The 72089-nt window shown below is 34.8% G+C and overlaps 2 protein-coding genes across 8 annotated transcripts; one reads left to right on the forward strand and one right to left on the reverse strand.

The window, feature by feature from the left end:
- Window positions 1-1197: 1197 nt before the first annotated feature.
- GNPDA2 (glucosamine-6-phosphate deaminase 2) lies at window positions 1198-25004 on the forward strand. 2 transcript variants are annotated; one of them, XM_017502019.2, is made up of 7 exons: window positions 1198-1351; window positions 4205-4366; window positions 8063-8164; window positions 9183-9365; window positions 15473-15657; window positions 18722-18896; window positions 23518-24813. In XM_017502019.2, the coding sequence occupies exons 2-7, from the start codon at window positions 4243-4245 to the stop codon at window positions 23577-23579; spliced, it is 831 nt and encodes a 276-aa protein (XP_017357508.1). In that variant the 5' UTR covers window positions 1198-1351; window positions 4205-4242; the 3' UTR covers window positions 23580-24813. The 2 variants fall into 2 exon arrangements, with proteins under 2 accessions (XP_017357508.1, XP_037584976.1); XM_037729048.1 differs by lacking the exon at window positions 4205-4366 and having other exon boundaries at window positions 1208-1351; window positions 23518-25004.
- Window positions 21662-49215, reverse strand: GUF1 (GTP binding elongation factor GUF1). Of its 6 annotated transcripts, none has more exons than XM_037729047.1 (17): window positions 48826-49187; window positions 46737-46848; window positions 46445-46624; window positions 46088-46168; window positions 44790-44867; window positions 43925-44008; window positions 40399-40463; window positions 39704-39907; window positions 37893-38032; window positions 36672-36795; window positions 36142-36274; window positions 35269-35412; window positions 34339-34472; window positions 31569-31670; window positions 30636-30755; window positions 28929-28965; window positions 25724-27829 (listed from the first exon to the last, which is right to left on the reverse strand). In XM_037729047.1, exons 9-17 carry the CDS (start codon window positions 37996-37998, stop codon window positions 27692-27694), a joined length of 1038 nt encoding a protein of 345 aa, XP_037584975.1. In that variant the 5' UTR covers window positions 37999-38032; window positions 39704-39907; window positions 40399-40463; window positions 43925-44008; window positions 44790-44867; window positions 46088-46168; window positions 46445-46624; window positions 46737-46848; window positions 48826-49187; the 3' UTR covers window positions 25724-27691. The 6 variants fall into 6 exon arrangements, with proteins under 6 accessions (XP_037584974.1, XP_037584975.1, XP_017357507.1 ...); XM_017502018.2 differs by lacking the exon at window positions 48826-49187 and adding an exon at window positions 48448-48809 and having other exon boundaries at window positions 46445-46593; XM_017502016.2 differs by having other exon boundaries at window positions 25945-27829; window positions 46445-46593; window positions 48826-49215.
- Between the last annotated feature and the right edge of the window lie 22874 nt (window positions 49216-72089).

Below are 72089 nucleotides of genomic sequence, written 5' to 3' on the forward strand. Positions count from 1 at the left end.
GGCTCAAGCCATCCACTGGCCTTAGCCTCCCAAAGTGCTGGAATTACAGGTGCAAGCCACCCAACCTAGCCAAAAATCACTTTTGCAAACTTACTCAAGTTATAGTGCTAACAAATATATTACCTGTGTGTGAGCAATGTTGTTTGAAGCAAAATCAACAAGAATGTAACATCCTATTCTTGACTAAAGAATGTAAGACGAGTCATTTCATCTAAAGAAGTAGGCTGGATTTACAACTCAGGTGCAGAACTTCATATAGCGAGTTTGAGGACACAAGGTTTTACATTTTTTTTAACTTGTAGTTTCCAGGGAAACAGAACCTTCAGTCAGCTGGGAGTCAAGATCGTATTGTTCCTAACAGAACCCTAAACAGTGTGCTTTTTCGCCCCCCATTTATTTATTTTATTGCATTTTAGGTTTTGGGGTACATATGAAGAACATGCAAGATTGTTGCATAGGTACACACGTGGCAGTGTGATTTGCTGCCTTCCTCCCCATCACCTGCATCTGGCATCTCTCCCCCTGCTATCCCTCCCCAGCACCCCACCCCCCACCTAAACAGTGCTCTTAATGGAAGTGTTCCTAATGTAACATGGTGAAGACATATCACCCTTCTCCTTTTGAGTGTTTGCTGCTGTCTTAACAGTAACTTCCACAGCCCTACTTCCTTCCTTCCCACTCCTAGATAAAGATCTGTGATACCCAGCTCAAAAGCTGATTCTAGCTACTCCTATCCCTTTCTTAGACTCATTCAGCAAAAGCCAGTACTCTACTATAGACCCTGTTTTCTCTTACTGAGAGCTCCAGGATTTCCCATGATACAGTTTGCTCTTCTGCAAACTTGACTTTAATGAGTTTTTTGACCCAAGACGCTTAGCTGTCATTGCGTTTGCAAATATGCATTAAAGAGCTTGGGATAGAGAGATAAATGTATTCATAAATTGCAAACGTATTCATGTTGCCAAACAGCAACAAACTATATGTGAACACTACGGTCCTACATACGAAATCTAATAAACCTAAATAATCTGCTGCAAATCCCTCTCTGAAAGACGGAGAGCGGGGAAACAAAGTAGCGGTAAACTGATGACCCAGAAACTGCGATCTTCCAAGCCAGAAGAGCGCACTGCCGCACAGAACTCTAATCTACCTCCTCCCTTCTCATTTCAGGCGCGCTAGAGGCATCGCGCATGCGCAACCCCGCTGGCCGTGCCGCGGTTCCTTCCTGCGCCTCTATCTGCATCCGGGTCTGTGGGATTTGCGCTCCACTGGCCGGCCGGGGTCGCTCAAGGGTGGCTGGGTGTTGGCAGTTCCCTCTGTTTCAGCGTCGGAGGAGTCGGTGGGTCAGCCGGTAAGTTTTGCGGGGAGGCAGCCCAAGAAGGGAACTGGGGCGGGGGACCCGGCAGCGACTTCGCCCTGTGCGGGCTTTGTGCCGAGACGGGACGCCGGGCCGGGGCGGAATGGGGTCTCAGGAGCCTCGAAGCTGGGGGCGCGTGGGGTCCCTGGCCCTGCCCCTCGCGGACCTGTTTGTCCCCTCCGGATTTGGGCCTCCAGGAGGAGGCGTCCCTGTGCTCTCCTCTCTCGGGGCTTTCTCCTGACACCTCTCCCTACACTTCTAACAGTCATCCTCATTTGCATTGGCTACGGTTTGCCGAGTGAGGGCTGAGGGGGGGTCTGCAGTCCCCGCCTCCTGGGCAGGAATCGCAGCCTTCTCTGCTGCCTGTCGTCCCTTCTCGGGTCGTTCCCACACGCGAGGCCAGGCCACCCTTACCCTGTCAGGTCAGGTCAGGTGGAGTAGGGAAAAGCTCGGAGCAGAGGATCTGCAAGTGCAGATTCTGGTGCTGGCCCCGCCGTTAACTAGCTGTGTAACTTCAGGGGTGTAGATGTCGCCATCCAGCTTTGAAGTTTTGCGATTTATATTCAGCAGCTCATTTTCCTAGCGATGCACATCCAAAATGAATCAGCACCTGAGGGAAGACGAGAGGAGGGTGGTGCTCTGCTGTTTTTTGATGCTGAATTGTCGTGATGCCAGGGAATTGCGTAAGACCTCAGTAGTTTGGATCTCTGAGGATTCGCAAAACCTGGAAAAGTCAAATCTTAAAATCCTAAATAAATGTGGTGGAGAAATCGTTTTTTCCTCTAAGTGAGGGGATTCAGTTGGGATTTTTGGAGGTTAACTCTGCACCCTCCAGAGAGTTTAAGAAAACAAAAAGTTGCCTGTACCTTGGTCTGAGAGACTTGCTTGAACTTCGTTTCAGTGAGGTGTGTAGTGTTCTTAACAAATTTCACCCTGATGACGAGTATCTCCTGTGATAATTTGTAAAAGCGGAGATTCTTTAGACTTCATTTCAGATCTTTTGAGTCACTGTCTCTAGGGAGAGGGACCTGAGAATCTGTATTTTTAACCAGCATCCTAAGTGATTCTAAACCGATAATACAACTTTGGCATATGGGTCTTTGAGTCAGATACACTTAGTTTTAAAGCCAACTCCCCGGGCCACATTTTAACGTCAGCAATAAACTTCTCAAAGTTACAATTTTCTGTATCTGAAGAATAAGGATAATGATTTCAACCTCAGAGACAATTAAGTGATTCTAAGCCCTTTGACAATGGAGTTCTTAATCATTTTTGTGTCTACAGAAACTAGTATAGTGTTTAGTATGTAATAGGTCTTCAAGTGTGTGTTGAACTGAGAAAAATAGCATAACCAGGACACAGAAGACATTGGAATGCTCTAATGCTTCTCATCCTCCTTACCTTGTTTTTTCATTTTATTAACAAATCAGTTTGCCATATATTCTTGTTAGAAGTAAATACATCATTTGATGGTCTTTACAGCCAATAACTGTTTCTGCTTATTTGGTTTAACTCTAACATTGTTTTTGACATTAGATTATGGATATATTTAAATGGAGGCTGAGTCCATTTGTTGGACTGAATTTATGACTATGTAATTTATTTTCTGTAAATAAATAGTTGTTACCGGGCCAGAATTCTAGATCATGGTGATCATAATTTTTTGTTGTTGTGTCAGAATTCTAAACTGTTGTCTTCTTAAAGACATTTAGATTCCATACATTCATTATAAGAAGACCTTTTACTCCCATTAATTTAGAAAATTTGACTTATTACTCTGTAAAGTATGTGGTTACAAAACCCTTTTACTCCCATTAATTTAGAAAATTTGACTTATTACTCTGTAAAGTATGCGGTTACAAAACTCAGGAATGCTGAAACAATACTATAAAAGGCTTGGTATTGGTAACCGATTCATTTAAATATAAAACTAAGAATTAAAATCTAAGAATGATGGGAATTGTTGTTATAGAATGTAGTGTGTAAGTGTTACAAGGGGATGTTTATACACTATGGGTGATAATATAAATTATTTCAACTTTATAGAAAAGTGTATGGAGATTTCTCGAAGAACTAAAAATAGAACTGCTATTTGATCAGACAATCTCACTACTGGGTATCTACCCAAAGAAAATAATTAATTATATCAAAAATATACCTACAGTCATTTTTATCGCAGGACTATTCACAGTGAGGGAGTAGAATGGAGGCAGGGAACTTAAGGCTAATTTGTGTTGCTTCCTAAAGCCGAATCAAATCCCATTTCCCCATGCCCAGGTAGCAAAGGATCAAAGGCTACTCTCCCTACAATACGCTGCCTTCCACCACCTCTCAGATGGAAGGGGAAAGTGCCTTGGATTGGAAGAGGACTACTTTGCTCAGCCCCACCTAATGATATGTAGGTTTTTAATTTTGAAGGTTTTTGCCAAATTGCCATACAGAGAGACTACAATACCAAAATCCACAGATGCTTAAGTCCCTCATCTTAAATGGCATAGTATTTAAAATAAATGCTGAGTATTCAAAAGAAAGACAAAGATGCAAACATCTTTTTCCCTGAATATCTTCAGTCCTTGGTTGCTTGAATCCTTGAATATGGAACCCACAGAAGGCTGACTAAAATGATCTAGCCCACTGCCTGAAACTCAGGGTCTGCTCAAAAGAGAACAGCTATTATTACTATTTTTAAAATTCAGATTGTATGTGTGCATGTCCTTCTTAAGTAATGTACTTTTTAAAATCAACAGTATATTATGCTTCTGTTTCAGTGCTCTATTATTTTAAATTATTAAATTTAAATTTATCTTTATTTATTATGTAAAGTGTTCTATAATGGACTTTTCTCAGGTTTGAAATTCTTGTTCTGGAAGCTGTGCATCACCATAATGAGGCTTGTAATTCTTGATAACTATGACTTGGCTAGTGAATGGGCAGCCAAATACATCTGTAATCGCATCATTCAGTTCAAACCTGGACAGGACAGATATTTTACACTGGGTTTACCAACAGGTAATAAACTTCTTTTTCCATTTTAGATTCTAACATCATCTAAATTTAATTTTGATTGAATTGTCGGTTTTCTCTATGCAACTTACTTTTCCCATTCATTTATTGCCATATCACTAATTGAACATCATAGTATAAAAAGCCATTAAAATGCATATATATAAAATCTGTCTAAAATTTGTTACTAGTTCTTGTGTCAAAATTCAGTCTTACCTGTCACTCCAAAATGCAATAGTAAATATTGTAACTTAAGTGATATTCATATTTTTTATACATTTTCTAGTAGTCCTTTGTTTTGGGGAGCCTTGCTTTTACCGTTCATACCAGTTTTTAGGTGATTGGCTTTCTTATTAATCATTAAGTGATACCTAAGGTATGTACTGTTGCCTCTTAACTTCACCTGCTTTATAAATTCTTACTGATATAGAAATTGTAAATTATAAATTATGTAATGTTTATTAGCTTTTATTCTTTAGTTCTATTATAGATGTGTTACAAGTGAAAAGTATGTCATCATCACAGTTTAAGGAGAAGCATTAATTACATATTTTAGTGAATTCAGTTTTCCATTAAAGATTCTCTTAAAAAATGACCAGGTGGTGTCATTTGATCTATGGCACTTTATTTGATATTATTGACCCATGATTTCCACAAAGAATATTAGACCTAGAACTAAAATTGCTCCTTATTGACTGCAAGGCATTTGTTCTATACCCCTGAGCCTTGGTTTTTTTACCTTTAAGAAGGATAAAGATAATAACTTAAGATGCTAAGATAGTGTATGTGTATACTGTATATACTCTATAAATTTATAGTTCCTATAAGTGTATTTTATTTAAAGACTATTTTCTCCTACTTCTCCCTTCATACATGCTGATTACATAAAAACTACAATTGTAATTTTTTTTCACTTGAGTAATATCCATGAATGGTACTCTTCAAGTTGATTTTTTTGTTTTGCTTTTTCTCTTTTGGTCCAGGGCAGTAGATCTTGGTGAGAATGGCAAAAGGGGATTTTTTTTTTCCACTGGACACACCAGTACTACACCCTCAGCACCCTCAGTTCTGATATGTGAGCCCTTGTGGTTGAACGTGATTTCTGTATTGTTTGCACACTGTTACCCTTCATTAAACTCAGCCTACTTCTATTAATGACATTGTGCTAATTAAGATGCAGAAAAAACTAATTTGAGTTGAGGACAGAAAGACTTAGAGAGTCTTAAATGTCAGCAGTGCTCAACATGTTTTTGTGTATTTAGATCTACAACTTTTGCTTTATTTTGGGTAGTATAACTGCTAGTAATATTAACCTGCCAGGCGAGTATCTCTGGAAAGCTTTGTTGACATTTGGCATTACTCTCCTTCATTGACCACTGACAAGGTTAATTATGTCCTCTTCCCCTCTTCCCCCACTGCTTTGAGACTTGAACATGCAAATTGCTAGTATCAGGATGTAATGTAATTATCTCCCTACCAAGCATAATTTCTGGACAATATCTGTTCAACTTTGTATTTGCTCACATGATCTTAATGAGTGTGAACATTTTAAGGCCTCCATGCTGTGGGCCTGATCTGCTTCCCAAAACTTATTCCCACCATTCCCCTACACAGAACTGGGCTAGGCAGTTTTGACTGCTTCCATTTCAAGAATAGGCCTGAACTTGCTGACTGCTGTGCTTTGCTTTCACTCATGTTCCTAGCATGTTATTTAATGGAATCTATAGAGCTCTGGCACTAGACCTATCTCAGTTTGAATCCCTGGTTTCACAGCCATGTGATATTTGGCAAATTTCTTAATCTTTTGACCCAGCTATTCTATCTCAAAATTGGAAAGATAATGCTAATTTCTCAAGTTTGTGAGCTTTACATGAGGCAATATATAAAAACACCAGCACAGCATCTAGCCACATGGTAGACAGATGTCATCATTGAACCTCCTGCTCCATCTTTTCTCTGCTCTGAGTTACAGTTCCCTCTTTATGGAAATTGTATCCCTTCATCAAGACTGAATTGAAATGCCATTTTCTTTCATTGCTCTTCTAACTAGCAAGACTATAGACTTTTTTCTTTGATGTACTGTAATACTCAAACTTACTTTAAATTATTTAGAATGTTTTTCCTTGTGTCATGGTTATTTTGTACTTGCTTATCCCTATATTGTGAGTTCTTACAGGAAAGAAGTCTTAATCTTTGTTTCATATAAATCATAGTAGGTACTTACTAAATTGTGTTAGTAAATGACCATTACTTACAAAGCAAATATTAAAATGAAGTTTCTTTAACCAGTTTTTTTCTTCAATCTTTTTTTAGCCACATTGATTACAAAATAGAAAATGAATGTTTTTGTCACCTCTGTTGTGATAGCTCACCTTTTTACTCATATATCCTTCAATTGAGAGACTCCTATAACTCATCTCTTGACACTAAAAGAGATTCATTTATATTTCTAGAAAGGAAGAGGGAAAGCATATTTATCCATCTTTTAGACAAGTTTCATGTTAGTGGGCTATAGCTCATTGAGAAAGAATGGTAAAATTTGACTACATAATTTTTAAATTAATAATTGCAATTTAAAACAACATATGTACTTAGCTTTTAGAAAATCTTTAATTCTTCTGTGAACCAATGTGGTATGTATTTATAGCCTTTTCTATTATTCTGTCGTCTCAAATGAGAGGCAATCTTTTTACTATTTTTGAATTTCCTTTGTATTTGTCAAAGACTTTAGTTTAATCAGATTTCTGTATGATATTGAATTGGAATTTTTTTGTGCAGCCTTTTGTTTTGCACTGTTTTGTTTTGTGATGGTGGGTTAACTAGGAATCAGTACTTCAAGTAGGATTGGGAGGGCCAGATAACTTGTTATAAGAATGCAGTCAATCTAGCCTTTCAGTTTGAAGTTAAAATGAAAAAAATAAAAGGTAACAAATTTAGAAAACAAAGATGAAGGCCATCCTCAAGTGGCTAAATTTATTTTGGCATATCATGAAGCATCATCTTTTTACATATCAACTATAACTTTATAAAACATGTAAAAAGAATTACATTATAAAACAATAGAATCAAGAGCTCAGATGAAATATCACAAGCCAAGATCCTCCTTCCTTTAAGTTCTCTCTATCTTAAACAAAATCACTTTTTTCTCACCTTACACATTTTAGCTGATACATGCTGAAGGTATCAAAAGATGAGAAACAGGGGCTCCGGTTAAAGAGCTGTAAGGCTAAAGTCCCTCACTCAATCTTTGCTACTTTCAGATTCTATTTTGAAAGTAGTGGCAATATTTAAATTTAGCTCTGGTTTCCCTTTTGATTTCAGTAAGTGGTCAACACTTGACCTATTTATATATCATTTGTGCAAGAACTCAAGATTTTTTTCAAAAAGGTAGATTTTTAAAAATTCAAACATATACTCTAAAAGTTTTTAATCTTAGAATTTGTAATACTAATTCCCAATACCCAACAACTCAAGGATAATTTTCCAAGCTTTACTTTTTATTTACGGATTTCCAGCTTTATTCAGCAAATTTTAGTTTACCAAAATTTCAAAGTACTTGTTAATTGATTATGTATTTAAGTGAATAATTGCCTAATTAGAAATACAGAATATTAAGTAAGAAAAGGATAGGTAAAGTTAATAAAAAGTTTTTTTAATGGATTATTAAGTCATGTTAGAAAATGGAATTTTTATGTCTTTTAGGGAGTACACCTTTAGGATGCTATAAAAAACTAATAGAGTTTCATAAGAATGGACACCTTTCTTTTAAATATGTGAAGACCTTTAATATGGATGAATATGTAGGTAAGCTGTACTTAAATACATTGAATATATTATTTGGATATGTTATATTTTGAATAAAATGAATGTAGTTTTAAACTATTAGTATATTTGAATTTATGTTTTGAATATAATATTAATGTATGAATATATTTCTAGAATGTAATATAATGCCTTGAGATGAGGTTGGTAGTTTATATAAAAACCTGTATTTTTGTGATAGCAGCACAGAATAGTAGAAGGAATGAAGGACTAGAAATCAGAAGATCTGCATTCATCCTGGGCTCTGCCACTCAACAGTGATGTAACTTTAAGCCAGTCTACTCACATTTCTCATTCTCTTTCTTCTCAAGGCAGCGTTAAAACCAGTGTTGTCGGGATCAACTAAGAAATGTATATGTAAAAGTAATTGGTTAAGTATTTTTTCAAATAAAAAGCTATACTGGTAGCCCTGAAGCGTTTATAATTTATTGTCAACTTGCCTACCTGAAATCTATGATGCATAGAAACTGTCAAAATTTAAATATAGAAATACATATTTAATGGTAGCATAAATGGTAGCCAAAGAACTGCTGTGATCCCACATAATCTGCACACATATAGGATGAATAGAGGAGGAACATGGCTGTCATTTCACTTGAATGTCTAATTTATTTTGGGCTTAACACATAAGTCAGTTTCATTGGTTAAAATTTTGTGTGTTTGAGAAGTGGAGTATAGTGATTAAATGCACATGAACTATATGTGTTTGAATCCTAACTCCTTTGTAAACTATGGGACTTTTGGGAAAGATCTCTGTATTTCAATTGTTCACCTATAAAATGAGATAACAGTATTTCATAAGATGTTTTATGAATTATTGCATACATTTAAGGTGATTAATACTGGGTATATAATCATATATTCCACACAAAAAGGCTTTTAAATTGAATATGGCATAGAGAAGTTAGAGATAGTAAATAGTGTTTATAACTTAAACAGAAAAAAAAAACTTTAGATTTATTTCTAGGAATTCTTATATTTTTAATAACTTCATCTTTAGGTCTTCCGAGAAATCATCCTGAAAGCTACCATTCTTATATGTGGAATAATTTTTTTAAGCATATTGATATAGATCCTAATAATGCACATATCCTTGATGGGAATGCTGCAGATTTACAAGCAGAATGTGATGCCTTTGAAAAGAAAATAAAGGAAGCTGGAGGAATAGATCTTTTTGTTGGCGGTATGTAAAACCCTTTTGTCATTAATTGTGAGTGATTGAATTAGGGATTTTTAAACTTAAACAAGAAATCTTCCCATTGTGTAATGTAAAGAGCACTTGTGGCTGTCTGTAATACCCATTTATTCTGCTATTGATTCCTATTTTACTTCATCTTCTTTAAAAAAAAATCTTAAAAATTGCCATCTTAATCTTCAGATTGACAGCTGGAATTGTATACATTATGCTTTGAGAGGTAGATACCAATCCCCATTAAACTTTTACAATTACCACTTTAAACAGTTTACCACATTTCAAAATGAGTAATCTGTTTCTTTACCTAAAGGATAGCTTCTTTTTAGTATTTTTTTAAAACTCCAGCCAGCCTATTTATCAAATTACAGAGTTTAATCTGCATGAGGAACAGGTGGATTTTATCAGATCCCTTTAATTGTTTCGTCTTACTGAGTAATCAGTTAAGAATGATGTAAAACTGTTTAGTTATCAGCCTTAAGTTAATAGGAGTTAAGCTGTATAACTGTCATAATAAATTCCAAAATGAATGTTTAATTTATGGAATTCCACTTGTAATTTATATATGTGTGTGAGTATACATAATCTACAGTTAAAAATAGGAAGTTTTTTCTTTTGCAATGGCAACATGGTTTTCTATTATCAGTACAAACTATCACAGACAGCTAGCTTATGCTGTCAGAATAGTGTAACATCAACTAAACTAAAATCAAAATTGTTTTTTGCCAGATTCTTTAATATTCAGCTAAAAATACTAATATTGTAAATTATCTGTATATAACCTATAATAAATTTAATAGAACACTGGTCAAAATTACATGAATTCCATCTTCAATAGAGCTGTACCAAAGTTAATTTATTCTTGAAGTGGCCAAGTATGGTTGAGATAGTTGATTATCTTTGGGGAAAGTTGGGTTTTAAAGTCAGAAGTAAGATTGTATCCTGTTTTAGCCACTTAGTATCTGTATGACCTTGGAAAGTTTATTGAAGTTCAGTATAAGTACATCATTTGTATAAGAGGATTAATATTATGCTTTCCAAAATTTGTGAGAATTAATCATGTTGTAACATGTATAAAATGCCTTACACAGTGCTTGGAATGTAGTTGGTAATCCGTAAGTGCTACTTCAGTCTTCTCTTTCTCTCTCAACTATAAATGCTGAAATAATTGTCCCTTAAAATTATTGAATTCCTTGGGATTTTTAACGAATTACCTCTAAGGACATCCAGTGAGATTGAAATCTTCTCTTTGAGATAGTTTTTACTTCTACCTAGCAGAGCCAATATCATTTACTTTCTTGATAGAATGATTATTTTGTTGGAGCAAGACACCAAGTTTGACTAATTCTTTTCAAATTAGAAGGTTACCTGTTTTAAATAAACTTCACTAATATTGCTTCAGTAATCCTAGAGAACATTTGTACACTCCTGCTCTATACATATGGCTGAATTTTGAGATAATTACCATTTGTACCTTCTAATATGCAGGCTAAGACAATAGATGTTTAGATGTTTAAGAGTGTCTGCGGACTGCACAGACCATCTATCTTTAGATTTTCTAACTCCACACAAAAATCTAGTAGAATTTCTGGAATACAACCCACTTGAACTGCTTATATCAAAAAATGTTTCCACACATTTACTGTAAGGCAAAAAAGAATTTGCAATAATCCCTTTACATAATAATGCACAGTTATTAAAATGAATTCAGGGTTTTTATGTTCTGATATGGAAAGACTATATTCAAAAAAAAAAAAAAAAAGGCTCTTAGTTGTTGGAGGCTCATTATTAAAAGTGGCTGCTTGAAAAATATCTTCATTTGTGAACTTTCTCCCCCCCCATTAAATTATTGACCTTATATAAGTATGCATGTGACAAATCCCTTGTAGACTCAAAGACAGGAAACATATTTTATTATGGGGAACAAGACTGATAAGAACACTTGATTTTGTTCCTTTGCCTGCCTTCCAGAAAGTGTTCAGTGCATAAAATATTTATGGCTATAACTCTTATCTAAGATGCCTGGCAAAACTTTCCTCTTTTCTTATAACTCTAAGTCATTTTGTACTTCTTTTTAGTTAATTGGTTTTTTTTGGAGGGGGTGGGTTATGTGTAAACCACCTCAGTTTTCCTTTTGAAATAGATGTTGCATAAATTATAATTATTTATGTTTGTCACTGACACCACTAAAAAGAATTTGACTTGGTTTTTTAACCAGTTTGTCTTAAGCTTCCTGTAGTTGTCTCCCCACTCCCCCCACTTCCCAAATACATTTAAAAGAGTTTCTATGCCTCTTTGCTTAACATCTTCACTGTAGTCATGTGAGATCCAATGCCTGACAGTTTATATATACCATCTAAAGGACATAATTGTGCATAGAGAAAGAAGGATTATTGTATTTTCTTTGAACTTTTCCTTATTTGGGATGCCCTAATATTGGATGTGTATTCATGAAAGAATCTTATTTGTTGATCTAGGTTTTTATCATCATTGGATTTTTAGATGAGGTTTGGCATCTGGGTCTTACCACTACCCTTCTTTTGTTCCAGGGTTTGGTTAATAAAAACTCTAAGAACTGTGCCAAATGGGATCAAAATATCAGCTTTATTAAAGGTAAAGTTGAAATAGAGATTGCAGTTTGGGCTTGAAGCCAGAATGGGGTTTTTCACTCCTCCCCTTTGAATTGGAAACAGTAGAATGAGAAGAGCTCAAAAATGTTAATCTGCCATTGCACATTCCAGGGAATTAGAGCAGAGTTCCCTTTCCTTGGTAGAGGGAAAGAAAAAGGAGGAAATATATACTCAAATGTTCTCATTCTTCCTCTAATGGCAAACGTGTTGAGAAAAAGGGTCAAGGTGTATCATGTATTTCCTGACTTAACCCTGGCAATAAGATATACAAACATGGATTTTTAAAAATGAAATCTAGGACTGGTGCAGTGGCTCATGCCTGTAATCCCAGTTGTTTGGGAGGCTGAGGCAGGTCAGTCATTTGAGGTCAGCAGTTTCAAACCAGCCTGACTAACACGGAAAAACCCCATCTCTACTAAAAAGAAAAGAATTAGCCAGGCATGGTGGCGCATGCCTGTAATCCCAGCTACTCTGGAGGCTGAGGCAGGAGAATCGCTTGAACCCCAGAGGCGCAGGTTGCAGTGAGCCAAGATCATGCCATTGCACTCTAGCCTGGGCAACAAGAGCAAAACTCCATCTCAAAAATAATGATAATAAAACCTAGCTTTACAATAAAATCTAAATATATTAACTTTTGAAATATCTTAAAGTAATAGTGTTTTGGGTTTTTCTTTTGGTGGTGGTGTTGAGATGGAGTCTCACTCTGTTACCCATGCTGGAGTACAGTGGCTTGATCTTGGCTCACTGCAACCTGTGCCTCCCAGGTTCAAGCAATCCTGTCTCAGCCTCCCGAGTAGCTGGGAATACAGGCACCTGCCACCTTGCCCAGCATGGAGACAGGGTTTTGCCATGTTGGCCAGACTGGTCTCAAACTCCTGACCTCTGGTGATCCACCTGCCTTGGCCTCCCAAAGTGCTAGGATTACAGGCATGAGTCCCTAGGCCTGGCCTGGGTAACAGCATTTTTTAAAAGGAAAAATAAAAGAAGACAGTGGGGAAAACTAACATTTTGATTTGGTTGCATGCTTGGATTCTTTGATTTCCTAGAAAAAGGAAATAACTAATGGGACCAAAAGTAAATTAACTGGAATGATTCTAGGGTAACTCACAAACTGAAGGTAAAGTTAAAACAACCAAGTCTTTGGAAAAACAAGAACCAGAGAACCTCAGATCTCAGAAGTAGAAACTCATCATCAGTCTTCTCTCTGCATTACTGTCATCCAGTGTTTCAATTCTCCATGCCTTCTTCCTTACTGTATCCCTGGTCAAGATTCAGATCCAGACAGAGATTCTGATTGGCTCAGTCTCAGACAAGTGCTTATCTCTAGACCAGTCACTCTACTTAAGAGGGATATGAGAAATTATAATTGTTCCAGCCCCTGTGGTGAGGTGAGAAAGGCAGAAGAGAACAAGGTGGGAGATGGAAGAAACTACACTGAGCTGACCAAAGAATAGCAACCATACATTCATTTATTCAGCCATTATTTAATAAGTGCTTCCTACCTGTCACTTGTTGTTCTAAATGGTAAGAATATAGTAATGAAGATAAAGCCCTTACTTTCATGAAGAGTACGTGTACATTCTATGCTTAGAGCTATAGGAACACAGGAATGACGCTTACTACAGACAATGAGTTTTAGAAATGTTTCAGAGATGCTAATATCTTAATTTAGACTTAAAGTCTGAATATGAATTAGCCACATCTTAAAAATTTTATATCAGGAACCTCAATTTTTGACAGTTATTCACAGCCAACAAGCAAATATCTTGACCCTCCTCCATTATTAATCTTTGCCTATAATTTCAATTTAGCTTAGCTGTATACTTCTGTAAGGCTCACATCACCAGTGAGGTCACCTGTAGTAGATCTTAGTAGACTTCATATTTTTTCCTAAAGTTTTTATTTTCCTGATCCCATCCTTCCCTCTTTACACATAAATAGAGAAATAATAAATGTTGGGGATATATATATATCTAAGAGGAGTAACAGAACACTTTTACAAATCTAGAGAAGTTAATGTTATATATATTTATAAAAGCAGATACTTAATAGTAGAAATAGTCAGTGCATATTAACTACATGTAGGTCTGGCCTTATGTCTTCATATTAAAAATTCCTAAATTGTTGTACTTTAGCATTCTGTATCTGCTTCAATATTCATTTCTTCCTCCATTATTCAAAACTGGGTTACTCTTTGTCATATTTTATCTTGTTGTGGCCTGGGAAAATTTTGCTACAATTGTGCACTGTCAGTAAAATACACATATCATTAAATACACAGAATATAAATGTAAGAGATACATTTTCTTCAAAGAATTGGCAGAGTTATTTTTTGGCTGAGGTTGCTAGAAATGTGACTAGCTACTAGGGTACTTGTAAGTAAAACTTGATTTATTTATGTAATGGTAAGAGCCTTAATTTTGTGAAAAGAATGACCTTCCATTTCTTTCAAATAAGGAATATCATATACCTGTCTATATTTTAGAGGTAATCCTAGAATATTAGAGCTGGCACTAGATCTCTTTAAAGCAGTGTTTTTAAAACTGGTTGTCACCCATTATTAAATCATGAAAGCAATATGGCCAGTCACAGGCAACATTTTCTTTTTGTTTTGTTAATGAAATGCAATGTAATAGAAAACAGCTTGTATGCTTCCTAGTAATGGTAAGTATGATTTCATGCAGTTTTTGCTTTAATTTGTATGTTTCTGTTGTATGTGTGTATATATATATATACTAGATGGCAATATCAAATGTTGTTTCTTACAAGAGTTACAGTCAGAAAAGTTTGAAAAAAACTATTGCCTTAGGCATTATCTTGTCCAGTCCACACCTTTTTGTAAGTGAGGAAACTATACTATAGAAAGGTCTGCTAGTTAATTGCTGTATCTGGACTACAACCAAGTAAATTCAAATGTAACTATGAAGATGTCCAAGTTAGGAATCAGAAGACAGATTCGAGTCCTGTCTCAGTATTTACCCAGTTGTGACCTTGAACAAGTCACTTATTTTTCTTGAGCATCAGAGTTTCCTTTTGTGTTTAAAAAAAGGTGGAGGAAAAGAGGGAAATGGATATGCCTAATCTGACCATCTCATAAGATAATATTAAGTAATATTTAATAATCTGTTGTGATGATGCATGTGAAGGGATTTTATAAATTATAAAATGTTATACTACTATAAGGTGATACTTAATTTTATTATTAGAATCATGCCAGCTTATTGCTATATACTACTATAAGGTGATACTTAATTTTATTATTAGAATCATGCCAGCTTATTGCTAAGCATGTAGAAAACATGGAAACGTGTTGAATCAATACAGAAATATTTTAATGCAGTAAAGGAATTCAAGTATAAAATAAAACAAGGTGAGTGATTTTTGGGGGGTTCCTTAATGCACATTGAACTTTGTGAAACCTGTGTATTTCATGTGTATATGTATATGTATGTATATTTCTTTTCAAAGGAATTGGTCCAGATGGTCATATTGCCTTCAATGAGCCGGGATCCAGTTTAGTGTCAAGGACAAGATTAAAGACACTAGCAATGGATACCATCTTGGCAAATGCCAAATATTTTGATGGAGATTTATCAAAAGTGCCAACTATGGCTCTCACTGTTGGTGTGGGGACAGTGATGGATGCTAGAGAAGTAAGCATTAAATGTTCTTTGCTGTTTTTCCTTTGATGTCAATATATTAATATTTTGGAAGGATTACGATGCTGAATAAGTGATACTTTGATTGCATTCTATTTGCAGTATAAGTTCTTTTCTAGTGTTCAGTAACTAACTTTTGTCAGTCTCATTGACAGGTTTAGGGATCAATTAAGTCTTTTGGAGCTGTAAACTAAGAATTTCGCACCACCACTTTTGAGGTCCTACTTCACTTGCCTATTCCTGTTTGGGTTTGAGGTCTGAAAATCTTACTGATCATATGGTTTGTATTTTATTGAAAGTGCCTCATGAAAGGACTATTAGGACAAAGATGCAATGCTAGTTCCACTACACTTTTTTTGGAGCTCTCACAATAATTTAAATGCTTCTCTACTGTATACAGGATGATAGAGTCCTATTGGTTTCCAGCAGAAAAGCAACTCAGCTAAGGCTGGATCTGTTCTATGTTTGGTGTATTTAAGCACAAAAGAGCTCTAAACAGCAGATCCTGCATAATTTTTAAGTTTTTATAAATTGGGCTGTCAATTTCTTCCTTGAGAATACAGAACAAATTGTAGTCACTTCATGGTTATATGTAGTTAAATTATATAGAAACCAAATACTGTGTTCCTTTCTGGTAGCCAGATTGGACAGGTTCATAGGAAAAAAGTATAGACAAAGTATGATGAATAAGAAACTGATCTTGATATTTATATTTAGACTTGAATATACAAATAGAACTGTCAATCAAAGTATGTGCGAAACTCACCTAAAAATCATAGATATGTGGGAAAAGACCTTTCAAAGACTGAAATTTCATAGTCAATATGAAAAAAGAATTTCAGAGCAATCCTATTTCTAAAATATGAAACTGAGTTATGTAATAAATTTTTACATTTAACAAGATGTAAATTTTAATGCAATTTAATTACTCAAATATTGAATTTTTTTCTTTGGGTCAGTTTTTGCCCAGACAGGAGTGCAGCAGTGTGATCACAGCTCACTGCACCCTCAATCTTCTGGGCTCAAGAGATCTTCCCACCCCAGCCTCCTAAGTAGCTGGGACTTCAGGTGCACACCACCATGCCTGGCTGATTTTTTTTTTTTTTTTTTTTCCTTTTACCTTCCTTGGGGTGGTGTTGAAAGGCTTAGGCACCAGAGTAGCCAGGACTATGGGTGTGAGCCATCACACCTGGCAAAGGTCTAAATTTTTTTGGAAGAGACAAAGTCTCACTCACTATGTTACCCAGGCTAATTTCCTCATTTATTAAAAATCACATTTGATTTAAAAATGCTAACCAAGAAGGCATGTGGAGGATTTAATATGAGGTTATAGATTTTTATAAAGCATTTATATCAGTTTATGGAATGATTAAATGTTGATTATTCTTTAAAATTAGCTTACTTCATAACCTTTTAAAATAGTGTTATTGTTTTACACTTCGTAGCATAAAGCTGTATCAATGCAAAGTCTGCCTGAGCGCTGGTTCTCAAACATTAGTGTACATAAGAATCACCTGGTATTCATACCTAGCTTGATTCTTTAAATTTAGGGATTCTGCAGTTTGAACAAGCATACCAAATTATTCGATATAGTTTGTCCTTTTCCATGATATGAGAAATAATCTCCTTGAGAATAGAACAGGTATAATAGAACTAACCACATATAAGAGCAACTCTATTTAGAGAGCATGTTGTTTCTATGCCTTAGCCATAGATAAACACCAATAATGAATCTTCATCCTCCCCTAAGCTTCCAGCAGCCTCCTTTCCTTCCACTCCCATCATAACGTTAATGCTAGGTATGTACTTAACCTTTTCTTGCCAATAAAATTTGGTGGTCTTTTGTTTTATTCTCAGTATATACACTTGATCTTAAGATTTCTTGCCACCTGTCCCATTACCTTTTTATAGAGTGTGCTTAGTGAAAAGACTCTTGGCACATATTGTCTAATTCTTAGAGCTTTTACAAGAGGCAATGTAATGTAGTAGTTAATTGCTAATAATATGGACTATAGAATAAAACTATTTGTTTGATTCTTACCAAAACCTTGGGCAAGTTATAGAATATGCCTTAGTTTCCTATCTTTAAAATATAAGTAAGAATAGTATTTCTCTCATGGTGGTGTTTTGAGGAGTTAGATGATGTAATTCAAGGAGAGTGCGAAGTATTTCCTCCCATTTTAGGCCTAGTTATAAAATATGTTAATACAAAATTTGTTTTAAATATTTTAGAACTACAGCCATTTTAACATTCTTTTTAAAAACAATAGTAATGAGGAAAAAAATCATGTTTAAAGATTACATTACAAAAACGTGTGTGTACATGAGGTGCTAAGTGGGATCAATTTACAGCTGAAAGAAGATAAAGAAGATTCTGGCACGTATACATTCACATTTGCATGTCATTATGTTATTTCATTGGCATTTAGAGATTGGGGACCAAGAGCTTGGATTTTCAGTAGTTTATAAGGGTAATCATCAGTCATGTGCTTATAAGACAGTTCCTATGTTTAAGTAGATCCCTAATCCTTCTTTAAATCCAGTTTTTATTCTGAGTCAGCTTTGGATACCACATGTTCAGTAAAATGCTCTTCAGACTTTTCTTGATAACTCTTCAAATATCTGTAGTTTTAGAGTCTTTGGTTTTCTGATGTAATTGCTTATGTCAACTATAGCAATTTGGTATATCATTCTAGATTGTATAAATTATTTGAAGACGTGTAATTCTGCTTTTGCAAGACAGTCCTTTTCTTTTTCTTCATTCTCCTAGGTTTATTTTAAACATCTTCATTTACTATGTTAGTAATTACAAGTATTATAGTGTTTGCACTAATACCCCATAACAAGACATTGTTTTGCTTCGTTAAACTAGAAGCAACATTTTGTGCTGTTTAGTTACCTTAAAAAGTAGAAATAAATACCTTGAACTGTGATGTGGAGCTATGTATTTTTCTTTTTCTCTTAGAAAAATATTGCTGCTGGAGTCCATGTTTAAAAAAAATAGAGCTTCTTACTCATTTGGAACAAGTTTTAACAATTGATGTTCATAATTTTTCAGGTAATGATCCTCATAACAGGGGCACACAAAGCATTTGCCCTGTACAAAGCAATCGAAGAAGGAGTCAATCACATGTGGACTGTTTCCGCTTTCCAGCAGCATCCTCGAACTATTTTTGTATGTGATGAAGATGCTACTTTAGAATTAAGAGTTAAAACGGTGAAATACTTTAAAGGTGAGCACTGAATTTCAAAAGCTGACTGAGATATTCTGTTGTGGATGACAATTAAAACTTAATTGTGGAATTAAATCTCATAAAACTGTGGAGTTGAATCTCACACTGTGACCTATTGAAAAGTGGCAACACACAGCTGGTTCTTTCAAGGAATGGAAAATTCTCACCTCAGATAATAATATCTTCAGAGTAGTACCTTTTTTTTTCATGAAGAGAATCTCTTCAGTCTCTATTCAGTAAACAATTTTTTTTGAAATCCAAAGTTTAGTAAAATAATTTACTTTCACATTGAATACAGATTAAATAGCCCAAAAGAAAATTTATCTTTATTCATTTTGGATTCCTTTTCATGTTTATCAGTTCCACCTCAATCCCTCTCCCACAGTCCCCTCTAAATTTAGAACCTAATAATGGATAATAGAGATCCCTTGCTGTCTCATTTAATCTTTACAATTTTAAGCCGATTTATTCCATATATTAAAGTTATAATGGCTGAATGTTAAAGCTCTATGGAATAAACTCTGCAAGTAAGCAGGAGTTTCATTGCCCAGACTTCATGTAGATTTTTCCTTTTTGCTTTTTCCAGTAGTCTAGTTCAGTAAATCTGAAACCTTGCTGTACCAGGCTATGTATTAAAAAATACATATGCTTGATGTAATGGTTTAAGAGATTTTCAAGGAACATTTTGCCTATACCCAATGTAGAACCCATTCCCTGATTTAAGAGTCAGCTCCACATACTACACATATATAAGCAAGCTGTCCAAACAGGTAATTTTTGTAAAGTACCTGTATTTACACAGCTGATATTGAAAGTTATATAGTTGTTCATATAGATAGGTCAGTGATTCACTAAGTATGTAGTATGTATGCTACATTTGCTACATGATTGTACCTTTTTCATCTTTATTACTTTAGTAACTAGGTATTTAATGCATATTTGAAAAAATATATGAATAAATCAAAGCTATATTTTTTGGTATTATTCCTTAATACAAGGTCCAAAAAAGCTACCAATGTGGCTCTAAGACACATTGATATTGATCTTGCTGATCTTGGACTGTGTCTTAAAATTGGTTTCAGATCATAGCTTACCTGGTAGCATTTTTTTCTCAGTGGTGCATAAAATAATGGTGTCTTACAGTCTACAGCATCTCATTCAGACATATAGTATATTATCTTAAATTTTTAAGTCAATGCAAAGAAAACCAGTAACTTTTATTTCATGTAAATGTGTCAATATGGCAAATATCTTAAAGGTGTTATACAAATAACTGACATTTGGCAAGCACTGAAAATAGTCTATTTTTAAAACAAAATGCTGATCATGCTTTGTATATAGTTTTATATTTGTGCTTATGTTTCACACATATTTTCCTGTTTTTTTAAATATCTCAAAGCATTTTAATGGACAGTCAAGTACACGTCATAATTTATTTAAACATTTCCTTATTGTTTAAAGATTATTTCCATCTATATTTTTATCATTTAAATTACTAGTTTACAAAGCCACAAATATATCAGATTAAACTGAAAAATTGTTAGCTTCTTTCTGATTTGATACATAAAAACAAAGTGAAGACTTGTGAATAAAACGAGCTTTTGTTGGAGTTTTAACTATTTTTCCATGTAATCCTTCAGATTTTATCCCAGAATCCTCACTATCCACAAATTTTAATTCCAGTTTTAAGAAAATTCATTGAAGATGCCATTTTCTAGTCATTGTAAGTCCCAGATAAATCCCTGTACTATCTGATTTCGTCACAATTTGGTTATCAGACTTTTACATTTTGGTGAATATTTAATAAAATACTTAATAACAGCCCATATGTCTATGACCATGCACTATTCTAAATGCATTTTACTTATTGATTTACTTAATTCTTACAAAAATGTTATGAAATGGATACTCCCAGTTTTAAATGAATTAATATGCTTAACAGACAGAGACGTTGAGCAACTCACCCATACAGCTCATATTTGGGCAGAGCCGGGTAACAGAAATCAAAATCAGGCTGATCTCTGGAGTATAGGCTTTAGTCTATTCTGTTATACTACCTTCCACAATAAAGTCTAGGTAAGATACCATCTACATCAAAACCATATTTCCATCTGCTTTTTTTTCCCAAATCATATTGCTTCCAAAAAAGGTATATAGACATATGTTAGAAAATTTAAATTAGAAGGGTGGTAGTTGTTTATATGTATTTAGTTCTTTCAGTTCATCTATCTAAATTGTAAGCCTTTCTGAAAAATTTTGAAATCGACCATTCATGAGAGGATAGCTGCATTGCCTAAAGAGGAAATAGTATTTTCCACTTGAGCTGTATTTCTCAAGAGGCTTCAGGATACCAGCCTCTGTTAGGATACCTCCTTCAATATAAAGACAGAATTTAGATATTCTGGGCTACATATGGGCCTCATTTTATAGTATTTTAGTAAAGAGTAGAGCAATTAAATATTCGTAAATGTACACATTTCAAATGAAGTTTGTGTATTTTTCATCCCTCCATTTAGTTACTAGTATATCAAAATACTGGAGGATGTAAATTCCTATAATTGTCATCCATGACTCTTCAAATTCCATTCACATCACTACCCTTTTTTCTGTCATCACTAAAAAGTGCCACCCAGAATCTTAAAGGGTTCCATTTAGTGCCTAGATAAGATCAAAGTTAACTAGATCCAAAACAACAAAAATTGCCAGTAAATGCAAGTGTATTTCACTATGTGCCTTTTGAAAGATACAAATCACAAGAAAACAAATTTAGTACCTGGGGATTTATTTTATTCATTCTTGCTTTTCACTTTTGCTTTTTAAATAGAACAGCTTTATGTCTTTGATTTTAGTATGTTTTCATGACATTGTCATCATGAATTTGTTTCTCTTTGTATGTAGGCTCCACCCTAGTAGTTTGACAAAGGTAGAATGAGTTCATTTTGAGTCAAAACCATAAAAGTTACTTTGATTAAATATTGGTTAGAATCTGTGACATTTAAACTTTCTTTTGGTAAGGTGTCAGGAAGTCTGGTGCATTTTTATCAGAATAATTATTTCTGATTGACTTAACTAGCAATTATTTATATAAAATTTATATGTAGAAAGTTGTCGGTTTTTACCTGAGGTCACAGTAAATATCTGACTTAATATCTAAAAAGCCATTAAGAGAGTTTTCAAAATACTTACTTCTAGTTTGGAAGCAGTCCTGTTTGATGTATAAAAGATACATCCAATATATAGAAAAACAAACTTTATAACAGAGTTGAATTTTTATGTTTTTCCTTATATGTTAAGTTTCATGTATTTTAAAGTTCTGTGTATTCTTTCCATAATCATAGTTGTTAGCAAATGACAGATGAATACTATTTAAGTAGAAAAGTAATCCTCCACAAAGTCATACTCTGGAAAATGCTACCTCCTCTAAATCATACAGCTGATACTACCCTTATCTTTGTTTTTCCCTCTCCTACTGGTTGTTAAGTTTCAGGTGCTAATATGACCTTCAAGTAGGCTGTTGAGAAGTAAGCATTCTCTTTCAGTTGCAGCACTAGTGAATGGAATGCTTCCCCCTTCCTTCCTTTGAAGACTCCTGTTCTTATGGTTAGAATTTCTACTACTACACAAACACTTGCCAGTGTTTGTTGCTTGTCCCTTAAAAGTGGGTCTTTCTCAAAGCTGGGATTTTAGAGTGCCTTCTGCAGCCTTTCTGACAAGGAACATCTATGTACTAACAAGCACCCTATCCCTCCAATCCATTAATCCCATTTCCTGCAAAAACCGAGTTGTAAATACCTTTCCCCAGCCTCCCATGTTCTTAATAACCTGAAAAATTTAATTCATTTATTTACCCTCCAAAATATAAAATCTCTAGTTTATTAATTGGGTTAAAGACAGTCTTTTTAGAACTTTTTGCCCTCCCCAAAGAAATATAGTACTGACGCATGAAGACAGAAGCAACTGGAAGATCAGTTATTTCCCAAGAAGCTTTCATAGGCAAGCATATGTACCAATTATAAAATGAAAGTTACAATCTACCTGATCTAAAATCTAAATTTCTATTCTGAAGTAAATGATTTAGTACAGGTTGTTTTCTGTAATGTTTTAGTAACCTTCCCTCAATGTAGAATTTGTAATTAACCTTTGTCGTAAATACACATGCCAAACTAGTTGAAAATAATTTGCCAGATGAATGGATAGGGTAATGTATTAAGAATAAGACAGCAGTTCTGAGCCCCACACTAGAATCTAGTAGAGGAACTGCCAGAGGATCAAGATCAACATAAACTTTTAGATGTAATTAAAATATATTATCTAAGTATTCAAATTTGTCATACTGATTCTCTTTGAAGACAAGAACTGCTGTTCTGGTTACTCCCGAAGTACCTGTACACATTCTAGATCTGCACTGTTACATAATTATAAATTGGTATTTGCTAGGTAGATAAAACTAGACATTCTGAAACACTTCTATTTGTACTTTTTCAATAAACTTGACTATTTTATATCAAGATGAGAACCAAACAGATTTACTGTATCTTATAAAAAATATTTTGTTGTCTAAATTAAATGAGATAGTTCAAAATTAACAAAAACAACTGGAACTGTGCTTTTTTTCTTTAAGGTCTAATGCATGTGCACAATAAACTTGTGGATCCACTATACAGTATGAAAGAAGGAAATTGAAGGAGATTGGAGCAAAATTCTGCTTGAATGAACAGAGCACTTTTTTCTAAGTAGTAGATGAATTTTCAGCTATGCAATATAGCAAAACTTGGGAAATTTTGAAGACTGTCATTTTTTCAATCGAATATCTACGTTAAACATTCCATATTTTGAATATTTATATCTTGTACTAGAATTTAAGAGAAGTAGCTGGCTCTCAAGATTGACTGGCTATTTATTATAAAGTACTGAAGTCACATAGCCACCTATAAAACAGCATAGAAATGTCTTGCCTGTTTAAAAAGTCATCTTAAAGGTAGAGTGTACACATCAGGTACCATTTTGTGATATGACTCCAGTGGTGGCATATATTTTCATTTTTTAATGACAGGAACACACTCCAGACCTTTCAGATGGCAAACTCATTTCAGATCTTCACTTTTGGAATGTGATCTTTATGTTTTCTGTGCATTACACACATGCTTTTCTGCACGTGGTTGCCTTAGTCATCTTCCTACAGCACCATCTAGACATCAAAAATTGTGCTATGTATCGTTGGTAAAGGAAATTTGAAGAGATGTCAGTGCCTAAAAGTACAGTTTACATCCTTTTGGAAAGTATGTGTAAGTGCATGTTTTTTTGTGCACCTTCTTCTACAGCACTTTTTTACAAATATCTTATTTTTATTTATTGACTTGGGTTCATATCCCTAATATAAGTATCTTGGCAATTATGAGCTTTATAACTACCAACCCACTTCAGGAAATTCTTTTGAAGAATATTTTCTGATTATTGTTAAACTTAGTATATGATTAGCTTTATCCCTTATGTCTAAAAGGATATGAAGTATGTATAAAAGGAATTACTGTAAACTTTAGATTGCCATAGCAATTTACATAAAAGCATATTGTTTTCTATCTTTAACTCAAATAAACTGTGTAAAAAGTTATCTAAATTTTATTTCCAGAAGTGAAACTGAAGAACATATACATTCAGTTCCCAACAGTTACAGGAACAGTACATAGGACCCTACGTTTATTTTGGGTTTGCTGCCATCATGCATTAGGAGATTTGGGTTAAAAGACATCTCTGTGTCTGTGGGGAGCAAAATGTTTTTCTTTTGCTTATTTTGCATTTCATAAATCCACCTGGTAGAAGAAGCCTTACTTATCTGCTTGTCTGTGTGATTAAAATGTATTTAGTTTCTTAAAATATTAAAATAGCAAATAAAAAATAAAATAAAATTGGTAATAGGGTTTTATGGTTAAAAGTTGGGGTGGGATAAATTATGCTGCTTTACTTTAATTCCAGATGATGTTTTAATAGCCTTATAAATGTTTTTTAAATAGTGAATCAGTAGCATTCCACTTATACTTCCCATAATAAAAATTGTTTACTACAAACTATGCTGACTACCAACCTTAGAAAGTCATACAACATCACAGTGAAAAAGTTACAGGTACCTGCTGTGGTACATGATTCACCAGTTATTTCTGTGCTTTAAAAGTCTAAAAATTCTCCTTTCCATTTTCCTGCCCTTGATGTTAGGGGCTTAGTTGATGTTCTTGTACTCAAGCTCCTCCACAAGCTGAGGAGTGGAAAACTGGCCACTTTCATTCCCTAACTCACGAGCTAAGCTGCTGTCAGGCAAAGAACTTAACTTTTTGAAGAAAGAAACCATTGAATCCCAGCTCTGTCAAGAACTGTGACTTTGGGAAATAAAGAAGTCTCTGTTTCTTCCCCCAAACCTGTACATACACTGAATGAGGGAAGCATACAGAACTCAGCACGGTGGTTGTCACATATTAAATTCAATAAACAGTGCTTATTTTAATATTGGTAAGTGTTTAAACATATTTTAATATTTGCTAAAATCTTAGTAATATTAGGTCATCTGAGGAATACACTTAGAAAGCACACAACTCCAAATCACTAAGTCATCTGAGTGGGAAAGTGGGAAGGGGAAAGAAATTAAGCTTATGGAACATGCTTTTTTTTGTGCTATTATAACTGAAACGGTTTCCTAAAGAGTCATAGGTTAAGAAAACAAAATTAATCTGAATTAAAAAGGCTAATATTGATAAATTTTTAAATAGCAAGCACATAGTACATATTATGTTCTAATTTGTAACTTTCCCTTGGCAGTGATAGAACAGAACACTTGGTTTTACAAATTATTTTTTAGTCTCAAATAATGTCATTTTCAAAATACTACTGTCATGGTTTTTCAGTTTTCATCTGTGTTTTATGAGAAGCTGGAAGGGGGAGGGAAGATACATTAGATGATAATTTATGTATCTAGGACTATGTCACAGGCTACTTCTACACGTAATTTTAAGTAAATCTGCACTTTAATACTGTGAGCTCAAAATATCTGAGATAGGTCTCAGGTCAGTTTAGAAAGTTTATTTTCCCAGGGTTAAGGGTGTGCCTATGACACAACCTCAGGAGGTCCTCACCACATGTGCCCAAGTTGGTTGGGGCACAGCTTGGTTTTATACATTTTAGTGAGACATGAGACATCAATCAGTGTGTGTAAGGTGTACACTAGTCCTAAAAGGTGGGACAGCTCGAAGAAGGGAGGGAGCTTTAACCATAGGCAGGTAAGAGCAAAGGGTTGCATTCTTTTGACTTTCTGATTAGCCTTTCTCTGAATATACAATTTACATGTGAGAGGAAGGTAGAGATATAGTCAGTTATATTTTAATCTGGTTTACTGAAACATGGGGCCGAGGAAGCAATCATTCATGCATCTGTTTCACATGAACAGAAGGATGACTTTGAGTTCTGTCTGTCCCCTGTCCACAAGGAATTTCCTTGTGGGCAAATTTTATCTTTGTGGGCTGTCTTATTTAGGAATAAAATGGGAGGCAGGTTTGCCTCAGTGAGTTCCCACCTTGACTTCCCTTTGGCTTAGTGATTTTTAAGATTTATTTTTCTTTCACATAACCTTAGTATAAAATTCCACCTTGATAGTATTTATCCCTAAAATACGTTTTCTTCATTCAATTCATTCAAGGTAAAAGATAAAGATCAATGGCTAAATAATGTTATCTTGCTGTAATATAGTCTGCAGTCTGGTTTGTTCATTGGCTGAATAAACATGGGAGCTGAGAGCTTTGAAGAGATATTTACTGGCTATGAAATCTCAAGTTACTTTAAAGTTAAGTCTCTTTAATTATGAAATTCAGACAATTATTAAACTCATTAAGAGCTCCTGGTAATACCAAACATCTGGTCATTTTACACAAATGTGTTCTGAATGTCTGAAAGAAAGCTCCCGTCCTTAACTTAGATGTATGTAAACCATTAGTTTCAAACTAACAACCTGATAAAATCTATAAACATTTTATCACGAACTGGAGCGTATGTTTAGATAGTATGTTATTTAAGTTTACTGTTTAATAAATGATTCATATATCAGATAAATTAATCCTGCTAACAAATGTGACATTTAAGGTGATTTTTAAAATCCTTTAACTTAAAGTAGATGGAATCTTAAGTATGGGGCCTTTTAGTGTCAGTAAGGGAAAACTCCATGAAAACAAAATATAGCAAGTCCTCACTTACTGAGATTCATGGAAATTGTGACTTTAAATGAAATGATACATTAAGAAACCAAGGCTTTTTTTCTCATCAATGTTATAAACCACTTAGAAGGAAATGACATTATTCAAGGACTGTCTTCTACATGTCATTTTGCTTAAAGTCAGCTTCTGAGAACCTTTTGATGACATTAAGCACTTTAGTTATGATTGAGTGCTTACTATGTCATGCACTTCTGAGTATTTAATGTATTACCTCATTTAATCTTCACAACAACAACAACCTATGTAGGTAGTAGTATAATCTCAATTTTACCAAAGAGGAAACATGTTAATTTGGCCAAGGTCACCTTACTAGTGAATGGTTGGAACAGGTATTAGAGAACAGACAACACTGCTTCAAAATCTAAGCTCTTACCTACCCACTCATTAATCCCTTTCAACAAAAGGCTAGTAGGTTATTTAAACCTGAAAACCCTGAATGTAACAAGCAAATTGTATAATTTTCATTCTGTTGTCAGCATATTACAAATTGCAATGAGAAAAAGATAGTTTTTAATTTATTAAAATTCTTTGTTTCCCCACCAATTATTTAGAAGATTGTGTTTTCAGAACTTTTATAAAAGTATCTTTTGGAACTTCAATGTTGCCAATTTTCCTCAGCTTTTTTTTCCCTTCTGCTTGTTTCTTCAAAAGTTTCATTTTTCGGGTAATATCACCACCATACTGAAAGATATTTTAAAAAATTGGAAGTCTAAGTCATTCTAGAAAATGTATGATTACATAGAGACATCAGTACAATCTTAACCACACCAAATTATTCGTAAGGCAGACATCTCTATAATCTTCCTAGCAGATCCTGATTTTACTGTCTTCTCAAGAATGATAAAGGCTTTATTCTGGATGGAAGTGAAGATCCCCAAGGAAACCTAGTAGTATTACAATATGCATGTCAAGAATTATCAATCTCATTACTGATTCTAGGCTTGGAATTTTGACTATAAACCCACAGTCTAATATAGAAAACTCTTAATCACATAGGAATAAATGTGCCAAAACCTATATTGAGCATTTAGAGAAAGAACTGATAATTCAATTCTAAACAATATTTAAGAATACTTTTTCTTTTCTTTCCTTTTTTTGAGACAGAGTTTCTCTCTGTCGCCCAAACTGGAGTACAATGGCGTGATCTCTGCTCACTGCAACCTCTCATGCTGCAGCCTCCCGAGTAACTGAGATCACAAGCATGCACCACCATGCCTGGCTAATTTTTGTATTTTTAGTAGAGATGAGGTTTCGCCTTTTTGGCCAGGCTGGTCTCGAACTCCGGGCCTAAAGTGATCTGCCCATCTTGGCCTCCCAAAGTGCTGGGATTACAGGTGTGAGCCACCAAGCCCAGGCAAGAATAATTTTTTAACAGCTGAATGATAGCAAACTGGCAAAGCAGTGTCAGAGGTAGATTTCAACCGTAAGATAAAGTGCACTGTTTTCAAAATCTTTCATTATATGTTAGATCAAGAAAACATAACCCTGATCACCGAAATAACTGTTATAAAAATCTTCCTTAGTATTACATATAAGAACAATTTTCATAAAATAAAAAAATTTTTACAAATTTTTATTTTATAAATAAGATGAAAAATATTTAAGGATATGGTCAAAATGAACAAGTTGCCATGGTCAAGCTGAAATTTACCTATTCAAAAAGAAAACTTGGAGATAAAGGATGTATACAAACCAACAATGGAAATCATTAAGTTTATGCCCTCTTTGATTTAAAAGCCATAAAAGTTATAAAGTAAAATAAATATAGCGAGATACATACACATTTTGCCAAAACATTTTTCCTATAGGCTTTCACACTGTAAAAGAGAAAATTTTGTTTAAGTACATAATTCCATTATACTGTTTAAAAGCACTTTCTTACCAAAAACAATCTCCCCTTTACTATTAAATTTTAATGATAGTATTATTACCTATGTAAAATTGCCATAAGCATATAGATACCTCAAATGCTCTTGTATGTATTTTCATGTACTTGGCATAAAAGAACAAATAAATTCAACATGTTTATCAACACACATTAAGAAAAATAGGTCAAGGCTTATGGTAGTCAGGTTTGATTAGGCCAAATTCAAGCATGATGTGACCTTGATTACAAGAATTATATAAGGTTATTTTTTACTCAATCTTAAAATACTGTTCCCACTACTACAGAAAAACAAAAAATGTTTATTATCTTATTACTGCCTCATACTGAATGTGGATGGAGTGGCTAGGAAGATAAATATATCCACACCAGCAGTTATAAACTAATCTGTAACATCTGAGAAATTTCTAGATCACTCTAATTTTGAAAACAGCTCCATCTTTACATATTCCTTAAGACAGATAAATCTATTTTTTTAAGGTATTCTCTATCTCAACACATTTATGATAGAATGAGCACTTGCTAACTCTTAAATTGTACTTTCCAGGATGTTCCCTGGTTATCATCTCCATTCTGCCTGGTCTTGGTATTTATGAAACAGAGTAACTAACTGAAGCAAAACAGTGTTAGGAAATAAAATGTATTGTAAACAATGGGCCTAAAATTAACCTCAAGTCTATATTAAAATGACGGTTGTATTTCCCTATTAGGTTTGGGTTAACGTAGAATTTAATATCAATTGACAACTTTTCCTAACTGAGGAGGTACTTCCTATTTCCGAGAAGTCTTAGCATCATTAAGGAAAGGAAATGGGAAGTGCTACAAGACATGTTCTGCACTTACTGTTACAAGCAGAGTAGCTTATTCAGTGTTCTTCATTGTTATTTTTTTGTGTTTTTTGTTTTTTTTAATTAAGAAACAGGGTCCCACTGTTTCCCAGGATAGTTTCAAAGCAATCCTCCTGCCCCAATCTCCCAAGTAGATGGAATTACAGAATGTGAGCCATCACACCCAGCCAGTGTTAGACTTATGTATTACATTTCATGAAAGACTAGTGTCCTACAGAAAGCCTATCTTCCATATCTACTATAATTCATGTGAGGTCCCTAATCTAGAGAGCAAATCCTAACACAGTATTAGCATTCTTTGATTTATAACCTCCTTAGCTCTTGGGGAAGTGGGGAGGTGATATTAAATGCTTCAGGTTAAAAAAAAAATTGTAATTTTGTCATTTCAGAGACAAAACCTTTTCGTTTCAGTTTCTATTAATTTATAACCTGCCCAAAAGGATAAAACCATAAAGAAATTACTTACCTAGGAAATTCAATATAGTCATTCATTAATATGAGTAGAGATTAAAACAATTCCTCAAACCCATATACATTATACTAACTGCAAATCATATCATCCAATGGTGCTATATAAGTAATTCAAAGTAACAGTCATTACTTAAATCAGAAAAATGGAGAACACTATCATACTGTTTCTTCAATTAAGAATACAGTTTAGGCCAATGTTAAATTACAGTGTTCCATATTCTTTAACTTTTTAGGTATATCATTTCTGAAATTGACTCAAGAACAAAAATGAATTTCAACTCACGTTTCTCTTGCAATGATTTTACTTCCAATAGAAGCTTGAATTGCTATCTCAAACAGTTGCCTAGGAAGACAATCCTTGAGCCGTTCGCACATGGCTTTGCCAATCGAGTGTGCTTTGTCTCTGAGACAGAAAAATACAACTGTTTATATATCATAAATAAGAATATTTCAAGTATCTTTCTAGTTAGTTGCATAATCAATGTATAGGTGATCTAAAGACGTTCAAATGGAATTATCATAAACATCTCTTAACTCTGAATCACAAACAACTTCTCTGAATTAAAAAGGTAATATATGATTACAGAAAATTTAGGAATACAAATATTAGAGTATAGAAACAGTTCTTGATTCTCTTTCCTTACCTACCGAAAACTTAAAACATTTTGGAATGTTTATTTTAAACATATTGCCTTTCTAGTCATTTTTTTTTAACTTTTTTTAGTATGATCAGTGTTTATGATATATTCTAACCCTCTTATTTAATAGACATTTTTATGTCAATAAATATTAAACCACAAGTTTTAATGGTTTAAAATAACAATAAGTGTGTTGCATAATTTATTTTAACCAATTTGCTGTTTCTTGAACACAGGTTTTTCCTTTTTATAATTTTTTTCAATTATAAAAAAACTTTTTGTTCCCAATTCTAAATCCATCATCACAAAATTTTTTAAACATTTTTTTTTTACATAGTAAGGGGAAACATTTCTAAAACACTATTCTTTTAGACTATTATAACTGTTTCTTTTCTATTTTTAGTAGTCTAGAGAAAAGTGTGGAAAAGAAGAGAAAGTAAAGCTAGTAGTGTGAAATCTATTTTAATTACATTTAATAGTTTTTTAAATGCAGCTGCTCAAATAAAAATAAGCAAAAAATAAAAACATATCAAAAGTGAGTATTTTTGCATTGCATCATTAGTTTCTATTAAGCTTACTTGTGTACAACAGTTACTAGCTCCTCTACGGTGTTTCCATTCAGTAGAATATCCATTTTCACAAGTTCTGCAGTCTGGTAGCCTGCATCTTCATAATCAAAACTAAAAGGAAAAAAGTCCAAGTGATAAATATTACAGTTCCCAAGAGATTAGCTTTTTACTCTTTACAAAATGTCTATTTTCTGCCCCATTACACTCCCCAAAGAGATCTAACTTTCCATCAAAATATTATATATACAGTTTCTTGTGAATGGATCTAAATGTTAGCGTCTTTTTATGTTTATTAAATCACCAGCCAAAGCAAGGGGAATATGTTTACAAGGGGAAGGAAAAGAAATTGGTGAACCTGACAAAGAAAATGGTTTATTGAAGACAAATACCATGCCTTCCCAATGTTCCCAGCAGCTGGCAGGCTTCAGACAATAGTATATATTAATGGATCATTTTCAGATTCATGAGTTGAGTTTCTATTTAGCTTTCTATTCCCAATGACAACTCCATGTTTTAATAAATACTATGGCTCTCATAAAATGCCATTAATAAATGAGACTTTTGGATTTCCTATTTGGCCCTTCAGCTTGAACCTCCCTTCACAGGGCTTTTGTGAGGATTAAATGAGTTAATACATGTAAACCACTTAGAGGCATGCCTAGTACAAAATAGGCATTAAAATAGAGCCTACTTTAGCATAAATACGAGCACTTAGTTTCAGCTGTTTTAACAAAGTGGTCAAAGCTTGCAATGTCAAAACAACACCTAAATGTTTAACTTATAAAACTGAAGTCTAACAACTAGGCTTACAAGTTGTCCCAATCACAGACAAGAACATGTATACTCCTGTTGTCTTAATTTTAAAACAATTGGTGCCTGGACTTGCAAAATTATGTTTGGTTTCTAAAGATTTTCAGCAGGATGGTCATAAAGTGACAATATACTCTATTACCAGATTACTGTTAGAAGTACTGTTAAAATCCTTTCTTCAGGAAGCATCACTTATTAAACATTTGCTGTATGAAAGACACCATGTTAAGCACCATACAGAATACAAAGCAAATATAACAGGGAGAGAATAAAACAGACGTGGTCCCTAACTTTGAGGCTGTTATAGCTCCAACTATGTTGTGGTCCGAATATTAAAAGTTTCTTAACTCATTTCTTCAAAAGAAATCATTATAAAAATTGTGTTTCTGTTTCCAAGCAGCCCAATGGATACCTAACCTCTACTCCAAACATAGGTAGTATTCTATTGTTCTTCTTAGAATGCAGGAAACGCATTTTTAATTCCAAAAAGCTACTGAGGCTATGGGTTGAGGGCAAATGCCTGTCTGATTAGGCATCGCTACAGCCCTTGTATTAACACAGGAATTCCTGCTCTGACCCTGTTGCAGTTGATTCTTGCCTCATGGTATGAAAGAAATTATTTCCTGATCTTAATCCATAGCCCATAGTCTATGAATTTCTGTTAAGTGTGGAATTGACTGCATATGTAAAACATCCATCTTCAACATAACAATTACCTTAATGCTGGAAGCCAGAATATTTTATTTTTATGTAGTTCAAAAATAAATCATGTTCTTTCATTAAATTCAAAATGTATTTAAGTTTCCAAACTAAGACTTTTTAAGATCACTTATAATTGAGAAAGTAGTACCCAAATGCAAACTAAAATTGACAGACTTCTGTTAAAAATATTTATAAATATTAAACCTACTAATCTTCCTTTCAACTCTGGTAATTTTAATATGCCCTCTCAATTTATGTTACTTTAAATTCCATTGCCACTTACTTGCTCAACGTCTTGTCTGAAAGACACATACGAGAAAAAAACTGGGTGACAAAGTAGAAAAAAAATTCTCAACACAAAGGGACATGAAGATTCCTTGGTAAGAAGAGTTATCATATATGCTAACTCTCTTCACTGACAAGATGATAAATAAAATTAAACTTCCAAGTCACTGCAACATGTTCTTTAATCAATGGAATTTGTCTCTGCATGTTAATATTAATATTCATGCACTGTATGGGAAGTATATAGATGTCAATGCTCATTTTTCCCCTTCTGCTTTAGCATGTTTTATATCTATATTCCACTATATACTGTCCTGTAACATAAGATTTTAGGGCATAGTGAGGTTATCTAGAGTTAAATGCTCCAGCAACAACAACAAACAGCCTCTCAGAATGCTATGCCCTGAGTTCCTTATTTGTTATTTAATAGTAACTCTCCTTTCACATTTATCTGACTTTTCTTCATGTACTCCTCTGAGATACTCAATAGTTTTCATGATGTAGACAACCTGTTCCTGGAAAGACTAAGTTATTAAAGTGTTCACAAATGCAGGAGCACAGTTAGCATTTTTTACATACTGAATATGCACTTCTACTTTTCAAATATAAATAGATGTTCTTGAGATTACATAACATACAAATATATTTTAAAAGTGCTTTTGAGGTTATAGTAATTTTTGAAATTAGGTCTAATTCTTAATACACAAGAAATACAACTTTTTTCATGAAAAAGGGACCTTTTTTAAAAAAAGAGAAATAAAAGTCAGATAATAAATGAACGGACACTTTTCTCCTATAAGCAAATTACAAGTACTCTGTAACACCTATGAGGTTGCTCCAAGTCATTCTAACCTTAGTGTATGACTCTCATCTATTTTCAAGAGAGCAGAAATTACTAAATAAATGAAGAATTAGTATACTCTTGCTCATCAATATTTCAAAAAGGTTGGTCAGGCATCTTAGGTTCTCATCAATATTTTACCTGGCATATCCAGAAGATAGGGATTTCAAAGAGTCATAAAAATCTACCACAATTTCATTCAAAGGAAAGAGATACTTAAGCATAACTCTATTTTGATCAATAAACATCATATTCTTCTGAACTGCTCTTCGAGCCTAAAAAAGGAAGGAAAAAAATGAGTTTAATGGTAACCTACTCAAATATTGAGGAATAATGTATTTATCTAATGGTCTAGTAAAAACTTGTGAGCAGTATTCATAATCAAAGGAGAAACATTTTGTATTTCAATTACATTATGATTTCTACCAAAGCTTTTAATCTTTAACAATTTTATCTTTTAAAATAAACACTATTTCATTTAACAATAAATAAAAATTAAAAGTCCTAATTTCTTATTTTACAAATTATTAAGTCCAGAGAAATTAAAAGTGAAAGATCAAGATTACAATCTAGTTTTTAACATAATTAAAACACAAGTCACCATTTGACACTTTCCAATATCTACGAATATTTCACATAGGTATTTTTAAGAAATATAATTACATACCATTTGTGGATTAAATCATTTATAACACTGTGGTGAGAACTAAAGCAAAATGGAATACCTTCAAATTTATGGTACCTGAAGTACTATAATTATCTTTCAAACTACTCAAAAAGGAAAAGAAATTATACGTTTAGCTACTTCAGGATAAGTAAGCATCAAATTTCTTTAGGCTAAAATATCAAATCAGTAAATTACACAAATTATCAGAAATGTTTTTCTTATTTAAAATCAAAATAATTTAAAAAGTATACATACTTATATATACATGTATAGATATACAAATATATATGAAAATCTCTTATTCAGTATGCTCAGCAGAAAGAAATATTTTAAAACCTGAGTTGGAAATCACTATTTTAGAGGAGTAAAATCTAATTTTGTATTAAATTGTATTACAGTTATACCTGGCATAGCATCATTATTTTTCCAGTATATTCATCTGGTGTGATAATAGTACCCAAAACAACTGGCTCCAAATATTCTGTTACTTTTGATTTATCAGGGAATTGTGCAGGATTGATAATTGTAATTTCTTTTTCTCTATATTCCTAAAAATTAGAAAAATCAGCAATACTTAAAAAGAAATCTTAATATAATGATTATCATGTTTCTTAAAAGTTTGCTTTATATTTTAAAATCCCTCCAGCTATAATCATTTTATACTAATAACACGTATTAGTAAATAATATATCCAATTATTGATATTTACTAAACATATTTAATGGACCATTCAGAAAAAGTATGACAAAAGAATACATTTTAACCTGACAGTTATAAAACATAATTAGTTTAACAAGTTAATTTTTGTTGGAAAATATTTAGACTGCCCAAATTAATATTTATTTAAAATGAACAGATTGCCACTTGCATGGAATACAATATTGTTTTCATCACTGATTTGAATTTAAAATTTCCCAGTCACAGGAATGAATGCTTCACTTTTTATGAGATCAATTACTTATGACAAAATTTACATTTTTCATCTTTGTGCTAGAATCAGAACATTATTTTCACTACTAATTTTACCTTTTACTTTAGCAATAGACTAGTTTTGATAATGCTGAGATTATATCAGGTTAAGAAAAATATGACATTAAGGTAGTTTTCAAAATTTCTTCATCAGTTAGCCACAGGATAATTCAATTTTTATTACTACTAATCAATAAATATTTGGTTTAATACCTAATAAGCTACTGGTTTACTAAAAAGTTTCTCCTGCATTGTATATATACACATTTATTTTTTCCAAGAGACTAATGCAAATAAATATCAAGTACCTTTATCAGTTTTGATGATGAAAGTACAGCTTTATATGGAACAGTAGGGGTTGTCAAAATAACAGAAGCATTATATTCTTGCTCTAGTCGCTGGTTGAATACTTCCATGTGCAAAAGTCCAAGAAATCCTAGCCTGGGGGATGAAAAAGACAAACTCCAAAATGTTTAATGTTCCATAGGTTTCATTTTCTTTTTTTTAATGAACATACTGTTACTTTAAGGGAGGGATGGAATTAAGAGTCATTCAAACAATTCACAATATAATTAAATGCTAGCATAATTTTATTAAATAAGATTAAAATCTTACACTGGGAATCTATTTTAAATCACTATAAAACTTATCAATAAAAAGTCAACCCACAAAATGAAACAGGCAGATAAAAATTGTTTTCATTCACTTTACACTAATACAAACTTATTTTCAGTAAATGTTCCAGAACAATGCACCGTTTATATCTCCCTTACCTATACAAATATTTTTAAAACCTGCCTTTCCTATAAAAAAAAATATATATATGAATGAATCTTACCTCCAGCCAGCACCCAGAGCAAGGCTACTATCCCGATGAATTGTCACACTGGAATCATTTAAAGTCAGTTTCTCTATGGCACTCTTCAGATTGTTATATTCAGATTGGTCTACAGGATATATTCCTGGAGATACAATGATTTCTAGTTATCATGTGATAAGCTATCTATAGAACAATCAAACCACATTTCTAGTGCTGCCAAATTCAAAATTAGTCATTTACCTTGTAAATTACTTGCTTGTATTTTACTATCCAAAATACTGGTTTGCTAAAAATTATGAGTATTACGTTAAATTGGTTTCAATGTATCTTACAAATCATTAGTCTTAAAGAATATACAATTAGATTTGCACTCCAATGTTTTTAAGGGTTTTGAAAAAAGCGGAAAATTTTAAAAACCATGTGAATTTTAAAAACCAAATGAAACTCTATTATTAGATAAAAATAGAAGTAGAAATGAAGAACTATACTGGCTCTCAATTCTCTAAGGCAGATTATCTATTTAAAACCAAAGTTAAATTTTGCTTTTTGCTATTTACTGACAAAAACTATGGGAGCCATTACTGATTCTCTTTCATCTGATACCTCTGAAGTCCTCTAAAATCCAGATGACTGACTTTGCCTAAAGGTAAAGGTAAACAAAGCTCCTAATTCCCAGTGAGAGAGGACTATAGAGTGAAAGCCAAGGGCTAGATACTCAGCACAGAATAACCTGATGATCTTCAATCAGGTCTTCCTTTTTCCAAAGTAAAGGAAATAAACGATTCTGAAATTATACATACTGAGGCAACACCATTCTCTGTCATGTCTACATGAGTACAATATAATATTAAAGAAAGTCTATTGAAGATGAAGGCACTCAGTGTCTACTGATAATAATAAAAACATCCTAATTAGTAAAATGTTTAAAATACAATGAACTCCCTAGAAAAATAAGAAATAAATTTGTATAACTGTGTTCTATACATCACAGCTTCTTCCTGAAGAGCTAATTTCTTAACGAGTCCTAAATGATCTCCCACATAAAATTTCATCATACATATGAAATTATAAACTGATAAACAGCACAAAGAATCAAGTGAACAATAAGCTGGAATTAGTAGTTATTTAAAATAATCAGAATGTATATATATCTTGTAGTAATTTTTCTTTAACCATAGAGTAAGACCTTTAGATTAAAAATATTGTGGCCCTCAACCTTTGAATTTGTGAGCTCCTCACCTGCAAATACCATTGGTTTCGCTGATTTAAACCCAGGCAAGGGCTCCACTGGTTGCTTATGTAAATGTAATGTATCTCCTATTTGTGCTTCAGTGACATCTTTCATCCCAGCAATCAGATAGCCCACCTGTCCTGCATATCTAAATAAAATTATTATATGCAAATATTTACTGCTTTAATGTTTCAAGCACGTAACTCACAATTAATTCTACCTTCCAGGAAACTATCATACACTTTCCAAACAAAACCTTGTCAAACTGAAAATAAATGCTACATATCAATTCTCAAACTCTGAAGCTTGTCAGCAAATGAACACACCAGATCTACAATCCATTATACCTCTCCACTCATTAACCTAAGGTCTTTTTCATGACTCTGCCAACCTTTGCAATTTAAACAGCAGTTTCTAAAATATATTGTAAATACAGTGAAACCAGTAGGTACAAAAGCATTACAAAATGTATACTAATTGTGATATCTTTTATTAATGATGTTGCAAATGTTCTTTAACAAAGGGAAAAAAAGGTAAATTTTTATCCAAGAAAAATGTAAACTTTCAACAAACTGGCCATTTGATACTCCTCCTGTAGCAAAAGAACAAATCCCATGAGTTCAGGTTAACCTTAGTTAAAAAAAATGACAAAGAAAACATACAATTCCGTACAAAGTTAAACTAATTTACACTTAGAATGAGCTATAAGAACCTTAAATGAAGATATGATATTATTCACTATATATGTGATAATGTTCAATATAAATCGATGTGAAAATATTTCAGTAAAATTAGACTTTCTAACTCAATATAGTGTTGTTGTTAGACATACAACACTAAACACTCAAATGTAATATGATAGTCATCTGGTTCAATAATTTCTACAGAAATTAAATTATTGTGAGGAATTATTGTGAGGAAACAGGACCTCACAAAGCTCAAATTATGTATCCAAGGTCATGTCTCATCAGTACCTGATATGGAGTAGGCACTCAATAAAAAGTTCTTTTATAAGTCAATTCAGATGTGTTTTTGTAATGCATACTACCATTGCTAATACCACTCCCCAAGAATTTTAATCAAGGTTTTACCATGAATTCCACACAAAGATTTATTAATGTTTCTATACTACCTTTATAGTGGAAAATCTAGTTATGAAGAAATGTCAAAAATGATACCCAATATGGATATGGGTGGAGGGAACTAACTCTTTCATTGTCTCATCAAATATCAATATAGCATCCAATCTACCTTGGATCCTAAACCTAGTTATGACTAGTCATCCAGAATAAAAACCTGTATCATAATTTATAACCAGTGATGTTTCTATTATCCTTTATCTTTTTTGTTTTTTTTCCTCTTAACAATTTCAAGAACCTTTATTGAAACCAATATTCAAATAGTATGTCAAGGGTGAAATGTCTCAGCAAAACCAATTTAACAATTCCAAATATATATAAAAACATTTAATCTTGTTAAAGGTGATAATTTACCCAACCCCTATTTTATCTGCTATACTTCATTGCACCCAATAAACAGGAAAGACTTTGTTTAATCATTTGCACCAAAAAAACACAAAAAACAAAAATCCCATCAAATCAGAGTGTAATTATAGGCTGAATGTGGTATAACTAAGGCTTCCAGTACTACAGTCCACAAACCCACATGAGCTTCCTTTTGACAAAGCATTTACTGTATCATTGCAATAATAGTTTTTTTTAAGTTACTAAATAAGGATCATTCTAAGCACACCAAGTTGAGAAAAAAACAAATAGAAAAACATACAAATACATTTTAATTACTAATGCAGATTACTTACAATTTATGAGTTGGCTGCTCATTAGGATTCAAAACTCCTACTTCATTAACTTCGTATGTCTTTTGAGTATGTGCAGATACAATTTTATCTCCTTTGGAAACCACTCCATCAAATAATGCTACATTGGCTACCACGCCTCTATAGTGGTCAAAGGTGGAGTCAAATACCAAAGCTCTCAAGGGATTTTTGCGATGCACTTTAGGACTAGTACATATAAGTAAAAGTAAATACATACATACTAAATTAAAATCTTAGTAAAATTCATATTGGCCACTTAAGATATTGTACTTAATTTGAGTTCTTGAGAAGGTTTGATACACAACAGCCTAAATAAAAAGAACTTTTTATAAAATATATTAGATTTAATAACCTCTAGTTTTAACAGATTACTTATGAATATAGTTGTTCATCTTAAAGCAAAGGAAAATAACTACCAATGTACTGAGGTATGTTTTATAATGACTGTCAAGAAGAGACCTCTATTAATCATCTTTGCTTTTTCTTTTACTTTACTGAACTTGCCTTCTATGTATTACTAAAAGCAAATAAATTTATTCTCACTCCCTGTAAGGATATTTGCCACATCTATTTAGCTAAAATAACAGTTCACACTGACAGTCTTTGAACTATTAAATACAGACAGTTTTTGAATTATTAAATAGCTACAACTAGTACAAAAATCACAAAATACTCACGGGGGGATTCTTTCAATAACTGCCTGAAGAACACTCTCAACATTTGTTCCAAGTTTAGCAGAAATCTAAAAGCATACATGGGAAAAAAATAAGCATTTAAAGTTAAAACTATACTTTTGAGAAATACAGCAAAAGGAAGAAAACAAAGCAAACAGCATACTGACAAATACCTCTTTTTCTAATATAGTTAGGTAGTTCTATGGTTCTAGGATTGAATTAGAAGAGACTCCTGATTATGGTATTGAAAGAGGAATAGACTAAGAGTTCAAAATCTGGGTAACAATCATGTCTCTGCATTGATTGCATGTATTTGACCAGTATCTATCTCCTTGAGCTTAAATTTCATCATCTAAAAAAATGAAGCGATTATTCATATTCTGCCTAAATCTCAAGGTTGTTGTGTGGATAAACAATATATATGGATGTCATGAAACTATAATGCATCTTACTACTTCACTGTTCTCACAGCAGAAAAGCAAGCCAATACTCAAACCACATGGTATGACTGATCTTTATCACCAGTAATAAATGGACTACCTCTTAAATCCTGATTTCAAACTTCTTACCCTTCACATTCACTCTAGACTAGGATTTTTCAGTTTCAGCCCTACTTACATTTCAGGCCAGATAATTCTTTGTTTTGGGGCTGTTCAGCAGCAACCAGGGCACCTCATTTACCCACAAGATGCTGGTAGCATCCCTCCTAAGTTATGAAAACCAAAAATGTCTCCAAGTATTTGCCCAGGGGCAAAACCATCACCACTGACAACCACTGCTCTAGACTGTAGTACTTTCTTTACAACAGTCCTTAACTTGTATATATTAAATATACTAATTGATGCTATCCATCGGCTCCACCCTCCACCCCATTTCTCTCCTTTCCCAGATGGGACTCTAAGATCCATTATTTCCAGTCACTCTGGTTCAACCACTTTCTACTCTTTCCTCATTATAGGCAGCTGGCAAAACATCCACCTTGACTGCATCTAATTATGTGTATTTTCTATGCCCATATACAGAGCAGCTTAACATTACTGGAGGAAAAAAATCAAATAAATGGTCTGGTTCATTTTGTTGTACTGGCCCGAGCACAGGAAATCAACACCAAGACAAAAGTATGCCAAATTGCAGGGTCTTTATTGCCTGTGGCCACAGAGGACTCGCGTCTCTCCAACCCCTCCAACCCGTGGCCCCAAAAGGAGAGTGTCAAGACATTTTATAGCCATAAAACCACCTCGGGGGTAAGGGTGAGGGGTGGGGGTGGGGGTGGGGGTAAGGGGCTTCAGACATTCAGAGAGCTAGTAGATTCTGTAAATCACCTCCTGGGTGGAGATGAGGGTGAGGGGCTCCGGACATTCCGAGGGCCAGGGGACTTTCAACATCCTGATTGTTACTTAAGTGTTTCACAAAAGTCAAGATAAGCATTTGTTTACACATTGTCTGTGTAGGGTGGAAATCACAGGCCTTAATTACTTATTACAAGTCACAGGGGCCAAGATGGCATTGGTTTTGACTGCTTGCCTGTCACATTAGGGTTACAGAGAGCAGTTTCAACAGAAAGCTGAGGTATGGTTGAGGTATGCAGTTTTATGAGACTTTTACCATGTCACAATTTCTTGAACCTGACAACAAGTGATCTTGCTTATGGGCAGCCATGCTGCTTATATACTTAACTCCAAATCAAGAAACATCATTTAATATCCTACAGATTTAAAAATTAAGGTTCTTTATAAATGTTTTAATTAAGGTGATTAATTTTTATTAATTTTGAAATGGAGGTTTGTAGATAGTGTTCAGTTTAGCAACGAACTATTATGTTTTATGTGTTATGCTGTTTCCTCCTGGATGATAATCTCCTTTTCTCTTCATATGGATTGTTAATACTTAGCCACAATAATTTAACATCTGGGCCGAGCACGGTGGCCATGCCTGTAATCCCAGTACTTTGGGAGGCTGAGGCGGGCAGATCACAAGGTCAGAAGTTTGAGACTAGCCTGGCCACAATGGTGAAACCCTGTCTCTACTAAAAATACAAAAATTAGCAGGGCGCACAGAGGCAGGCGCCCGTAATCCCAGCTACCCAGGAGGCTGAGGCAGGAGAATTGCTTGAAGCAAGGAGGTAGAGGTTGCAGTAAGCCAAGATCGCACCACTGCATTCTAGCCTGGGCGACAGAACAAGACTCTGTCTCAGGGAAAAAAATAATAGTAATAATAATAATAGTTTAACATCTGAGCTACTATTACTAGCTGGATTCTCTATTTCTCTTCTTGGACCTCTTTGATCCATTCTCTATAAGGCTACCCCAATAACCGGTTTATTTGTTCCTCTTGCTTTAAAATTCTTCAATTGCCTTAGAATAATTTTCAAGCTTTTTAGCACAGCAAGAGTCCCAGCATGACTTGATTCCTGCATACCCCTACAAAGCATTCTTACCCAGTCTGCCTTTCTGATCTGTAAACATGACAAATCTTTTCCTAATTTAAGTCCTTTACATATACTCTTTTCCCTTCCTGGGATGCTTTTCTGAAAACTATTCATTCCTTCAGGTCTCAGATTATCAAAGAAGCTTTTGCTAAATTATTCCATGTCATAACATCTTTCTAAGAAAAAATGATTTTTCACTGTTTATTATGGTATTTCACCTAGAAAAATACAATTTGTTGAATGAATTTCCTTGACGATCTCTATCCTAGTCAATAATTCCTATGCTTACTTCTTTGTTTACTTATTTATTTACTGCCTGCAAAGAGGGAGGGGTCCTGTCTGTCTTGTTCACTGCCATACTCCTAGCTGGCATATACCAAATAAGAATCTGAATGATTGTTGTTAATATTAAAATCAGAATAATCATATTTTAATATAACACAATCCAAAATATAAAACCATATATAACTTGCTCTTTCAAAAATTAAATGAGATTGAAAGAAAAACACTACATTGCTGCGCTGACATACGTAACACTGCCATGTAGCACAGCAGTTTGGCTGTGGCAGTTTAACAAGGAAATCATCATTTGAAAGGTAAGTAAAAATTCAAATTTAAAGTGGTAGCTACTTTGATATAAATAAAATCTATTGTTTCCTAGCATTAGTATACCTAGCTTTTCACAAAATAGGTTTTTGTCAATTCCAAGAATGATACAGACAAATGCCTTGAAATTAGTTTGAACCTGCTCTTCAAAGACAACATTTCCATTGGACAAAATGACAAGACAATAAACAATAATGCAGGGAGTTTCAGAAGGCCTGTGTTTTGGTCCTGGCACACTGGCTAACCCTGTGATCTTAGGACAGTGATAAAACCTTTGAGCCTCAGTTCCTTTAACTACATCATCACAGTAATTTCTGTATGTCCTAACAATATAAAAAGAGCTTCTGGTAAGGATCAAAGGAAATAATAGTAAAAGAATTTGTAAAACTATCAAAAACAGCATATAATGCCAGATTATCAAATAACATGAAATTTCACTTAGCTCAATTACCTGAGATTTTTTTCAAAGTATAATCTTTTTCGAAAGTATTTTACCTTAATACATTCATCACTTGGAATATCAAACACTTTCTCAATTTGGTTTTCAACCCTTTCAGGATCAGCATTCTTCAGATCTATCTGAAAAAAAAAAAAAAACATTATGTGTTAGTACAATAAAGATAAGATGACTTATGTATTAACAGTATTCAAAGGTAGTAAAAAGCTTACCCATTTTAACCTAACTGACCCCACTATGATTTTTTTAAAAATCACTGATATATTAGCAGTACAATTTAATAACCATGACTGAAAAAGAGAAGTTAGGTAGCAAAGAGCATGCAAAAAAACTTAAGCAGTTGGCTACTCAGCAACTGAAGAGATCAGTAGCAATTTATCAATTAAGCAGCATGTGAACTGATTTTAAAAGTTGATTTAAATATAACATTGTCTGACAACAAGCTGTCTTACCTATGGCCTTCTTTTAAACTTAACCCCAATATCAAGAAATATAATTTAAAGCAATGCAGATTTTAAAATTAAGATAATTTTGAAATATGAAATGGAATTTTATAGACAGAGCTCAGTTTAGCACTAAATTTTTATGCTTCATGTGTTGTCTTGTTTCTTCCTAGATTATATTTCCTATGTATGGTTTAATCTGACAAACATGATTTGTCCACCCTGCAGAAATGGCCCTCAGTCACCTGCACGATAATTCAGGGAAAGTATCTTCTCAATTGTGTGTAAGGGTAGAGTTTCAGTTGTACTTCCATTACATACAATACAAAGAGATAAATTCCACAATGTATTTAATAAATACCTGGAGATCCCTCATATAGTAAATTGTACAATTAACATTTAAACACTAACTTTACTTTTAGAAAGTGAAATAATAACACTGTTGTCTTATTGTAATTACCTTATTTATAACTGGAATTACCGATAGCTGTGCTTCAAAGGCAAGAAAGAAGTTTGCTACAGTTTGGGCTTGAATACCCTGAAAAGATCAAGACACAAGATACTCAGATGACCATTCTATTATCCATCACAAAACTTGTAATTTAAGACCACTACACATATCTTCATCAAGAGATTTTGCATCATGCTAATAATAAAATTAAATAAAATGCCACGTAACTACCCTTCATACTTTTCTTTCCAACTTATGTCTTTGGGGTCAAAATGAAAATCACTGATGGTAAAGCAATAACCACATCAAGCAGAGTGACCGAACAGACAGTCTACTAAGTTTGAGATAGGAAGCCTTTAAGGAAAGGTACAGGGCAAATCAACTATGGGTATCTATTTTTCTATGCATCTGGATCATTCTCTATGATAATTCCTTTCAGTTCAGAAAGCATTTATCAGGCATTGCAGAAACGAAGATGTAACATGGACTCCCAAGGACCTCAAAGCTTTTGAGAGAACACAGTCATCACGGCAGTTTATAAAGCTCACTACTGCCTATATAAGTTAGAGACTGACTTTCCTTAATAGAATCAGGAAAGGCTTAACACAACACCATCACAACCAGCAACAAAACATTAGGTTCTGAATGAAGAGTTTGTGAGAAACATATATCAAAATCTTACTTAAGTACATTCACAGCTTTCACAGCTTTTATATGGTCATCTGCTGAATATCTTTAGGGTTTACAGCACAAAAAAGCTTAGTAATGTTATTGATTTTTTAAAAACCGAATACTCCCCAAATTATTGCCTAACTAAAGATTTATTTGCAAGATCTGCTAAAAACGAATATAGAAAGCTCAGATTAAGAACTGCTAAAATTGGTAGGCTTTTTTTTTGGGGAAGATGCAATGATAATATGACATCACACTTCAAAAAAATACAACAATCTTTTGAACAATTCCAATTTAAACACTAGTCAATTCCAGAGAATGCTTTAGTATAATAGTATTTCAAACTAACAGGATGAAACCATATGATTTTGAATAAGTAATAGATTAAAACTATTTTTTAATTATACGTGAAGTTCTGAGGTACATGTACAGAACGTGCAGGTTTGTTACATAGGTATACACATGCCATGGTGGTTGGTGCATCCATCACCCCATCATCTGCATTAGGTATTTCTCATAAATCTATTTTTTAAACACAAAAAGTATATTTCCAAAACACATTTTAAAGAAAAACTCTTGAAACAACCAGTCATGTCATATCACATGTCACATCATACAAAATGAAAAGCACCTACCTCATTTGCATCAACCACGAGTAAAACTCCCTGGCAAGCAGAAAGTGACCTGGATACTTCGTAACTAAAATCAACATGGCCCTGGGAAACAAAAATATTGATACCTGTAAATGTGAGCTGTAATTTTTAAGGAAAGGGCATGATGGGAAATTTATTGACTCTACTTGATAAAAGTTGTTAAATACTGGTTTCTTTTTTGTAGCCTGTGCTTTTGAAACAATTGACACTAATAGAAGAACACTAAGAAAACAAAAAGTAAAAGCAGATGTTTAATATTCAGTTCAAAAATTAAACAAGGATCTGTTTGCACTACTGACACAATATTCACTTTAACAATACATACAAAATTAAACTTACTGGTGTATCAATGAGATTTAAAAGGTACTGCTTTCCTTCATAATTGTGAAAAAGAGATGCTGTCTGTGCTTTAACAGTGATTCCTCTTTCTCGTTCCACTTGCAATTTATCGAGAACTTGCTTATTATTCTTTGTTTTATCAATTGTCCCTATAAACAGAAACACTGATATTTCTCTGGGCTTTAAAAAAGAAAGAGAATATTACTTACAAAATTAAAATTTAAGAGTATGGTGAAAGTAATTCTCAATAACTCTTAGCCATCAGTTAAGTATGTAATATAAATGGAAATACCTGTAAGTTCTAGGAGCCTGTCAGCTAAAGTACTTTTGCCATGATCCACATGTGCAATGATACTGAAATTTCTAATATTTTCAACAGGAAATCTAGACATGTCAAGTTTTTCCTAGAAAGGGGAAATACCACATTTAGGAGTATAAATTTTGCATACTATAAAACAACTACACCAATTCAAAGCATATTCTCTTAATCGTTGAACAATATCATTTCTAGCATATAATATTGTTTACATTCTTCTAAGAATAAAGACATGTATGGCTAAATTCATATTACAAGGAACATCAGTTTAATAGTCAAAGGTAACTATATTAGCTAAATAACAATCACTTACTTAACATTTCTACGCCATTTTTAGGGCCTATCAGGAGCTGAACTTGTTATCATAAATGGAGAACATAAGATACTTAGAACTTCTAAAGGCCTGAGAATACCTTGTCCAGTAAAACTTTTGAGGCAGTGGAGCTACAGAAAAGCCGAAAGATACATTTTCTGCACCTATCAAACATTTAATCAGGAATCAGATTTATTTTAAAAATCTGTGTCTCAGCCAGGCACAGTGGCTCATGCCTGTAATCCTAGCACTTTGGGAGGCCAAGGCAGGCGGATGACTAGGTCAGGAGTTCAAGACCAGCCTGGCCAAGATGGTCAAACCCCGTCTCTACTGAAAATACAAAAATTAGCTGGGCATAGTGGCACATGCCTGTAGTCCCAGCTCATCTGGAGGCTGAGTCAGGAGAATCGCTTGAACCTGGGAGGTGGAGGCTGCAGTGAGCCAAGATAGTGCCACTGCACTCCAACCTGGGTGACAGACTGAGACTCTGTCTCAAAAACAAAAACAAAAACTCTGTGTTTCTAATTGGGTTTCAAAATTTTATTTTAGATACAATTTTGCTACTTGGCAGCTTCTCTGGTGAGAAAGAAAAAAATGACATGAGACAAATAACTTTTAACGCTTAAAATTTAAAAATATTTTAAAATGGAACTCCTGGTTTTTAGTGTACACATCTTTAACGGTTTACTGAAACACACCACAATCTGCTAGAAACTGGTATCAAGCAAAATATACCAGTTATTTGTACTCAAAACATTTTTCCAATCAAATCTGTATTTCACCATCAGCAAAACCATGAAATTACAATGAAATATAAAATTCACATGAGCTTTAGGTTCTTTTATAGTAGCCTAATACAAACAGATAATAAAAGCACAATTACAGCTGAAAGTTTGCCAAAAAAAATTTTTTTTAACTAATTCTGATGTTTGCCCTGTAGATTTTTTCTCTTCAGTTCAAAAGTTATACAGAATTGCACCATTTTTAAGAACTCTGAATTGCAATATAAGTCCATTTTTAAAACCACAGGCATATTAGGACCAAAGTTGATTAATTATAAGGTTTTGTTTTTCCGCTTACTTATAGCTTGCCTTCAACCACTTCAGTTTTATGCCCAAACTGTGACCCTTCATAATTATCAGAGTTGTTGAACCTCCCACCCTCTCCCACCGCAAAGTCAAAATTACACAGGTTTGCCCCGGCTGAGGTAGAATGAAATAATAAAACTACAAAGACCGAGCACTTCTTGAATTCTAGGTATTAGGTATTAGTCTAAAAAAGTCCACTTCTCACATCACACAAGTTAGCGACTGGATGTTTGATTCCTTCTGCATTCAACAAATGAAGCAGGAGAGTGACAAAGAAGTAACTTACCCAGGTCACATAGCTAGTTAATTTGCAGGAAAACTGACGTTTTATTAATATTTACTAGCAACTTTCTCAGCAGGCTTTGTAGAATTAAAAAGATGAATACACACAAAGCGCTTCGACCCAGTGGCTCGCATAAACAAATCAACATTTGACATTGCGAATGAGAAAACCCAGGAAGTCAGTGACTTTCCCAAGGTCACACTAGTGAGCAGTGGAGGGTCGGGAGCCTAAGCAGTGCTCACACTCTCCGCTCTGCCCCACTGTACCAAGTGGCAAACAGGGTTTAAAGCTAGTCCTAGGAAGTCTTGCACATTTCCAAGATCGCATGGGGCACTCTAACTTTTTAAAACGTGGCTAAATCATATTCCAGGGAGCAGTCACCTTGAGGTCAGCGGCGCTGTAGAGCCTGTCGGTAGCCCAGGACTCCCGAGCAGCCCCGAAGGTTAACGCGGGCCGGGAACCCGGGACCACCAGAATGGAGGCCCCTGTGGCCCGCGGCGCGAGCGCGCGTGCGCACCCCCAGCCCCGACCCACGAAGGTCAACATGACCCGGGCGGAGGAGGCGTCAGGAGAGGGTACCGACACGCAACAGCAGCATAGCCCGCTTTTATTCGAAGGTACCCCGGTAGGGTCCGATGGACAGGACTCAAACAGATCCTCTGAAGCGGACAAGACAATGAACCCCTGATGGTTCCGCCCAACTGCCGGCTCCGGTTGAACCCCGAAGACGCGGCGCAGTTTGCTGACGTCTGCACGCCGCACGACGTCGTGACATCAGCGCGTCTTGGCGCCGGGTAGTGGAGAGGTTACATGAATCGAAGCTTTCAATTGACTCCCTAAAATGCAGTGTGTAGAAAGAGTACATACTAGCTTGTATTATCTGTTGAGTGCTGTGCCAATTCCTTTGCATTGTCTCTTTCTTTCTCACTACTGCCCTGTGGTGTGTGTACTGTCAGTTCCCTCAAACTACCTCAGGAAATCCGGACCGAGTGACTTGCCTAGGAGCTCACGGGTGGGAAGCTGTGGAGCCTGGCGGGCTGCCCAGGCAATCTGATTCCCGAACCAGGAGGCGAGATCTTAAGTGCAGGGGCTTAAAGATACTATTATTAGCACAACGTTGAGGCTTAGCCTTCTACCTAATGACAAAATAATAATGGCTTTTTTAAAATCTGGAGGTCGAAATATATTCCCCATGTTGTCATCGATTGAGCTAATCTTAAACTGCATCTGAAAGGAATCGGGCCGTAACATTGAATGTAATAGTGAATCTAGAAAGGTTTTGGCAAGAAGTAAATGTGGGGAAAAGTTCCATGCTGGACGCCCAATGTTTCCATCGTCATCAAGTTACCACTTCGTCGAATGAGCTCTGGCAAAGTAAGAATGGGGAATAAAATAGAGATGATAAGTGGATTGCATCCAGTGATTGTCTCCCACTACTTCTCTTGCGCTTTTCTGGAATATCCAGAGTTTGGTGCGAAGGAGGAAGATGAAAACTCTGTTCAATTCACCATTGTGACTGAAGACAGAATCCTTCGTATTGTTTCCAGAGCCTTTGAAAGCTTCTTTATTTGGGGGAATTCTTCGGATCAAGAATTCTGTAGCAGACTCAGTTCTTTGTTGGAATTTTTATGAATTAAAACAGTACTTGATACACGATAATTCTGTCACACTTGTAAGAGAATGAATTTAACAACTGTCTTGAAGTGAGCACAATAATTTATATTCAGTATTGCCTAGACTTACCTAATTTGCACACTACCCTCGTTAATTTTCACCATATACTGTCAGAGATAAACAAAAGAAGACACCAGTTAAAGTGGTGAAGACAGATTTTTATTACAGTGGTATACTATTGCAATCGGGATGAAGATCCAGAATGAACTAAACTACAATTTGTACAGAGGTGACTGCATTTTAAAAGGAGAATACAGGAGAAGGGAGAGAGAACAACTTGATCAAAGTCAGGGAAATGGAAATTTACAAAAACAAGGGCAGGAGAATGGTCCATTTGAATCCACCTGGCTTGTTAACTGATGCTTACGGAAATTAGGCTCTTACCCTTCCTGCAAATGCTCAGAAACAGGGGTCCTACCTTTACCTGCTGGCTGTAACAAATTATTTTGTCAGCAGTGAGCTTTCTCAAACAAAAATTTAAAGGGGCTTCATCTTAAAGCTGTTAGAAACTATATTAGTTTGTTAAAGTCTTTTAATGTGTGTGGGCGAGTGGGTAGGGGAAGGATGTGGATGAAATCATTTGTGCTGACGGTCTGTAGTTTTTATAGACAAGTTTGAGGCTTTGCTGATGAGAGGGCTTAGAGAAGCCTGGGTAGAGTTTGGTTAAGGAGAGAATCTCTGTCAATCCTCATACCGATATATACTTGATATTTTTATTTAACTTACCTTTATATGAACATGAATGTCTTTTAAAAGAGAACATTGTAGATTACCATTAATAGAAAAAGCATGATGACCTGTCAAGAGTAACAGTAAATATAACTATAATGAATAAAAAATATGATTCAACTTTAGGTTTGGTCTGTATGGATTACAAAAGGAAGATTAGCAAATATTAGAAAAGAATTTTAAAATATTAGCCTCAAACTGAGATTTTTTTCTTTGACCTAACAAGAAGCATTTAAATAAGGTTGAAAGAAAAACTATATCTGAACGACACAGTGTCCTTGATACCACATCTATGTCTCACCTAAATCTATCTGGTGCCTCCACAGGTATTTGTCTCACACTTTAAAAAACCGCAATATCTTATAAGACTGACATCATATTCCCCAACCTACAAATGAAAAAACATATTCATTAGGAAAATACTGAACTCCACTATGTCAGGTGCCATGCTAGCTGTGGAAACTCAAATGAATTAAGCAAAATGTCTAAAATTACATAATAGATAAATGCAAAAATTATTTGAATCCAAATTTTTGGAAACTAAAGCTCATGTCTTGCAATATCTTTGACAGCACAACTTGATTTATTATTCGACTTGAAAAGAAGCAGGAGGTATAGCCACTGAACTTCAAAAAGGAGGTATATTTTCTTCTGTGCTTTGAAGGATAAGCATTTTTTTATTTTTACCCAAGGAGATAAATGGAAGGTAAGCAGAGGAATAATCAACAGCACAGCACATGTTCTCAGTTTCCAGCACTACCTACATAATTTGTATCAATTCGTTTCATCTTCACAGAGCCCTCTATTGCTGATACTCTTATTATCTCTGTTTTATAGATTTCCAAGAAAAATATGGTCCATGCTTTTTAAAAAACTGTCTAGCATCACACGGTGAAGAACTAAACACACAGTATATGGGGTTAATAGTCAGTAGAGGAACACAGCCAACATTCAGGACAGTGACATTTTATCTGAGGCAAGGAGTTCTGAAGAGCTCATATAATTTGCAAACTCATAAATCAAGACTCAGTTTATCTGTAAGAATAAATATATAATAGGGAGATTGCATTCTTATACAGAACATTAATCCACAACTATTGTATGGTTTCTGTATTTGTAAATATACTGAAGGGAATATGAGTTTGCTGGGGCTTCCATAACAAAGTACCACAGACTGACTTGGTGGCTTAAACAATAGACATTTATTTTCTTACAATTCTGGAGGCTACGAGTTTAAGATCAATGTATCAGCACAGCTGGTTTCTTCTGAGACCTCTCTGGCTTGTAGATCAGCACGTTCTTATGTGTTCTTGCAGGGTCTTCCCTCTATACATGTTTGTGTCCTGATTTTCTTATCAGGACTCTAGTCCTAATCATAATACTTTTAAATTAATTGTCTCATTAAAGACCCTGTCTCTAAATACAGTCACATTCTGACATACTGTCAGTTTGAACATCAACATATGAACATGGAAGTGTTGACACAATTCAGCCCATAACAAAGGGAGTAATGAATAAAAACAATCTATAAATATCAACTCTAAATTCTGTTGCAAAGTTATTGATATTGTGGAGCATTTTTAATACTAACAGTACCATTAATAAATGATTAAAGTAGTATCACAGTAGCCATTTAAAACACTTGCACAATTTTAGAGGATAATCACACAATATTAACAAAGGTTCTCTGGTATTGCTGTTAGGCAGCTAAAATTGTGCCACCGTGGGTCTACAGTATAAAACACATCTTTCAGTCTATTTTTGAGGCCCGTTTTTAAATTATTCTGAGTTTTTTAGACCTTTATATTTTTTTCAAATTTTGAACATAAAAATTGGATCTTTACAAATAATTTCCTGTTACAAAATAGAAAGTGTGTGGGTTAGAGGAGGAATCATTTATAGAAAAAAGGGTTTGTATCACTTTTTGAAGGGCTTTGAACAGGAACTTACTTGTTAGCATTTCACCATTAATCTATGCGGAAACAATTGTAAGAAAGGAAAAAACACAGATTTTTTGCTATTGTAGGGAGCTGTCTCTAACAATGGTGTATGAAATGGATTGAAAAGAAATCAAATGAGGTGATGAGAATGAAAAGGAGAGGTGAGTTTTTTATTTTAATAATCTAGGTGAGACACAGTAAGGTCCTGGGTGAATCAGTGGCAGAGTATGAAGAAATGATGAGTAGGCATTTTGGAGACAAAATTAATAGGATTAATTTGATGTAGTGAGATAGAGAGGGAGAAGCCCAGGATAACTCTAAATTTCTTCTTACAAATGCAAACCTGAGCTGTCAGAAACTATATTGGTGTTTGTTCAAATGTGCATAAGGGTGGGAGTAAGGAGGATGTGGATGAAATCAGTTGTGCTGCGAATTTTGTAGTTCTTATAGGCCAAGGTGGAGGCTTTGCCAGTAAAAGGGCTCAGAGGAACCTGGCTATAGTTTAGTCAGGAAGAGTATTTTTGTCAACCTTCCTGTTTCTCTTATATATTTAATATTTTTATTTAAATTAACTTACCTTTTATATGTAAATGTTTAAATAGAAAACTTTGTATAATTACTATAAATGGAAACAGTGTAATGACCTATTAAAAATTAACAGTATCAGCATAATGAATAAAAAATGTGATTCATTTAGAGTTTGATTTCTTTTGATTAAAAAAGGAGACTAGTCAGTGTTAGAGAAGAATTGTAAAATATAGCACCAAAATAAGATATTGGTTGGAACAAACAATAAATTCTTTTGGCAACTTTGAGCTTTCTCAGACTGAAACTTAAGGAGACTGGAGTCATCATCTATTTTTCTGGAAAACATTGACTAATATAGATGTTTAGGGGCAATTTTTGAAAAATATAAGTATAAATCCATAGATGCTATTCTGTTTCCTTAAGGCATGTTTCACAAAAGAATGCCTAAAGTGTGATGCGTTCTTCTCTCTTCTTTTCTCAACAACTTTATTTCCTACCCTCTGACTTCAAAAAGTTACCTAGTACCAGTTTTTAGAAAAAAATTTTACAGATGATTTCCAGAACTCTAGCCCCGAATTTTTTTCCTAAGCTCCATTTATAACTGCCTATGAGATATTGAATATTAAAAAAGTCTAACACCAATGTTATTCTCTAACACCAATGTTATTCAATATAATGTGAACAATACATTCACATTATTTATTCAAGTTTATTCACAAACTGTCTGAAATGCTAGGTATATATACTGGCTATACACACACACATACAGACAAAATGTGTATATATATAGTGTGTGTGTGTGTATATATACAGATATTTAGCCATGCACAGCACGCACATGTGTATGGAGACAGAGAGAAATACATCACATTTTAAATTTAAATAACTGACTCACATGATGTGGAAGCCAGCAAGTAAGAAATTTGTACACCAGGATGGCAGCCTAGAAATTTAGATGACTTGATGTTCCACTCTTGAGTCCAAAATATGCAGGGAATTCAAAACCTACAGGAAAACTTAGGCAGGATTTCTGTGTTGTAGTACTGAGGCAGAATTCCTTCTTCAGTTTATCTTTTAGCTCCCCTATTCTACTATAAACAGCAAGGAGAAACCAGGCTGCACTGTCAATACTTTGCTTAAAATTTTCCTCAACTAGATATCCAAGTTCATCACGTATAATTTCTTTCCACTCTGTAGAACAGTAGAACACAATTCAACCAAATTCTCTGTCACCGTTTCTTCAGTTTCCAATAATATGTATCACCTGTTCTCCAGTTTCCAATAAAATTATCCTCATTTTTGTCCGATACCCCACTACCTTTAATATCATATTTCTAGCACCATTGTTGTGATGATGTATGATCTAAGATAATAGAAGCTTTCTCTCCAGCTCTCCTCTTTATGAGCTCTCTGCAGGCTCTCCTTAAACATCCATATTTTTTACCAACAATTTCTTCAAGGCAGTCTAGGCTTTTTCTGCCATTCACCTCAAAACTCAGTCTTTACCCATGTCTTAAGTTCAAAACAACGTCTACTTTTTTAGGTATTTCTTGTTGAAGAAGCCCACTTCCTTTTGCTGTCTGTATTAGTTTTCTAGGGCTTCCATAACAAAGAACCAAAAACTGAGTGGCTTAAACAACAGAAATCATTATCTCACATTTCTGGAGGCTAGAAGTTCAATTGGCAAGGTTGGTTTTTACTGGGAACTGGGATGGAGAATCTGTTCCATTCCCCCCTATGAGCTTCTGCTTGTTTCCTGGCAGTCTGTGGCATTTCTTGGCTTGTAGCTGCATTACTCCAATATCTGCCATATGGTGTTCTCCCTGTGTCTCTTAACATGGTCTCCTGTCTTCGCATGTCTCCGTGTTCAAAATTTCCCTTTTTATAAAATACCAGTAATGTTAAAACCAACCTAATGACCTCATTTTAACATGGTTACCTCTGTAAAGACCCCATTTTCAAATAAGGTCACATTCTGAGGTACTGGGCATTAAGGTTTCAACATATCTTTCTGGTGGGGACAGAGTTTAACCACAACAGCATCTAAGAGCTAACCTCCAGGCAGGCCCAAGGTCAATAGCCTTCTGTCTAAATTTTTATCCTGGTTAAGAATCTGGATGGACATCCTCTTTCTGAGTCTCAACAATGAGCCAGACTGAGACTCTGTATCATAATTTATGGTAATTTGTAAAAATTGCCTTAAAATTAGCCTTAAATCCAAAGACTCTTTTAATAATAATCACTTTTAAAGTATTTATGTTCAAGCAAAAGCATTACAAACCCAAATACTCTGAATAAATACTTATGTGGTAATTCTTAAATGGCCATAGCAATATTTCTTGTCTGACATGCTGTCCCCAGAAACTGGCCACTACCTCCATTGTTTTAGTTTTCTATTGCCATATAACTAATTACCACAAATGTAGCACCTGAAACAGTACAGATTTATTAGTTCATAGTTACGTAGGGCATAATTACAGCGTGGTTCAGTTGGATCCTCTGCTTAGTATTTCACAAGGCTGAAATCTAGGATCTAGTCAAGCTGGACTTTTACCTGGAACCTCTAGAGTAATATCTCCTTCTGAGTTCATTCACACTGCTGGCAGACTTCAATTCCATGTAGGACTAAGATACCCATTCCCTAGTTGGCTGTTACCAGGGAGCAGCCCTCATCTCCTTGCAGCTACTCACATTCTTTGGCATGTGGCCCCCTCCATCATAAAGCTAGCCATGGTACATCAAATCCCCTCTGAGTTTCAAATCTCTCGCTTCTCATTCTTCTGCCGCCAGCCACCAGCCAGAGGAAATTCTCTTTTTAAAAAAGATTTATGTGATTAGATTAAGGCACTCGGATCATCTCCCTATTTTAAAGTCAACTGAGAAGTGACCTTAATTACATGCCTTTTGCTAAGGTGACACCGAGCATCAACTACTGGACATATGGACTCAGCAAGCCTTCACATGATTCCAGAATTTAGTTTCTGAGCTACCACAGATTTTGCCAAGCAGAGCAGGGAAGAGCTCTCCCAATCGGCATAGCCCAAATGGCAGATTCCTGAAAAAGATAAATATATCCTTGATTAAATTCAGTAAATTTTGATGTGTGTATATTGCGTGTGTCGGGGGGGGGTGGGCAATGGCTATCTGTAACAACTAAAGTACATATATTTATTTTATTCTGAGAAATCTGCATTAATTAATGAGTACATTAGCCCCTTTTTCATACTGATTTAATGAACTGCTGAGACTGGGTAATTTATAAAGGAAAGAAATTTAGTTGACTCACATTTCAGCATGGCTGGGGAGACCTCAGAAAACTTACAGTCATGGCAGAAGTCAAAGGGGAAATAAGGCACCTTCTTCACAAGACATCAAGAGGGAGAAGTACTGAGTGAAAGGGGAAGAGCCCCTTATAAAACCATCAGATCTCATAAGAACCCACTATCTCGAGAATGGCATGGGGGAAACCGCACCTGTGATTCAATTACCTGCACCTGGTCTCTCCCTTTACATGTGGGGATTATGAGGATTATAACTCAAGATGAGATTTGGCTGGGGACACAGAGCCAAACCATATCATTTATTAATCATTCAACAAATATTAGCTGGATGTTTACTACATGTCAGACACTGTATTAAGTCATGGGAATGCAAAAATGAAATAGGTATGGTTGTAATACTTAGAAAATAAATTTTAAAAGCCATTGTATAAAAGATAATATTACAATGTTATGATTGTTATGATAGAATTTTCAATAAAGTATTATGAAGAAACAGAGAAGAGGCCTCTTCTACAACCAGAGTGTTGGTATCAGGAAAGTCTTTGCATGGCGGGTGACAATAATACTTAGTTATACGCATTAACAAAGAACTCTTCTAAATGTCTCATTTTGTAAATATCTCAATTAATCCTCAAAACAACCTTATAAATAGGTCTTATTGCCCCTGTTTTACAGATAGGGCAACTGAGCCTGGGCTGGTTGAATAACTTGCCTGAGTTCATACAGATTGTAAGTAGTGAAGGTGAATTCAAGCACTACTCTGGCAGATTTGAAAAATACTCCCTTGACCACAGAGTTAGGCCCCTAACTTGGGGGTTAAAGGATAAGTTAAATTCAACCAGGATGAGTTGAAAGTGGGGTGTGACATTCCAGATGGAAGATCCTACATGAACAGAGGCATGATATATACAGGAAACAGCCAGCACTTTTAGGTGGCAGGAATTTAGAGTTTGGCAAGAAGTGAAGCTGAAAAAGAAGTCAGGAACCAGACCATGGAAAGAGAAGCTTGGATTTCATGATGCTGGTAATTGTAGCCACTGCAAGATTAGAAAGATTTTAAACAGGGAGTAGAATGGCAATTTTGTGTCTCATGTAGGTCATTCTGACAGCTGCTTGGAGACAGGGAATAAATTAGTTTCAAGAGATAAATGATGACAACCTACATGGGGACAGTGATACTGTTGCTTGAGAAGAAATGAATTTGGAAAGTAAAATTATCCTGCCTTAAAAGAATATAGAATATGAAAGAATCAATTGCCTATTACGAATCCAGAGTAAAGAAAATTTTTGTATTTCACACTTGAAATGTATCAACTGGCCTCTGATTTCCATTAGGCCTCCATTATCTTCTATTGGTTTAAAAAATAAGCAGGGCAAGGGAGAGGGAACATTTTGTTTAGTTTTGCACTGTGGAGGCTTGTGTCATTCTTGTCAGGTGAAGACCAATTCAATTGCTTTCTAAGCTTGTTGTCATATTATTCTAAAACACAAATCTCAAAAGCAAAGTTTATTGTTCACCAGTTCTTCTTCAGTGAATCTTATTGATTCAGGAAGTTAGTAATAACGGAAAATGACTTGTCCCTGGCTTCCTTCCTTTTGCTTTTCGGAATATATAGAAATTTGTTTGATGCCTTAGCTTAATGTCTTTAACCTTGATAAATGATATGCTACCCATATACCAAAGTACATCACACAGGAAAGGCTTGGCTATTTTTTCACCAGTCAGGTAACTTTCCTAAACCTCAAGGCAATGCCCAGACAACGGCTGTGGCCTTTGTACTGTCATTTTTGGGGAACACATATTTTCACTAATACATCTTTCAAAGGTATGTCTTCTTCAGGAAGCTATGTCAGGGAGCATCTGGATTTCATTAAGAGTTTTGATAGATTTTACTATTAAAAATTATAGTATTAATGTGTGATTTTTATCTCCACAAAATACTAGGAAGGATAAGATTGGAAGTGTTTAAATTGATATATATTCTGACCTAACATATACAACAATAGCTAAGTGAAAGGCATCAATTAAAGAAACTTTGGAGGCTGAGGGGTGCAGTTGCTCATGCCTATACTCCCAGTGATTTGAAAGGCAGAGGCAAGAGTATCACTTGAGACCAGGAGTTCAGGGCAGCAGTGAGCTATGATTGTGCCACTGCACTCTAGCCTAGGCAACGGAGTGAGACACCCTATCACTTGGGGAAAAATTTAAAAAGACACTTTGGTTGTTAACTATGTGTTTACGGGAAGGTGTGTTGTAAACTTTAAGTTACAGTTATAGAGCTTAACCTGGTCTAAACAAGAAGTTCTATTGGCTTATATCACTGCCAAGTCTCTTTAAGGCTTGGATTGATCAGGATCACAGGTCCGTTTCTCTGATAGTCCATTGGTTCTGCCTTCCTCCATATTTGGTTTATTCTTGTCTTACATCCTTAAAAAATGAGTGTCAGAAGCAATTGAGACACTGTTTCTTCTTAGTCAAATACAGGAATAGAGCACCAGTTTTCACAATCAGGGAAATAATCTTTTACAAGGTGTTGATCTGGATCTTCTAGTAATGCTATGGAAGAAATTCTGATCTGAGCCCCAGAGCCCTTAAACAATATTGGCATGGTGTTCCTCCGAAAGGAAAACTAGGTGCTGACAGGAAATGAGAAGGTGGATTGGATATTGAGTAGCAATAAATGTCCATTACAAGGATTAAAAGATTCTTAGGCAATCCAGAACAGTACATTTCTAAGTGCACAGTGCCAAGGAAAACAGATCTTTATGCCTTAAAGAAATTAATTTTCCCGTGACTTTATCTTTTTAAAAAATTACTTTACCATCTATTTCTTACCTGTGTTATTTTTTGCTTCTCTGACACTTTGTATTCTTGTATGAGTCATTATTTGCATAGTACTGGTCAATTTTTTTCTCTAATAATTCCTCCTATCAATTGTTTCTGATTTATTAAACACCTCGCAATAGTATTCATTCATTTGAAAGTGAATTATCCTAGAAAAACATCACTTCCTTTTGTGTTTGTTTCTCTTTGGCAATTGTGGAATTTAATACTTATATATTTTTGCTCACAAGGAAGGGAATTGTCACATGTTGAATAAAGAATATGAGAAAAAAATCCTTTTAATGTTGCACTAGAAACATGAAAAGAAGAGAACTTTTTTGTTTTAGGGCATAAAAGGTTTTATTAAAAAAATCCCTGCAGAATTCAGTAGATTCCAGTTTGCAATAAAATATCTTCACAGAAAATTTTAGCACATTTAGGCAATATATCAAGCAGCTTTGCCACACAGATAATGTCTCCCATCAGAAGCTTCTGCTGTGGCCATGTTAAGAATATAAATATTTTTAGGTACACTTACAGTATTTGAAATATTTCAAATATTTGGCCTTACATACCATATAGTCCAAAAATATAATTTTATTGCTTAGAAAACTGACATGCAGAGAAACTAAGTAAATTGCCATAGGTCACACAGCAGGGAGAAGAGAGCTTACATTATAACAGAAATACAATGCTAGCCTGCAAGTTTACAGGAAGCTATTATTTGAGAAACCTCTATGACAAATAACTTCATGGCTCTCTTAGAGAGAAATTTGATGATGTTTTCCCCTTGGAAAAAGATGAGCTGGAGGCCCTCTGGTACCATATAACATGGTACCATGTTATATGAATGCTGTCTCCCATTGTCCTTCTTTGTCATAATAGATGATTTAGAGAGAAATAGCATGAGCATAATACATCAAGAGAAGACATTAGTATGGCTTCAAGTTTGCTTGTCAGGTAAATTACCTGGTTTTCTTAGAAAATGAGAATTCCGCCATATCGATATGACATGTGAAGGTAAGTTCTTATAAATTTAATTAGTTTTTAAAAAGATTTTGATATCAAGGTATAGTTAAGTTTGTCAGTTTTACTGACAAGTTATTGTATTAGTTATCTACTACTACGGAACAGCACACATTTTTATCTTATAGTTTCTTTGGGTCAGGAAACAGGGCATGGCTGAACTGGGTTCTCTGCTATACAGCGTATCACAAGGCTGCAATTGAGGTGTTAGACTAAGATCCATACGCTTAACTGAAGACACAACTGAGACAGGAGCCTTTTCCATGCTCCTTCAGTGATTTGGGGCAGTATTCAGATCCTGTGGTCTGATGAACTGAGGACCTCATTTTCTACCCATTCGTTTGCTGGAGGCCTCCTTCACTTCCATGCCACCTAGGTCTCTCCCATATTTTAGCTAGCTTCAGCAAGCCACAAAGGCAACAGAGTCTGCTAGCAATAGAGAGCTCATAATACTTGTAACTTAATCACAGAAATGACATCCCATTATATTTTCCATATTTTATTGGTTAAAATCAAGTAATTAAGACTATGCTCAAGGGAGAGGATAACACAAGAGTGTGAATACCAGGCTGCGGAGATTATTGATGACCATATGAGAAGCTGCCTATCACAGTTAGAAAAAAACCTTTCCAATAAAGACTGTCAGTAGAACTATTAATATTATTCTATGAAAACCACAGCCTAAAATTCACAGCCTAAAAACATGCTCAGCAATAGATTTTTATATAGAAACACTGATGCAATAGAAAGAAAAAAAAAATTTAAGCTAGTTTTGCTATATTTGAAGCTACATAACATACTTACTTAGACAATAAAACAATGCCAGAGACTATATCCCACAATTTTTTATTTCCCCAGTCATAATCAAATATATGTAATAATGAGATTTGAATACATATTTTTAATATAAATATTTATCTTTAATGTATAGTAAGTAATTAATTTATCAGTTTTGTTAATTGCTGTGATTTATCAGTGTTTTTAGTTCCACAACATGTATATATGTGTGTGTATATAGACACACACAATTAAAACAAGCTCATGTAAATCATAAAGATCATTACATCATTTGATACATTTTACATTATTTGATATATTTAAAATAGTCCTGAAAATTAATTCTGCCACATGAATTTGAGTATATATCTTATTAGTCTTATTTTTTGAATTTCTGCTCTGAACATAATACTGTATATTCCATTTATCATTTAATCAATGTATTAATCAGAAGAGAAATATATTTATATATCTTATTTTTAACAAATTGCTAATTATAAATGACTATGAAAAGAGAAAAGATATTGATATGGGTTTTTCTATGTTACATGATATTTTCAAGTATATTATGCTGATAAAATATTAAGAAAGCCTCTTACACAGAGATTTTATTCTAAATAGATACACATTAATTTTGATAAAGAAAAAAAGGTGAGGTTAAAAAATTGTCTTGTTTGAGTATTCATTAATTCAACATACCTTTACTGAACATTTATTGTATCTTAGAAACTGTGCTAGGTGCTATGAAGACTATATGAATGCAGTGAAATTCTCAAGTGTCTCACCAGAATGTAATATAAGCCTTGTACATAATTACAGTAGATGGTAAGTGATGGCAACAGTGAGATATCTAAAAGACAGATGTTCAACTTAAAGCAGTGATTGCCTATGATATAATTGGACTACATAATATGCTGTGTTTCACCCCAACTGGTTCTAAGAAGCTGAAGCTTTTAAGCAATCATGAACATTGAACATTCACTAGCCATAGCTGATAAATAAATGTAAATTTTGAGTGACCATTACTGAACAAAATTGAAGAATTTTTTTAATTTCAAAAAGTATTTTAATTGTTTAAAATAGCACAAAATGACATTGCACTATGGTAATACCGAGTCGCAGGTGCTACTCTACAATAGTGAACAGTGTACTCTCCTCAGAAACGAGAACTCAAAAGGCGCGCCAGAGAAGGGATGGGGTAAAACAGCAGGACCAGGTAAGTGGGCTCCAAGGTGACTAAACGTGACATTTTCCACAGCAAAATGTAATACAACAAACCAGAGGCCCTGGATGACACAAGCCGAGGCATCTCCGGGCAGATTGGTGGTCGGGGAGCGGAGGGAGGGCTGAAAAGACTGGCTGCTAGGTTTAATCCTTCTGACTTGCTCACAAGCCCTGCTCCTTGCCGGAAGCTTCGGGTGAGGGGCAGAAAACTCCAAGCAGATCCCCAGCCACGGAGCCCGGCCTGGCCTGGGTTGCATGCTGCACATTCACGCAGCAGCTCCAGCTGCTGTCAGCTGGCCCTAGCCTCCCTTGTGGGTGACACTACGCAGTCTCCTTCCCGGGCTGCCTCCAACGGTGCCTGGTTCCCCTCCATTCACCACCCGAAGGCAGCGCAGTAGCTGAGGGGGAAACAGCAGCCCCTTCTGGGAGGCGGCACTGGTGCTGCTGGGGGGGGGGGGTAGGGGACAGCTGTGAACCCAGTACAAGAAGCCCCTTAGCCCACCCTCAAGCTCCCCTACGCTCTACACTGTGGGTGCGGAGTGATCGCCCATGAGGAATGAACTGTTCTTCCTTTGTTCCAGCGGCCTGAGGACAGGCAAAAGGGCAGAGGGCAGAGGCCAGCAACAGGAAGTTGGGCTGGGAGGCAAACAGCAGGCCCCACGTGGCAGATTCCACACCTCCCGTGCACTGGCTGGCCCACCTTTTCCTCCAGGAAAATCCCTGACAAGAATTAGCCAACGAGAAAAAAGTAAACACATACACACAGAAAAAGTTTACACACTCTGTACAGTGCTAACAACAACAAAGAAGCGTCAAATCCTCACATGCAAAAATTACAATGGAAGTGTGAATTTCACTCTTTCTTAACAGGTGAAGAATGGGGGCTTGTTTTTAACTAAGCTTGTGCAGACTTACCGACAGGTAGTTCTATCCAGAAAGCAAACATCAAGTACTCATTGGCATAATCATCACTAACTCTTAACACATTCCTATTGCATAATACTCCCTAAAGTTTTTCTCTCAGAAAACTGCTCCTTGAATTTCTTCTCTGGTGTGTGTTCTCTTGCCTGGCAAATCAATAAACTCTGTGCTCACTTTGATGATCACAATAGTGGTTCTGCTCTTTTCTTTATTAGTCACCTTCTGAGTTTTGGCAATTAGAGTAAAACACATTTATCACTTACAACCTAAAATCTGTCTATAGGTGATGAGTTGAAGAATTATGTATAGTCGTTCTCTCTTACGTGTGGTTTCTCTAGAGTTCCAAGTGTCTTAGTCCATTTGTGTCCGTATAAAGGAATACCAGAGGTTGGGTAACTTATAAAGAAAATAGGTTTATTTGACCCATGGCTCTGCATGCTGTGCAGGTAGCACAGCACCAGCATGTACGTCAGGTGAGGGCTTCAGGCTGCTTTTGTTTGTGGCAGAAGGCAAAGGGGAACTAATGTGTGCAGTTCATATGGCGAGAGAGGAAGCAAGAGAGAGCTGGGAGGAGGGTGCCAGGCTCTTTTTCACAATCAGTTCTCATAGGAATTAATAGAGCAAGAACTCACTCATTACTGTAAGGACCGTACCAAGCAATTCATGAGAGATCCACCCCAGGACCCAAACACTTCCCATTAGGCCCCACCTCCAACGTTGGGATCACATTTCAAATGAGGTTTGAGGGGACAAGTATCCAAACCATAAGAAGCATACAGTTTCAGATACCTGTGGTCAACTGTTTTCCAAAAGCATTAAATGGAAAATTCCAGAAATAATTCATAAGTTGTAAACTGACTGCCATTCTGAGTAGCATGACAAAGTCTTACATTGTCCCATTCTGTCTTTCTCCTGCTCCACTCTGCCCAGGACATGAATCAACTCTTTGTCACTTGTATCCTCACCATGTATGCTTTTCCCCATTAGTCACTTAAGTAGCCTTCTTGGTTATCAATCTACAGAAAGAAGGCTGTATACAGTGCAATAAGATATTTTGAGAGAAAAAGAGAGAGAGACCACATTCACATAACTGGTATTACAGTATATTGTTACAATTGTTCTATTTTATTATTGTTAGTCTCTTACTGTACCTAGTTTATACATTTAACTTTATCATAGGTATGTATGTAGAGGAAGAAACCGTATACATAGGGTTCCATACTATCTGTGGTTTCTTAGGCACCCACTAGGGGTCTTGTAATATATTCTAAGGGGTACTGCTGTACAGAACAGCACCACAGTTGGCATAATGTGACAAATGGTTTCAATGTAACTTAAGAAAAGCACATGTTCATCAGAAGGAAGATAAATCAGAAACAAACAAGGACAAAAGAGCATTCAAGAGAAAAAGCTTGACAGGATCTTTATAGGATTCAAAGTTGTGAGTGCCTTGAACCGAGAACTCTATCTGCTGACTAGAGATGGTGACAGATAAAAACCAATTAACTTGGTGATTAAAGACCAAGTCCCCATTCTCTGATTCCACTTCACTAAGTAATATTCTATTAATTTTTTGTCTTCCATGAGGATTTATCTGCAACATTTTTGGTCACATGTACATTTTTATGTTAGGAGTTTGAAGGTTTAAGCCCAATAATTCCCACCTCTCATGAATGATGTCTCCCTCCTGGTAGGAAATATATAGGATTAATATTTCCTTATTATTGTTGTTAAGAAGATGACATAAAGAGACATGAGTACCCTTTACAAGTGACAACAAACGCATATTGCAACAAATGGAACCTGTAATACTTGAAAACTTTGTGTAAGAATTTTTACTGTTTACAAATCTTACCAACTTCTATCCAAAGAACAGAGATGCTCAGTCAATTTGCTGCCTCCCTATTTGAGTTTCTTATGGATCAGTTTATAATCTACTTCACAACCGATGTTTCTTCCTAAGACAGAGGGCCCTTTTCTACCTTAAGCCCCTCGTGTGGTTCTTGTGGAATATTAATATTTCTAAAACTCTTATTGTTTAACTGACAGGGTTCACAAGACATGCACAAAAGGTATTTAGAAGCCCTGCTAAGTATATCCTTATAGCTGTCTGAAGTCTTAACAAATGGTTTACAGTTACAACCTTGATTTTATGTCTGAGTCCATACTTTAGTGGTGGCATCCTAGGTTTTATCTTTGTGCTGATGCCATTTTCTACTTTGAGAATTTTTGCTAAGAGAGACTACGATTGGAAAACTATTTTGTTTTTGTTTTGTTTTTCTTTTTTTTTTTTGTTTTTTTTCTTTTTGAGATGGAGTTTCACTCTGGTTACCCAGGCTGGAGTGCAATGGCGCGATCTCGGCTCACCGCAACCTCCGCCTCCTGGGTTCAGGCAATTCTCCTGCCTCAGCCTCCTGAGTAGCTGGGATTACAGGCACGCACCACCATGCCCAGCTAATTTTTTGTATTTTTAGTAGAGACGGGGTTTCACCATGTTGACCAGGATGGTCTTGATCTCTTGACCTCGTGATCCACCCGCCTCAGCCTCCCAAAGTGCTGGGATTACAGGCTTGAGCCACCGCGCCCGGCACTATTTTGTTTTTAAATCAAGCAAGTACTGGCCCTTTTAAGTTTCTTCTAAATTCTGTTGAGAGTCTTAACAGTTCCTGCTTTAGTTTTTGTATTTTAGTCTCCTGATATGTTTTTATAGGTTGCTGCAAGAAGCTGGTTGGCATTTTCTGTATTTTGTCTGGAAAGTTCCCCTGTCTATTTTTCACATTAACCTGGGCACCAGTATCGCCAAATTTTCTGGTACTACATAAAATGAGTCTCAATTTTTTCCATCCTGCAAAAGCATATTTTTCACTTTCCTTCAACTCCTCACCCTGGGACCCTTTGAGCTTCCACTAATAGTCTCCTTGAGGCACTTCCATCTTTTTCCTACTAGTTGGTCTCAGAGCCAATGTAATATTTTCAAAAACCAATTCCATTCACCAAATGTGTTCTAGTTACTTATTGCTATATTACAAACCACTCCAAAATTTAGTGCCTCAAAACAGTCATTCCTTTTGTGCATTCATATGCAATTTCAGAAGGGCTGGCAGGAATGACTTGTTTCTGTGATGTCTGTAGCTTCAGCTGGGATGACTGGACAAGGTGGGGACTTGAAAATTTGGCAACTCTTTCTCTCTCATCTTGTAGTCACAGTCTATGTGGCCTCCCCACACAGCCTCTTCAGCATCACAATCTCAGGTACTTGGTCTTGTTACATGGCAGTTGGACTCAAAGAACAAGTGTTCCAAGGGACCCAGGCAAAAGCGAAACGGCTTCTTATCCAACCTTGAAGGTCTGAGAACATTGCTTCCTCCACATTTTATTGATCAAGCAAGTCACTAAGGTCAGCCTATATTCAAGATGAAGGAAATTACATCCTTTCTTGAAGAGCAGTGTCAAAGAATTTGTAACTATCTTTAATCTGCCTCAAATTGCAAAGTGTTCAATTGCTTAGGTGTATGGTAATTTATTTAACTAGACCTCTAATATTAGACATACAGGCCACAATAAGATTTTGGTTTAATGTATATCCCTGATTAAATCTTTAGGATAATTTCTTTTAACTAGATTTGCTAAATCAAGGGAATATACATGTTTTATCCTGCTTTTTAATGCTTAGTTACCTGCTGAAATGTTTTAAAACAATAAACACTAAAATAAACTTCATATGAGATTTTTGGTTGTCTTCAGCCTTACTAAAACTAGATATTTTTATTTTATTTTATTTTAACTTTGCTAACTTGATAGGTCAAACATTATGCCTTATTTTAGCTTAAAATTATTGATAGTGAGTTTAAATACTTTCCACGGGTTTTCCCATTATAAATTGCTACTTTATTTGCTCTTCTTTTTCTTTTTCATTTAAATTTCTTTTCCTATTATTTTGAATTAGGAAATATTATCTTAAGTGTAGTCTCTATAGCCGTGACCCAGTTGTCAGCACTATCGTTTTTACTTTCTATCATTTGCATTCTATTTTACTAGATTTTTTACAGTGCTTCCTAAAGGAACAGAGCTCTTTTTAAAGGTCAGTTTGTTGTCTTTGTTTCTTACTCTTATTCTTTGTTGGAATACATTGTCTTTGCATTTCATCTGTTCTCTGACTCTGACTTTGAAACCACGTTGCATATTGTAAGGGCAAGCTTAAGTTAAAAAATATAATTTATAATTACATTTAATGGACACTCACAAACCACAATATGCTGTGGCTCTGTAAAAGGGAAGGGATGAAAATGCTTGTTGCTTTAGCATCTTCAAGTGATGAGTTCCCTCTCTTCCTCAGGATCCAGCAAACTCTGCAGATAAACCCAGGCATACAGGGATAGTATAGTAATTGTGTAAACTACTAGTAAAGATTTATGTATTTCATATTTTTATATAGGAAAAAATGTAAATAATAGTGATATAGTTTGGCTGAGTACCCAGCTAAATCTCATCTTGAATTGTAGCTCTCATAATTCCCATGTTTTGTGGGAGGGACCCAGTGGGAGATAATTGAATCATGGAAGCAGTTTCCCTCATACTGTTCTCATGGTAGTGAATAAATCTCATGAGATCTGATGGTTTTATAAGGGATTCCCCTTTTGCTTGATTCTTATTCTCGTCTGCTACCATGTAAGATGTACCTCTTACCTTCTGCCATTATTTTTCTTTATAAATTACTCAGTCTCGGGTAAGCCTTTATCAGACACATGAAAACGAACTAATACAAATAGTCTACTACTGTTTTCTCTACTCCATTGGATCGTCTTGCACAGTTTCACATCAGAATTTTGGATGAAAGTAGCATGGTACATGAAAAGATTCATTCCCCAGTATATATTGTCATTGGATGCCTCTTGTCTCTGATCTTATAAAAACAAGGTAGTGGGGAGACTATAGTTCCCAGGATGCATAGAGCCATTATTAGTGTCTTAGTCCATTCAGGCTTCTATAAAAAAAGTGACAAGGACAGGGTGGCTTGTCAACAGTGGAAATGTATTTTTCACAGTTCTGGAGGCTGCAAGCTGAGATCAGGGTGCCAGCATGGTGGAATTCTGTTGGAGGCCCTCCTCCAGGTTGCAGACTGCTGAGTTCTTATTGTATCCTCACATATTAGAAGGAAACAGAGCTGACTCTTTCGCCTTTTCTTATAAAGTTACTAATCTCACTTATGAGGATTCCATCTTCATGACTTAGTAACCTCCCAAAGACTCCAATTCCAAATGCCATTACATTGGGTTTAGATCTCAATGTGTGGATTTGGTGGTGGGGGCAGGGGCAGAACACAAACATTCCGTCTATAACAGTTTTTAAATTATTTGTTTGTTTATCTATTTATTTATATACAGATGGGGTCTCACTGTATTGCCTAGGCTAGTCTCAAACTCCTGGGCTCAAGTGATCCTCCCACCTCAGCCTCCTAAAATTCTAGGATTACAGGCATGGGCCAACACACCCAGCCAGTCCAAAACAATTAATAAGAACTTCCCCCCAGCCCCACTAAGCCACAACTCTCTTTCACCGTATTTCCTAAGAGCAGTCTTCCCTTCTCCCAGGAGTGACTTTCCTCAAATATATATCAGACCATAAGACCGGCTGGCAGGAAGAAAAGCAACATCGTTATAGTAGGGGGATGGCTGCTTTTCTATTTATTACAAAGCCTGAATCTCTGAGGGTCTCAGGAATCATCTTCCTTTCATATGAATGAGCTGTCCTAGTGCATGATAGAGAGAATGTGATGATCCAAAATCATTTTTTTCACTACATACTCCTCAACTTTATCATAGAAATTTTACCGAGAATCTGGCAGGAGGTTGACTCCAAGCATTAGTTTTTCACATTGTGGCATATTTAACTTTTGTAAACCTTCATGAGTCATTTTTCTTGGATTGTGAGACAACTTTCTGCATGGTACATTTGCAAATATCCAGCCTCCTAGCTTCTTTTGGTAAAATAACTTTATTCAGACTTATTTACTATCAAAATAGAAAAAATATATATGTTGGATGACTGTAAATAATGGACACCAGAATAAATTTGGATGCTTGTTATTGATCCAGTTTCATTATTACCCAAAAACATAATCATAACAGGTCACATTTATTGACAATTTACTATTTGCCAACTACTGTATTTAATTGTTCCTTTTGCAAAATCTGTCTAATCCTTATATTTTATACAGAATTTTATATACACACATAAAAGTTATATGTTCATTAATAATTTCAACATATTGTGAAATATGGAAAAATAGAATGAAGTGGATGAGATAAAGATGAAATAAACAGTACCTAAGAGGTAAGTATAAGTTTTATTCCTTTTTTTTGATGAGGGAACTAAGGATCTATGTGGCTAAGTAACTTGTGGAAGAATGTATATAATTCCTAGGAAAAACCTCCTATGAAAATTAATTCTATCACTTCGCTAAATGTATGTAAATTTGACTTCTTATTACATATTTAAATGATTATTACAATAATATGATTACTAAGAATGTATAATTCAACTACTGCTCATATCAACTTTCATAATCTCAGGCGTAATTGTATTTTTGCTAACAAAACATATTGCCAAACTAAAAACTAATAAGAGTTCAGCAATAAGTCTGCTAGAATGCAGTTTTTTCTACAAAGACAAATTAAGTCTTTATAGAATAAAAGTGGAAATTAAGAAGAGGTTGCCAAATTGAAAGTCAAAGATAATTACGATAGTATTAATGAAGCAAAATTCTTTAATTTTCTTTTCTTTGCTTGCCATAGAACATATTGAGCTCTTTAAAATTCATGCAATGAAACAGAATTTTATGCCTATTTTCATGTGTCTCTGTAATATTCAGGGCTGTAGTTTCAGGTTTATAAAATAGAAGCAGCATGGTCTTTAAAAGGCAGATGATCAGGAACAAATCTTATGTGGTACTAACGAAAAGAGCATTTAGAGAATACTGACAAAAATGCATTAAAAATAATGGAAAACAGAATGCATTGCATTCTTCTCTGCATTAATGCAGATGTACATTAAATTGCAATATAGATTCCCAGAATAAATTAATTACATGATAAACACTGGTAACAAACAACCTGTTTCTCTGTCAGCAGAGGTAGAAAATGGTGACATATTTTTCACTTCGTTTATTGGCAGCTCTATTCAGCTGAAAATATTTGGGGTAGATGGATAAAAATAAACATCATTTAATGTTCCTAAATACATACATTTATAACACCAGAGTTCTGGGCAGCCATACATAATATTTTTGGAGAAACAGATTAATTAAAGAAACCTGGATGAGTGAGAGAACTGATGCTTCAGACTAGGTTCTTTCACATACTAGGTGTGTGACTTTACACAAACAACTTTGCTTCTCTGAGCCTCCATTTTTATATCGAAGGACTGTAGTGATGGATGTTGCAATTTTATATTATACTTAGATTGATAGACATCAACTAAAATACTAGATTCTGAGTATGCAGAATTAGTAATAGTGATCATTCATCCATACACCAAACCATTTATCCTTAAACTTAACACAATTGCATAACTGTCAGGTATATAGCAAATTGTTTTCAATATAGCTGTTGAGCAACTCACATCCTCTACAACATGTGACAGATCACCAGAGAGATGCTCAGAAATTATGGATGGAAATTCTTCTCGATTGCTACTGCTAATTATAGTTAGCAACCACAGAAGAATTTGTCCTGATTTTGCAAGTCATTAAAGGTATAATTTCTACAATCTTTTTATAAGAGCTTTGTTATCTCCTGCCAATCTGCTACAGTAAAAGTGATATATCACTTTTTAAAATAACAACAAAGAGAATTATAAGTGGGAGAAAATGGAGATTTCAACCAGGCTTATAGCAATGGTGATGGAAGGAATTGGTTAGTGAGATATATATTTAAGAGACAGAATTGATAGAATTTATTGAAAAATTAGATGATTTCTGATTTGAGTGGGTGCTTTGTGATGTAATTTCTTGAAATGAAGAAGACAATCTTGGGTTGGGGAGGGTGGAGACTTTAAGAATCCAGTTTGGATTGTGTTAAGTTTGAAGTGTCTATCAAATAGTCTGGAACTGAGAAAAAAGGTCAAGGATGCATGCATAACTTTGGGAATTGATATATATAGATAATATATAAAGCCGGGAAAATACATAGGATCACCTTAGGAGAGTGTTCAGAGAGGGAACTGAGTGAGGGAAGGAAAGGATGGAGGGAAGGAGAGAGCAGGGAGAGAAAAGAAAATAAAAATGAAGGAAAAGAAAGTGGTTATGAGCAGAACATGGGGCTTTTTTACATCAGCTGAGAAGCCTTATTCATATAATGTAGTCTTTTTTGTCGTTCAGGACACAGAAACAATCACTAAAACAGATGAGTTAAAATAATTGATGACACTGTGACTATATGTAATATCAATCTACACTCCATTCTCCAATATATACTACAGCAATCAGATAATTCATTAATGGAGGTAAACCATTTAAATGTATATTTTATAGATACACAGTGTTTTATCCATAAGAATAGCTTTAAAGTATTCTTGCATATGCATTAATGATCCATTAATGCACTTCTAAGGAGCCTGAAGTCATTTTGTCTTCAATGTTTCATGGTTTATAATTCACTTGAGGATTAGATTAATATGATTTTTATATGCCATTTTCAGTCCATATATTTCTGCAATTCATTT

Source organism: Cebus imitator, unplaced genomic scaffold, assembly GCF_001604975.1.
Source record: "Cebus imitator isolate Cc_AM_T3 unplaced genomic scaffold, Cebus_imitator-1.0 Scaffold288, whole genome shotgun sequence".
NCBI classification, from domain to species: Eukaryota; Metazoa; Chordata; class Mammalia; order Primates; family Cebidae; genus Cebus; species Cebus imitator.

Excerpts from the sequence above, each read along its gene's own strand:
- GNPDA2 (XM_017502019.2), top strand. The coding sequence starts at position 4,243 with ATGAGGCTTGTAATTCTTGATAACTATGACTTGGCTAGTGAATGGGCA. Across the intron at positions 4,367-8,062 it reads TACACTGGGTTTACCAACAG|GGAGTACACCTTTAGGATGC; the intron begins GTAATAAACTTC and ends TATGTCTTTTAG. Across the intron at positions 18,897-23,517 it reads AACGGTGAAATACTTTAAAG|GTCTAATGCATGTGCACAAT; the intron begins GTGAGCACTGAA and ends TTTTTCTTTAAG.
- GUF1 (XM_017502016.2), bottom strand. The coding sequence starts at position 48,990 with ATGTTGACCTTCGTGGGTCGGGGCTGGGGGTGCGCACGCGCGCTCGCG. Across the intron at positions 46,594-46,736 it reads CAGGCTCCTAGAACTTACAG|GGACAATTGATAAAACAAAG; the intron begins GTATTTCCATTT and ends TTCTGTTTATAG. Across the intron at positions 31,671-34,338 it reads CTATCTTCTGGATATGCCAG|TTTTGATTATGAAGATGCAG; the intron begins GTAAAATATTGA and ends TTTTCCTTTTAG.